The 72,089-nt window shown below is 38.0% G+C and overlaps 1 protein-coding gene across 2 annotated transcripts; it reads right to left on the bottom strand.

Annotated features, from left to right (window-relative positions):
- Nucleotides 1-33,599: 33,599 nt before the first annotated feature.
- NAF1 (nuclear assembly factor 1 ribonucleoprotein) lies at nt 33,600-53,887 on the bottom strand. 2 transcript variants are annotated; one of them, XM_030948105.1, is made up of 9 exons: nt 53,426-53,887; nt 52,875-53,374; nt 51,078-51,216; nt 49,101-49,194; nt 46,004-46,086; nt 44,924-45,084; nt 41,270-41,321; nt 36,813-36,918; nt 33,600-34,306 (listed from the first exon to the last, which is right to left on the bottom strand). In XM_030948105.1, exons 1-9 carry the CDS (start codon nt 53,843-53,845, stop codon nt 33,882-33,884), a joined length of 1,980 nt encoding a protein of 659 aa, XP_030803965.1. In that variant the 5' UTR covers nt 53,846-53,887; the 3' UTR covers nt 33,600-33,881. The 2 variants fall into 2 exon arrangements, with proteins under 2 accessions (XP_030803965.1, XP_030803964.1); XM_030948104.1 differs by having other exon boundaries at nt 52,875-53,887.
- Nucleotides 53,888-72,089: the final 18,202 nt, after the last annotated feature.

The following is a 72,089-nucleotide window of genomic DNA, read 5'->3' as shown; positions in this document are numbered from 1 at the left end:
ATTCTGGTAAGGCTGCAGGATAAGACATCCAAGATTTACAAAGGTTTTTATCAATATAAAATTAACATATGTCTATTGCATTACTAATAAAAAATATAATTACAGTTTTTCAATTTTGCCCAAGTAATAGAAATCCATTTAGGAGTGCTGATTTTTATACTGACATCACCTATAGTGACTAAATTCAGAATAATTGGATAGAGCACATTTTCGGTCCTCCGAGAAAGCATTAATAATTTTCTTCTATTAACAAATCATCATTTAATTAAGCACTAATAAAGATAACAGCATACATTTTCATGAAGAATTTCTAGTCATAGAATTCTTCAAGGGTTATCTAAACCTTACAAGTATTGAATCCAATAGCTTGAGAAGTGGGGTAAATAACTCCAGGATTTAAAATGAACAAGTTATAATGTCATTTAAATATTTGTCACTGGGAAAGTTTTCCTGAACAGCCCTGCTAGATGGTAAATTAAGATTATTTTACACCAAGAAAATAAGGCATAACTGACAATATTGTACAGACATCATATAGATGGTGACCTGGGAATATTTTCTGACAAAAATACAAAAACAATATCCATATGATACTTTATATGATCACACTTTGCTATTTCATCTGAGTGAGTATTGAGGTACTTGTCCATACTTCCATGGATCCACATATCTGTGTTTAGAGTTCCATTATTAGCTTATAAAAACTGCAACTTCAAAGTAATTTTTTTAAACATCATATTTAATATTAACTCCTTCTGGATACAGACTGCAATAGTAAAAAAATCAAAACAGTGGGCAGAAAAACAAAATTAAAAAAAAATATATAAACTTTCCTATCAATTCCTTAAAATTCCCTTCTCTGTACAGAATTCCATTGTGTCATGCCACCTGGAAGATAACATCTCATTTAGAAACATCCCAACCTTCTTCTGAAATAGTCCATATTTTCTGAAATGTCTGAAAATAATTCAGAAGAATTCAAAATAGTTGTGGTATATACATTGCAAAACTATTTCTTGCCTCAGTTACAAAACAAGCAGTGGCACATATTTTTTTTAGTTAGAGGGTTCCTCTACCTGTCATAAAATAAATTTACATTTATTAGTTCCAGTAGTAAATAAACTGGCGACTGCTGTGCGTTGCCAAAACAAATTCCTCCACATCTCTGTCAGCAGTCATTTTTAAATCCAGGAAAACATGTTTTTAAGCTCGGAAATACATGACACCTGAGTACATGAGGGGTTTTGCAGTCCCTTGGCTCTTCAGGAAGCAATCTGTCAGTGTAAATATTATCACAAAATTTCCTCAACAAATTGCTTTGGCATCCAAAAAGATCCAATCTCTTATCACTTCTTTGGGTAAGGGAGGTCTCTAAGTTTGTCACAATGCAAATAAGTACTTTTGTTTTGCCTCTGTTACTTGGATTTGTGCAAGTTTTTTAGGCCAACAAAAGTAAATTACTTCAACTAAAATTAAGAGAAGAAAAAAAGTACAAAACCCCCCAGTGAACTATGCTATTTCCTAAGCTGTGGTGCTCAGTACTAAATGTCACTTTTTTAGAGGTGACAGCACAGAAAAAGGAAAAGAAACACTATGCTGTGACACATGAAAGGTGCTATTCCAATTTTTATAACATCATATCAAACCTCAAACTTCCATCCTTCAGCTTCCTTGCTTTAGTTCTATGCTATGACACCATTTTTACAACTGTTGCTGAAATTAGAACCTAGGCTTCAACAGATTCTCCCATCAACAGAAATTACTGCTTGGGAATTAAAGGAGACCAACACTAATTGTCAAAAAATTCTGACTAAAAGCAATAAAGTAATACCAAGCCTACTAAAACTATGTATTTCCCAGCAAAAATACTAGATACTAATGGACAAAAAAAAAATTCAATAACACATGAAAATATAAGTCACTCTGAAGTATTTCTTCATGCATATATAATATACTACCTCTTCCAGAAACAACAAAATGTGAGAATGTACAGGAAGCAGAATGCCAAGATCAAATCCTAAGTCTTTACTTTTTTTTTAATCTTCAGGATGAAGGAGAGATTTGACAAGATAAGGCAAGCAAATTCTTGATTTCTATTTTTTTGTTGCAGCCCATTTTGCTGTGATGTCTGAATTATATATTCATTATAATATTCAGAAAAGTGTTAGCAAAATAAATAGATCAAATCAATTCATCTTCATTTTTATTATCTAAGATGGAATGCTATATTTGAAGAAACACCACCTGTTAATGAGGGCTGTGTACAAGAAAGCACCCTCAGAAGTTTAGCCTTTTTTTTCTGCTATTTTCCACATCACACCTGCACACACACCACCTGCATTCCTCTTTGATTTTAAGATTCAGCAGAGGGGCAACCTGAGTGGTTTCTGCAGCTTTAAACAAAATCATGACTCCCTGCTGAGAAGGAGCATGACACAACAGTCTTGTATCAACTATGACCCATGCTGCAGACACTTTGGCAAATCTGTGGCAGAAACATGGGTGCAAATGGCAGAGTAATTGAAAGGTTTGCTGGTTCACTTGCTTTTGCTTGAGGGCAGGGTATATTCAACTGAAAAAGGAATTGATAACATGCACTTGAAAAGTACAGTGAGGGGACCAGATTTTAAGAAGCATGGTGCTAAAAACATGCGTTTCTTTCATGATCTTACTTGCAAATTAACAGTCTGAAAATTTAACGTGCCCATTTCTTCATGCCACATAGTAGTCATTCCACTCAGATATTAGAGGCCTTGAGAAATTTACTCTGTGGAACAGAACATAAAATCTGGATGTAATTAAATCAATTAAGAACAAAAACAAAACAGATCTGTAAAAACATACTCTTTCCATTAAAAAATAATCTCCTGAGGAGCATCAGCATTTCATTCCAAAACCACTTTCTTACTGAAATTTAAAAATACTCTATGAAATTCCTTCTTGCAGAGTAAGATTTTCTCCCCAGTTTCACACTTCATAAATAATGCAAGAAAATATCTTCTCCTTAATCCTTCAGACTCTCAAGAAGTTACCAAACCATCCCTGATTTACTTCTAACATTTACTTGATGAGAATTATAGGCATATGAAATGCATTTGCACCCCATTTAATGCCTCCAGTGATTCAAGAGGTAATTTTAAATACCAAGCCACAACTATATTAGACAATTTTAGATAATTCAGAGCCCTCTTTTGTGTTATTTCAAACCATTTCATCACTCATTGCAAAGCATTAGAAGAAATAATAACAAATGACAAAGACTGTGCCTGAGGGATTTTATGTGGGCTTGATGACTTCATTGACATTAGTTTCTGTTAGAGAATAAACACAGCACAACAAACTGATGCCTCTTTAAGAATTATAACTACCATAACTGTTTTGTTGTGGTGAATAAAATGGACCCAACATTTATTTTTTCATTAAATATATACCATAACTCAACTTTACATAGAAATGTATTCATAGAATTTAGGGCCAGACATTCATTTCTCCTGCATAAACAGAATCAAGTTAAATTAACCAATATATGTGATAAGTGCTTTTGTTTTGTCTCTATTGCTTGGACATGTGCGTGTCTGGTCTTCTATCCTGACCAGAAGAAGCTTCAAGAAGTCTTCCCTGAAGACAGACAGCAATGGGAAAAGGGCAAAAGGTTAATTAAAAATTCAGTCATATCAGACAGTGAATTCTGGGTATGAATAGGGAATATGAATGTCTGTAAGAAAGGGAGAGAGAGGAATTAACAGATTCAGGACATTGCTGAGAATTCAAAAGAGCTTTCTCAGTGCCCTTCTCAGTACCCTGTAATCAGCTTGAAGTTTGTTTCACAAATATTCCCCTCCCTGCTCTTCCACTGAGAAAAAGCAGTGGAAGATTTTGTGTGTGCAGAGAAAATATCCATTTGTACTGAATATAGGAGAGACTTTTTGACACCTTCAAATCTTTATCTTGTTAATTTATCATCATGTGTGATTAAACATTACATGTATCAATGTCATTTATTTGCATGGATGGAAACTCAGTGGTCCCATAATTTCAGTTTCATTTGTACTGAGACCTCTTACATTCATTGCCCATTCTGCCACAAACTGACTGGTTCATCCAAATACAGATTATGTTTTAGGAAGCAAATAAACAAAAGCCACCCCATAGATACTTTTATTTCCCTTGTTCAACTCCAGCAAGTTGCTATTGGAAGGTGATAATCCAGAGCAACTTTTAATGATTCATAATCTGAGCCTTTGCTCCAATCAAGTGTGAAATATATAGGAACAGAAGAATACAGTGAAAAAAATCAAGAAAAGCACTGTCAACAATTAGCCAAGTGTGTTAACTTTTGCTATTAAAATGAATAGTGAAATTTGCTAAGGGTAATTTGGTTATTATAGGCAGTCCAAGTACAACAAAAATTATCTGCCATTTCTTTCAGCTTTTAAAATTGTAAAAACTCTTTCTATGGGTTAATGAAAGATCAGTAATAATAAAAAATATCAAGCTGGATTCTTCTCTCAGAAAGTTCTCTTTACTTGACAAAATAATGTTTATGTCAACTCTAAACCCTGTTATTACAGGTGGCTTTCTGACCTGTTGATTACAGGCTCTCAGTATCTGTCACATTATTATTTTTCTGATTCCAGAATACCCCACAAAGAGTGGAGGTTCAAGACAAAAATCAAACCTTAAATCTGCTGTGAAAGGGTTTCAGCATCACTTATTTCCAGAAGAAAAATGTGAATGTATTTTCATGGTGCTTTTCAAAATGCATTAGCAGAATTCTTTTTTTGCCTCTCTCAAAAAACCAAATTTTTTTAAATAAGTCACATTATGAAGGAAGTAGAAACACAGATAAAACAAAATCATTTAGAGGTATTCACTATACTAGTTGCCATAACCTTCCTATAAAAGGGTTGAATTTGTGTGGATATTGTTCCATAGTTGAAAATTAATCTGCAACATGCTACAGTTTTCTAGCTGAAAAAAGTTTGGGCATAATTTTGAGGTGGTTGTTTGCTTGTCCAGAAGCATATAAAAGCATGAGAAAATATTAGTCTTCTGGGTGCTATAGACTGAGGATAAAAGTTAAAAAGAAATTAAATTCTACAGAAAGTCTCAGGAAGAAGGAACATAAAAAATCTAATTTGAAAAATATTGTCCATAATCTCTTTGGTATTTTGTATTGGTGCATAATGCTCACAGAATGCTAGTGAGAACTAGATATTTAAATACCCCTGAGAAATGGCCTTAAGTGCCTTCTTCCCTTTCTATTTCTATTAATAACTTTTTTTTAGCCAGCAATATTTTCCTACTGTTCTTAGAATAGGAACAGTAGAGACCTGACCTCCTCCTTTTATTGTTTTAAGATCTAATTTCAATGATGTTTCATTCAGATCTGTAGAGACCTGACCTCCTTATCCTACCCTTTTTTTTAGAGCAGGATTTCCAACAATTTTTAGTCCTGCATTACATAAAGCACCAAGTCCTATTTCCATACATATTATTAATGAAGCTAGAATGGTGGATGAATGGATTCCTCCCACTGTTAATTACTTGGCGCATGTCTCTAAAGAGGTGATCTAGCTGCTTACTGGCCTCAGGATCTACATGTTAGACCTTGCACATTGCTTGGTATTGAGTGCCATGACTCCTTGTTAATAATTCCAGCTCGTGAAACAACATGGGACCCCCTGAGAACACTTTTTGGCCTACCTTTAGGCAACTACTCCTCCTTCTCCCAGGACAGCCCGGCTGTTTGTGTCTTCCCATCATCCCAGCCACCTCCAGGACTTTGAGTCAGCCACCATATTCCTGTTTGTTTAATTTGCACATGACTGGAGCAAGCTGGCAGAACTTAGAAGATCACAATGTTGAGAAGAGAGAGATAGTATTGGAGAATGGCAGGAAAATTATTCTTTCTGACCTGTCTTATTCTAAAGCAGAAGGTTGGCACCTGCCTTAAGGTAATATAAAGATCTTTATTTAAGTTGAACACAAAGACTATATCCACAGAGTCTGATAATTTCTGAAGTTTGTTATACTTTCAAAGTCCAACACAATTGGAATTTAGGTCAAGCCTTAATTAAACAGGATTATCTTTCACATCCTTGAGACACACAGAGTAAAGCTTCATAAATGTCTTAAAGTTTTCTTAATAACAAAGAAATACCTTTCTTCACCACGTTGTAAAACATGGGCAGTTATTTGGGATATCATTCTTGTAATAAAATTGCTTACACTGATCATAATTTAAATTATCCTTTTAGGTTGCAGTCAAGTAAACACATACTGCTGCACCACATTCCAGTTTTGCACCACACCATCAATAAACAACTTATGGAATATATTCTTTAAACCGAGTCTCTAAAAAGGAGGGGCAACTGGAAAAAAAGTCATCAACAATAGAAGGAGTCAACTAAGACAGCACTGCTAGACCATGTGACAGTTTCTGGGTTCAGGTTTGTTCTGTGATGCCCACAGCACACCACTAAAGACTTGGTGAGTCTAAACCAGAACTTATTTATGAGTTCATGTCATTCAGAAAAGAACCAAGGTATACGTGCTGGCCATGCTATACAGACATTTCTGACAGTTCAGACTTCCTTTCGAAACATCAAAGGAACATTACCTGTTAAACATTAATATACCTGAAAATTTAGAAAAATCAATACACCTACAGCAAGAAATATCCTCCTGTGCACCAGAAATTGGAACTTACTGTTGGAAATATTCAAGATAATTGCATTGCTATATAAGCATATCTTCTAATTGGAGCTTAATTTTGCAGTCTGGGAGCTCTGACAGAAAATCTGCCTTCTAGGGTCAAAGCAAAGTGATATTGAGCAGATCTGAGTATTTTACAGCTCTGTAAGCATACCCATTTTCTAAATTTCTTGAAGTGGAAAAGGATACTGGTGGTAGTGTTAGATTTGCCCCCTGGTGCTGCAGATAGTTAGCATCAAAATTTTAAGACTTTGCTGATAGCAGGATTGAAAAAAAGGGTAATTCAGTGAAGTATAAAGCTAATTGCTCTAAAAATATCTTAGGATGTATCAATAAGTCATCTACAGATGTGTAATGGATATCCTACATAGATGCAATGAATTGTATTCTGCAAATGAGGAAAACAACAATAAAGATTTCAGAGAATCATAAAGTATCCTGAGGTGGCAGGGACCCACAGGGATCATCAAGTCCAGCTCCTGATCCTACAAAGGATACTCCAAGAAGTCACACCGTGTGCCTGAGAGCATTGTCCAAATACTTCTTGAACTTAGGCAGTCTTGGCCCTGTGACCACTTCCCTGGGGAGCCTGTTCCAGCACAAAATTCTATTTGCAAAGAAATACTGAAAAGTAAGAATATACAAAAGTTTTGACTTGTGTTTTGTGACAAAAACTATGCCAGTAAAAGAAGAAAGCCATTATTTCACCCCCTCAATAAGGTGGCTTAAAGATTTTTAAAGATATGGGTATCTAATCCATAGGAAAACATAACAAAAACAATTACTTGGAAAGCATATCTGAAACTGACTTTGCTAGACTTAAACCAAAACATAATCAATTTTAAGGATTTTTTTTCCAAAAAGAAGGTACAGCCCTAATCTCAAGTAGCGATCAAAGCTACAGAGCAAAAATCTCACAGGAATAGATTATGTTGGAAGACGAATACATCAAATTCAGTGAAACTAAGTGGTTTTGCTACTCTTTCAATATACCAGCACTACAATAGACAAAAAACCTCAATAAAATAACCACTTCTCACCCACTGAAAAATATGCATTTGATTTTGCCACTACAGATTTCTTAATTTTGCAATGAATCCATGGAGTATCCATAACTTTAATTTTTTGGAAGGTTGTGTGTCTTGGAAGATTTTTAACATCCATCTGAAGTTTAGAAGTGACCATTGTTTTGTAAGAGCCTGGCCTTAAAGAAAGGAAAGCTATACCATTATTCCCTCAAGGCTTTGGAGAAGTTTGTTTCTCAGCATCTTGTAATAAGCAGTAATGAGCTCCAACCCGACTCCAAATGTCTTTCCTCACTGCTTTCAGTTCATAGGGTGGCAACCAAAACCAAGTGTGAGTTTACAGGTTATTATTCAAAGGTACCAGGAGATTCATTGCTGATCCATAAACACGAAGGGCATGAGGCCAGTGAGTAGACCCTTGACATAATAGTTAAGCCCTCTTCAAAAACACACTGGAAAATGAGTTGAAATAGCTGATTAACAAGGATAAAACCCAAAAAATCAACCAGTAGCAAGAGAAGTAATTTAGCACTAAACTGAAGAAAAACAAAAAGACCCTATAGCAATAATCTGACAAACTTGCAAAACAAATTGAAAATCTTTTATGCAACCATAAAAAGTCCACCAAAGCAAAGACTTTTGAATTTGTAAAAAATTTAAATGAGTCTCTAGTAAACATCTCACAGAGCAATATTCATAACTTTAAAATTAATCTAAAGAGACAGTAAAAAAAGATAATTTGGTTACAGACTGCCATCTGAACAGACCTGTGTACAAGAGCTGAAATTAGAAAGTTCATTGCTACGGATGATGTGTGAATCATGTCCATGTTGTATATATCAAACATTAGGAAAAGCATGGTATAGCATGCATTTTTCTGATTAGGAATATAGGAAACAAGCTAAGCAGATAGCCAGCAGCATCTAGAGTAAGTAAGTTTACTAGGAAAGAGGCCATCAAAAAAACCCTTATAATTCTCTTGAATTATTGACAGGAATGCCTCTAAAATACATTGCTGCTACTCTCTAATAGATTCAGTTCTGATGTTCTTGAATTCAATATTATGCCTTAACTTTTAAGGGGTACTGTAAAGGTCTAACACTGTTTTTAATTACTTAAGACTCTAGAGCTTACAAAAATTTAGTTTTCTACATTTCTCAACATATCATGAGGACAAAAGTTAATTAGCTGACTACATTTTCTGATTATCATGAAAAAGCATATGCTCCAGTCCCCAAACAGTTTCTTCTTCGTGCATAAAGTTTAAATTTAAATTACTTTAATTTATATTGGGTATTTACTATCTCTCTTTCCTCCTAACCACACAGGACTCTCATTTGCTGTATTAGTACCAGTTATGCAATTTTAAGATCTTTTTTTTCTTAAACTAAGAATTTATCAACTTGGACTATTTGCACCTCTTTCACTGGATTTTTTTTACTGCAGCATTTACATGCCATCTCTGCCATCATAATTTTATATTATATACAGAAATATAACACAGCATGCATAAATTTTTACCTGCTGACGGGAATTCTTTGTTTGAATGCTGCAGATGAGTTGGGACTTAATGGATAACTGTTCAGATGCATCATTGTTTGTTAATATAACTAAATCATATCATTACTATATTATAATGACATTTTATATGATTTTATATAATTTCTTATATAATAAATATATAATCATTATTAATAAAATTATTACTAATATTATTTAGTTGTTTCTTTCCTCCTGCAGGTGGCACTGATAGTACTTGGTCCAAGAATGAAGAGTCCAAATACATTTTATGTATCATGAGGCAGAACACATTTTTCTGTAAGAGCCACCATCATTATCCCACTCAAAAAAACTGTGCTCATATGGGGCATGATTCTACCCTGCATCTCTGCACTCTCATGAGACAAAATTAGTACTTTAAATAGAAGAAAAGAAAATCAGTTGTGAAATAGGGCAAGAAACAATTACTAACACTTATTATTAGTCTTGAAAGGATCCCTCAGAAATCATAGGAAGAGGGAGGGAGTTTCTTCAGTGCTGCATCCTGCTCAGGCTTCAAGAGACCGCACGAGTTAGTGGAAGGGTCCATGGTGATTCACAGAAAAACAGAAGTTTGTCAACTTTTAGCTAAATCAAAGTGTTTGTATAGTAGACTCTCGTTAAGGGTAATTTTACTACTGCATTCACTTCTCTCAGCCTAGGTATTTAGGGGTTTTCCTCTTTTATAATCAGGATTTGAATCCTGGCTCAAACTTTACTACTTCTGGAAGTACATGGGTTTTACACATAGCTGTTCTTCCTCTGATAATGAGTTTTCTATGTTTAATCATCTACGATACACAAGAATTTATGCATGGAAATTGACTATTGACATCTGGACCATTTGCCCAAATCCTCCTTCAGCTCTTGCCATGCTAGTACACAATATTTTTCTATATAAATTGAAATATGGTAGATATTACAACAAAATTACTCAGTGATCATATGAATATTGTTTGTGAAAATGTAACATTTTAGGGATGTACTGATGATAATTCTGTCCTTACCTAAACCTGTCATGGAAGATCTTTTCTTAAACTCTTTATCAGCACTGAGAAGCAGAATCATTTCTCCAGCTTCAAGTTATTTGGGTCCAGATTTTATTTTGTAGTATATCCAACAATAACAAGTTTTTCATACTGACTCTGGTAAGTGAACCTAAGCCAAGACAACCCCCAGGATACTGAAGTGGCTCACCAGCAGTCATTTATTCAGCCTTAAGTCCTGCTTTGTCCCAGCACTTTCTGATATGATAAGTCATCATCAATATCACTCACTTAATGAAATTCAGCAGCTCATTTTCACTTCCTGGATTTTCTTTTTCTCAAAGGTATCTGAAATAATATCCAGACAGCCCTGCATTTGCTATCACAGTTTGCAGGTTTGTTTGTTTGTTTTTGTTTTAATAGATATTATTAAAATGTTAATGCATTATTTATCCTTATTGTCAAGCTTATTAATAAGATTATGCTACAGCTATAGAATTGAAAAAGAGACATTAAGAAAAACTCTGCAAGGAAATAAAAAGCACATTATCTCTGAAAAAGTATAGTCCATGAAGTAATTTGACTGTGATATTTTTCTCTTTGGACCTCAATTATACCTACAGTCACCATCACTAAAATAAGAAACTCCTTGAACATTAATGCTGATAAACCTAGCCAGTATCAACTCTCCAACTGGAAAACTTACCATAAGAAGACAAGAAAAAAATACTCTGCACATACACTGTGAGGGTGGTGAGGCACTGGAACAGCTGTCCCAGAGAAGTTATGGATGCCCCAATCCCTGGAAGTGTTTTAGGCCAGGTTGGATGAGGCTCTGAGCAGCCTGGTCTAGTGGAAGGTGTCCTTGCCCATGGCAGGGGGGTTGGAACAAGACAATCTTTAAGTCCCTTCCAATCCAGGCCATTCTATCATTCTATGATTTACCAGTATTCAGACAAACAGAACAGAGAGTTATTATTAAGAAAAAGTGAAAGCCTTGCAAGTTTCCTAAAAGATGGCTGAATTTGTAAGACCCTTTCACTTATAATGGAATTTATTATTTGGGGGTATGGGGTGTTTTTTTGGGTTTGTTGGATTTTTTTATGTTGGATTTTTTAATATTCTTCTCTGTAACCCAAGTGTTATTTAAAAATGAGCAAAATAACAATCTATCCCTTTCATTTAAACCCTTCAGGTTAAAACGGTCTTACTGTGATCATAAAACTTTGCTATATTTCTTAATCTCTGTTGCAGAGCAGAAAATCTGCATGCTTATAAAAGTTTTGCTTAATTTACTACTCCAAGAAATACAGTAGGAAAAATATTTAGTATGCATGATGTACTTTAGATTCTTAGAGATACTGAACTCTCTGAAGTACCTGATTTATTCTCAAGGTTCTTGAAACACAGATTATCTACACAATAACACAATTACTTCAAGGACTAAAATGCAATGCATGCCACACCCTTGTGACAGAGCACTGGACCTGAATACTTGCCTCCTCTATTAAGTACATCCTCCAAAATGGAAATGCAGATCCACAGTTGACTGAAATGTTAAACACTCATTTCAGTCTTCATCCAAGACTTAAATAACAGACATTTATGGTACTAGAAATGTATGGTATACACAGTCTCCCAAGGCTTTCTATGAGGAAAATTCTAATAAAATAACTCATAGAAAAGTTTAAAAGTAGAAGTATAGAGGCTTAAACCGACTCTAACTACCAGAGCTATCAGATGTTGCCATTCTACATTATAACAAAGTTCCCATCCTGATATTTTAACAGTAGCTTGAAAGGAAAAAAACAAATCTAAGATGACAGATCAATTGTACAGCAAAAGTAAGTCATATTATATAAAGACATCCAATCTCTTTTTATCACTGAGGTTTTTCTTTGTGATCTTAACATACGGCTTTCCTTGGTGCCAAGAAACAGACAATAAAAAGAAGCCTTTGTTCTTGAGTAGCACCTTTGTTCTTTCCAAGCCTTAGCAGCTGTTCACGGTTGCAGTAAGGGCAGAATAAGAGGAAGGATTTAGTATGGATGAACTCTCTATTTCTTACCTGATTCCAGCTTTAGTCTCTTTTCTGACAGTAATTCATAGTGCTAGAACTGTTAAATACTACCCCTAGTGACAAAACATCTAATAGGAAAAGGCACCTTCCCTTTTTGTTCTTTATTTCAGACCACATCCCTTGACCTGAGCACTGCCTGATGTGGTCAGAAAATGGTCATGTTTTCTGCAAGAAGGAAAGATGTGAATTTTTAAATTAATTTTTTGTGGCGAGCAAGCCCTGTTAAACAGCTAGATTAAATATAGAATATGAAACTTCCTTGACAGGTTTTACTGAGCAAGGAAAGAGTATTGTTCCACTCAGGAAAAGCAGAATGAGACCAGAACATTGTGCTATAGCAGCCACAGCTGAGGAGGGCACCTGATGACATTTCTCACTTCTCAGGTTTGGGTGTTATTGTTGCCATGTCCAAACAGTGTGTGAGGACAACATACGGAATAACAAATTCTCCCACTCACAATAGATTTCTCATGTGCAAATCCTGAATCAGAAGTCATGGGATACTTCAGCAGGTCCTCAGGGCAGGGCAATCCAAAGAGGATGGAGAAAGTGGAGGTTTCAGCCAAGGGGAAGATCTGCCCCAGAGCTAGTCTTTGTGCATCAGAGCATTTTATATTTTCCTCACCATATTTTGGCATGAAAGCTTGGGTTCGTGTCTCACAAAAACCTATACTATTATTTTTACATCAGATTTTTTTTTACACAAACCTACTTTTGACAAAATGTGCTAACCAAAATATCCCACCAAAATGTACTTGAATTGCAAGGACAAAACACATGTTAAAATTAAGGTAATTTTACACAGAAGCAAGTGTTGGGGTAGCTAATTCTTCATTACTTGAGATTTTCACATCAAAACTAGATATTATGACTGGGTCAAATTTTATAGGCATTGTAAGTGCTATGGAATTTTTTTGAAAAATTGTTCTACTCTGTGTGATGCTATAAATCACAGCAGGATCTAAGAACAGGCATTTCATGCTTCAGAGCACCTTGATTTAATTGTGCAACATAAATTCTTAACTAGCTCTTTTTTAGGAAGGTTACTCAATGATTTATATTTCTCACACAAAGAATATGACTTCATCATTCTAAATATCTTTGTTGGTTTTAAGTGACAAAAATCCAAATTAACTGTCCTGTAGTCCAAGAAATTGCTTTATAGATAAATTATTTCCATCTGTCTCTCTCACATTTCATGAGAGTATTGTGATTTTCTTCTATTGATACAATTCAAGCAATAATAAACTTATTTTACATAGGATGAAAAACAATATTAAATTCAAGTTTATCAACAGCACACTTAGCTTGCTATAATAAACCCTTTGATTACTAGAAATACTAAGGGTGTCTGTTACATTTTCAGTTCATTTACACCAGCTAGCTTAGGATCTCAGATGTCACGTTGAAGAGATACTAATGCTCTTCTACACATAACAATAAGAATTGGTATTTAAATCAGTCTTTCTTCACTTTATGGATTTTTGTATGACCCCAGCTATAGGATGGTCACTGCCTGAAAGCTTCAGACTCAGTTTTGATATTTCCAATAGAAAGAGTTTTTTCAGATTACACCAAGGAGATTAAGAAGACATTTCATAGCCTTCAAAGAGAGAAAGGCTACTTACATTAATCGTATATAGCTTTAGATCAGACTCATAATTTAGGTATGTGCTGAGGCTCTAAAGAGTGTGACATTTTTAAGAAGCTTCTCATTTTAGTTCCATGAGAACCACAGGAGTATAACATATACAACATTTTGAATCAATTCAGCTTCAGGTAATCTTTTTATAGAGCTATGTTTTTGCTCTCATGCAGATATAGTTTAAAGATATGGTCATGTCTACTGATGCCAACTGCAAGTAGCAAACAAGTGTTACAATAGAATCCTCAGCTGCTGAATTTATTTCATTATGATTTTAACTTTAGCAAATAATTTAATTGTTTTAATGTGAAGTTATGCTTCTTCGTGAAAGCAGCCTATATCTGTAAAAGACAGATTCTGTTCAGACTCTGGTTCCAAAAAGGCTTGTGAAGAACAAGGTGGTATCAGCTGAGCACCATGCAAAGTCTTAAAAGGAACAACAGGAAAGATAGCTTAGGATGGACCTGCTCTCAGCAACCCTTTATTTTACTACTAAAACATTTTTCAAGCACAGAAGCACATGATAATTCAGCGCTGCTCCTGGTTACACTGACAGTGTAGGTGCTGATATACACTGCAGTGGAGTTTGAAAACATGGATCATGACAGAAGATACTGTCCTCCTATGGCAAGCACCTGGTGTGTCTGCAATCCTATCTCTCCTGTTTCAAAGCTCTGAACTACAAAAGGAAATAATTTGCTTGGGCTGTGCTTCATAACACCATCAGCATGCATGTTAGCATCACACCATCAGTAACTGCAAAGGCTATTCAGCCAAACTTCCACCCAGCACACAGTGCCATTCCCACACTTCCCCTGCCCAGCCTGCAGCCCTCCATCCCAGCACTCCATCCTGGGATACATTCCACCAAGTCTCATCAGTGCCGATAATGCCATAGTTCTGGGAACTGACCAAACCTTCCAGTTCATCCTGTGTCTCATGCTGCATGTGTTGGGGTATAAGCATTTCAGACGTGCTCCTGAACAATTTGAAAGCATTCAGGCCTGGTCCCAAAAAAAACCCAAAAAAGACAAAATTAGTTTTGGTAGCATTTTGGCATTTAAATCTATCTCACAGTGATCTTCAATCTTGCTGCTTGCTTGTAGCCACCTCAAAACACAAAATGGATCCTTAGGAAACATTATGGAATCACCTACGAAAACAAAGCTTCTCACATCTTTCCTTATGAAAAGCATTTTGTTTTCAATATTATTTCTCTTTGCTCCTTAATTATAAATGGCTTAACTGCTAACTATTTTTAATAGTGTTGAACTGCCCCCTGCAGCTGAATCAGAGGTAAAACGTGCACAAACAATTTTGTATCATGATTCATGGCCTATGTCTATGGGTTCATGAAATCAGGCTCACTCTTCTAGATCTCAAACTATCTGAAATAAGCTGATGGGAGCTTTAAGAACAAAAGATTTAGAATACTGAAGTGATGTTTATTGAAAGACTGAAGTTTTTGAAAAATTGTGAGTACTTGTCTTCTCCTTTTCAGGAATAAAAGGTAAACTTTTTGCTAGGAGATCAGAAAAAGTTTGGGTTTCACTATTTACTTTTTAATCCTGTGAGATCACAGGGTTAAGAAAACATTCAGAACAACCTATACAAACATGTTCACCTGCAAAAATAAGAACAGTCAAGCTGGCACCTTCCTGAAGCAAATTCTTGTCCAAGAATTGAGTGACTGAACCTATTGGGGTGTGACTTATGCTATAGATAAAAGATCAAGTATCTCTAACTGAAGCAGTTGCTTTTTCTTCTGGCTCAACATGGATAGTATATTAGAAGTATTGTTCCTACTTACTTGGATTTAGTGCCATTCACAATATTATATGAATTGTGATTCACTATTCTCCATTCTGAATAAATACCAAATAAATGCCAGTGTCTGTGAAAAAGATGATAAAGTTTACCAGACAAGCAGTAAAAGTTGTCACAGGATTGATTAGAGTGGGGGCACAATGGTTAAACTGTTCTCAGACACTTGATCAGTACTAATGTCTAGTTAAGAAATCACACACATGCCTTCATGAAAAAAGGACAAGGTTAAATAATGTACATTTCAAACTAAACACTGCCTTATTTGCCAGAGATAACAAGGGGTAATGAATGATGCATCCACAAAGATGGAAAATTCCATTTTCTGCCCCTGCAAAAGTGCCTTGTAAAATCATAAGTAAAGTTCAAAAAAATAATTCCAATCATACCTTGACTGTAACATATTGGGCTATATCTTTCAAACAATAATGTCTAACTATGCTGAATCAACACCTGCACAGCAACAGCAAGAGAGGAAATACTGGCACTTACAGTTCCAGTCAGCCAGTGTAAAGGAGTCAGGTACCTTGGTAACAGTGGTGAAAGTAATCTTTAAAATTTCATCCATTTAATTCCTCAGGGAGAGAACTCTCAGTGAGCTAAGGTTGCTGATAAAAATGATAGCACAGCACTTACAGTCCCAGTTCAATATAAAAATGTAATAAAAAATTTCAGAACTATTAAAATCTATCGAGAACTTCTGAAAAAACATTGCTTTTCAGTTGTTGTTGTGATGATTAATTAGATTTGAACGTGAGCACCGAATACTTGTTACTTGGAAGACTCTGGAAGAGATTATTCCTACAGTACTGTACTGCTGAATTCTAGCCTTAGTTCAGGATGGGTTTCAATTCTTATTTAATTTCCTTGAAACACTGGCATTTCAGTAGAATTATAAAAATAAAAACCCAAAACAAACAAAAATCACAGTTTGAGAAAACAGCTTTGTTTTGATTTATAAAGTTAATTTCCAAGTCAAATAACTTACACACTTAAAAATTTGATAAAATCTAGGAATAGGATGATTTATAACGTACTAGATATAGTGCATCAATATTTATAAACACAGTCAGCTGCTCTTGCCAGGTCTCATTGGACACCAGTGACAAGTGGTGTCCCTCAGGGGTCCAAACTGGGACCAGCGGCATTTAGCATCTTCATTCCTGACATAGATGACAGGATCAAATGCACTGTCAGAAAATCTGCCGATGACACTGAGCTCTGAGGGGTGCAGTTGACACTCCTGAAGGATGGGACACCACCCACAAAGACCTGGACAAGCTCAAGAATTGGGCCCATGGCAATCTCATGAGGTTTAGCAGTACGAAGTGTAAGGCACTGCACCTGGGTCAGGGCAGGCCCTGATATCAATGCAGGCTTTGGGGTGAACAGATTGAGAGCAGCCTTGCTGAGAAACACTTGGGTAGTGTGGCTGGAGCACTTGCCATTGAAGACTGAGGCACAGAGTCATTAAGGACCTCAGCCTTCTCTTTGTCCAGGTCTCCCATTTCCTTCTGGAGAGGAAGGAAATTATCCTTAGGACATTATCCCTAGACTTTCTTTTACTTGCAAACATATCAATAAAAGCCCTTCCAGTTACCATTACATCCCTGGCCAGACTCAATTCTAACTGAGCCTTAGCTTCCCTAACCTTGTCCCCAGCTTCCCATATTATTTCACTGTATTCCTCCTGGGACACCTGTCTTTGTTTCCACTTCCAGAAAGCTTCCTGAAAGAACATCAACCAGCAATGTGCACTTGCAGCTCAGAAGGCCAGTCAGGTCCTGGGCTGCATCCAGAGCAGTGTGGCCAGCCAGGCAAGGAAGGGGATTCTCCCCTCTGGCCCAGTCTGATGAGCCCACATCTGGAGTGCCGCATCCAGCCCTGGGATCCCCAGCACAGGAAGGACACTGACCTGTTGGAGCAAGTCCAGAGGAAGGCCCGAAGTTGACTTAAAGGATGGAGCTTGTCTCCTCTGAGGAAAGGCTGAGAGAATTTGGTTTGTTCAGCTTGGAGAAAAAGGCTTAAAGGTGACCTAATTGCAGCCTTCCAGTATCTGAAGAGTGCCTGCAAGAAAGAGGAAGAGAGACTATTTACAAGGGCATGTAGTGACAGGACAAGAGGGAAGGGCTTCAAACTGAAAGAGAGTGGGTTTAGATTAGATATTGGGAAGAAGTTCTTTAGGTGGTGAGGCACTGGAACAGGTGGCCCAAGAGAAGTTATAGATGTCCCAATCCCTGGAAGTGTTGGCCAGGTTGGCTAGAGCTCTGAGCAACCTGGAATAGCGGAAGAACTCCCTACCCATGGCAGGGGATTGAAATCCTTAAGTATTCTTAATCCTTAAGGTCCCTTCCAACCAAGGAATTCTATGATTTTATGATTTATGTATTCTAGGAAGTGGTTCAGGAAGTGCAAATACTCTAGAGACATCACATATTGGAAAAATGTTAAAAATAATACTGTGCAATGAATTTTACTGCTGAATTTTGAATGACATTAATACCACATTGCAACATGCAATTACACTTACATGTGCAGAGGTGGTACATTCAAATGTCTATAAATTTAACTTTAACCTTATTACTACCATTTGCACTTGCTTTCATGACATCTTTTAATAACATTTCATTTTAATAACAATACTTTTTAAGTCCACAGATTCCTAACAGTACAACCTTGGACATTTTTGCTGAGATATGAGTAAAAGTTGTTTGAAGGAACTTTTTTCTGTCCATCTGCTTAAAAGACAGCCCTTTCAAGACCTGGTATCCATGAGAAAGAATGGGAAAAAAGAAAAGCTGGACCCTGAGGGGTAGTGGAGATAAAGGTCAGAATGGTTTCTTTCTCTGCACTCTTCCCCAAATTGCTTAAAACCTCCTCCAGTTCGTGAGCAGAAACCTCTAGTTTTTCCCAATGATTGCCCTCTCAATGATAAAGGTGATGAAATGAAGACCTCTTTCTTGAAAAGGAGCTGCTATGGCTGACAGAGCTAGAGATTCTGGTGTCGTGAGAAAGCTGCCAGCTCAAGCTGAAAGAATTCAACTCACAAATACTTTGAAAGTCATAACTGCAGCTTGCTGGTATCACTTAAAGAAAGAATCCTTTGGGAATTCAGCGCTTACGAACAAGCAGAGTATGAATAATGTCATTGCCACTTGTAACAGAGAGCAGATCCCAGTGAATCAGCTATGTGGGAACCAAAATATCACAGTGACAGGCACTTCAGAACTACATCATAATGCCTCTTTTGTAAATATGATGGGTTATATCTTAGCCCTATTGAAATGAAAGCTCACCAAAAATCAAAGAACAGAGTAGTGTAGCTTCTAACGGAAGTAAATTTTTCAAAGGCTCATCTTCCCAGCAGTGTCAGGATTCTTCTCATACCCTCTGACCTGCTGAGCAATCCTGAATAATTCAGTCACCTCTCAGCCCCCTGCTATGAACCCTCTCTCGGACTGAAGCTGCGCTCTAACAAGAGAGAATAGGTTGCTTCTTGCAACATAATGAAAGTCAGCAGCTGCTATGGACCCAAATGCTGCTGCTATATTACATCTAACTGCAACAGCAAGTGTATCAAGTGTATTACTGTATTCTGTCTTCTGAGAGATGGGACTTTCATTGCTGTTGTAGTCCTTTAAACACCATCTTCATTCCATTTGGGATTCCAAGGGCTATAAACAAGAAATTGCCTAAAAAAAATAGAAGCCATGAAAGGACTAACAAATCTAACCACCTGGACGGCAGCATGTTGCAAAATGATGCAAAGCATTCTGAATTATAGAAGAAAAGCTGGAAATTAAAGAAAAAAATTCACTAAAGCTTGCAAATAAAAGCTATTTGGAGTCATCTCAGCTTCCAAACGAGCAATAAGCTAATTGATATAAAAACCAGGTAAAGGTAATCAAAAATTCACAGTTTTACCTTCCAGCACTGAACACACAGTCTAGGTGCTCTTGAAACAATGCCGAATTCATATAAGCAGGCAAGCAATAGCATATTACCAAATACACAGGCTACTGACCAAGCACAGTAGACTCAGAAGGGAGGATGGAAGCAGGCTCTTCTCAGAGCTGCCGAGCTAGAGGACTAGAAAAGCAGGCAGGAACTGATGCACAGGAAGTTCCAGCTGAACATGAGGAGGAACTTCATGACTATGCAAGTGACCACATACTGGAACAGGATTGTCTAGAGAGGCTGTGGACTCTCCCTCACTGGAGATATTCCAGAACCATAGGGATGCAATACTTTGCCACACACTCTGAGATGACCCTGCTTGAGCACTGTAGTCCCTTCCAACCCTATCCATTCTGTGAAGACAATTTCAGGAATCCATAAGTCACGGCAAAAACATCCTACGGAAAACACAAAACACATTTAAAAAGCAAACCGACCCTCGGACACTACATCTACATCTTGAGGCCATGCAAGGCTGTGGAAGAATTCAGCTCAAACATCTACAGGAGAGTGACACTCCTGCATTTATCATACTCATGAAGCCACAGTGAGCTCCTGAACAGAAATGACACACTATTATTTCATGCATTTTTTTTTCCACAGTCATCTGTGAGAAATTAATCTTGTAGAGGATCCTTCTTTTGCCAGATCTTCTTCATGATCTACACAGCAGTCACTATGGAATATTTCTCATGCCTAAATCTGATGTCTTCTATATCATAAACTCACTCAGTAAGGAAAAGTGGGCTACATATTTTGGAAAACAAGCACAACATATTACATGGTAGTTACAGTCCAAAGAAGCAGAAAAGCAGAAGTAAATATGGCCTACCCTAGGTGAATAGCGATTCTCTTGGCATTAATTATAAAGAGAGAGATTATTTTCAGCAACAGAGAATCGGTCTAATAACTGCTGATTTTTTTTTACAGGAGTCTGCCCAAACACAAAGCAATGACCATCTACTGAGGCTCTTAGAGGTAGCACAATAAAACACATATACAACACAAAGTTTCATTTCATAAACTTATAGATAAACTTGCATAGCAGGGTGTTATTTGCAAGGCGAGCATGATTAAAACAAAGAAGAAATGAATCACAGATTAAGAAGTTCAGAGAAGAAAAACTCATAACACCTTGGAAAGTGTGGGGCAGGAGTTACCTCAGTACAAATAAAAATTCATCCAGAAAAATATATCCATATTATTAACTTTTTTCAAGTCCATTATGGCTCAAACTTCAAATTAACATAAATTTATTTTTTAAAACATCTCATCAGAAAGCCACTTTGTTCTGGCAAAGTCCCAAGACTAGATCACTGTAATTAAAGCCATTTTACAGGTACAATACTTATGGTTAGTCCTTAAAATTATTTCTTTAATAACTTTTTAAGGTGTCATTGTCTTCTGAAATGTAGCTGAGATTATAATGCTCAAGATTATATTCAATTATTCTATGCACAGCTTCATCAAATATGTAAATGGTCCACAGCTCCTCTTCTGCAAATGCCCAGGAGCATCTTAATGTCAGACAGCTTCTCTTTATATTTTTAAAATTATTCTAACATCTCTGTGCACCTGTCCAATCTACAAAATTTTCTTACCTTTTCATTTTTCTGTATTTAACTAAAGCACATTACAATGACTCTCTGCATTTCAAATCCCTGTCTTCTCAGGTAAGGATTCTATTTTTTTCCCTTTCAGAGCACTTTCTTCAGCCTTCTGCTCTGCTTCATCCTTTTGATCTTTTGTTTGTTTCAGATCTACAGGTGCCTTTCAAGGGCAGGAGGATTTTTTTTGTGTGTGTGAAGGATTTTTCCTCAACTCTGGTTTACCTGACAAAGGTCTTACCTGAGATTACCAATCCATGCATCTCACTGCAGTAAATGACACCAATTCCAAACTGAATAAGCAAAAATATTATTCCTTTACTTTCATTTTGTTTACAAAGGTGAGTTAACCTAAAATACGCTTATTCTTCAAACAGATTTTACTTTGACTGAAAAACTTCTCAAAACCATCAGAACACTGACCATTCTCAACAAAACCTAAACTGATGTCTCTTGCATCATGCAGTTTTGACTGCATTCAGAGGTAATGACCATGTGACTTCACCAAAGAGTAGCAACAGTAGAGAAAATAAAAATGCGTATTTTGAATATATGGTTCTGGCTTAGAACACATATTGCAACTACTTAGATCATTATGATAAGATAATAAGGTAACAAGGCTTGAATATTGAATGAAAACTCAAAAGGTATTTAAGCAAACTGAAAATAGTTTATTTTCTTTGTTTTCCTCATTATACCAGTATTTACCTCCCAGTCTGGTGATTTGGTTCTGCCTCATAGATATTTCCTTTTGGATATAATTATTGAATACAAAAGACACAATAAATTTCAATATATATTTTGGAAAACTTTTCTTCAATTCCATTTTTCTTCTCTTACTAACACTTGAACTTGAAGCTATGTTGCTCCCAGTCTTTTCTGTATGAAGCAGTAGAGTTAATACTTTTCCTACTACACCTAGTAGATTTTCATCTATATTACTCCCTATAGTTCAAACACAGAGCTAATATGCAAACCCAGTTCCTTTTCAGAAGAGGAAAATTACATGTTGAGTCAGGCGTATTGCCCAGGATGATTTTATTTCTAAATAAGATAATGATAAAAATAAGACCATAATACTTCTTCTTCCATGAGGAATAATAACAATAATAACAATGCATTCAATCTTATTTCCCAGAAGACTATATCTATAATCAAAGATGCAGTTCTGTGTATAGAAATCCCCAAAGCTGCCACTCCAGAGAGCCATATGTCAAGACAAAAAATCTGGTCTGTTTTCATTACTTGTTACAACCTCTCCTGGTCCTCTGTGGTTTCTCTAGCTCTAACCCTACATGCATTAATGCTTTCCTGATTTACTCCTTGCTCTATGCTAGGCCAGCACAAGCATTGATACACTTGTGCATGAGTTAGACTGGGGCACTAAGGAAGCCAAAAAACATGTCTAGCAGCACAAAATGGCATGCAGTTCTAGATTGGAATTGCTCCTAAAAAGCCATAGGCCAAATTTCATCATAGAAGAATGCCTGAAGGGTTTCTTTTTGAGGTTTCTTTGGTAGTTTCTGGTTGGTTGGTTTGGTTTTTTGGTAGGTTGTTTTATTTATTTTGTTTTTATGGTTTTCTCTGTTGCTTTGAGGGCTTTTTAATTTTTTTTTTAACTGAGTCTTGCTTTCGTTTAGACCAAAATCTTGCCTATGGCATTTTCAAGCTTACCTATACTTACACCATCTTCTTTTTTCAGTTGTTAGCACTTTAACCCTCCTTCTCTAGGTCACTTCGTTTAGCAACTTCTACCAAGTGCCAAGAGACTCCACAAACCAGGATATACAAAGTTCAGAAGAACACAGCAATTATTTACTTACCAATATACACAAGAGATGCCAAGGTGTAACAAGCAGTATCCAGAAGTTAATTTGCTCTCCATTCTCGTGGCAGTCATCACTCAGTAGAAAACAACTGATATCTTCAGAATGGCCAAGTCATCAAGTTCTAATTCCCTGCTTTTTCTCCTAGTATTTAACAACTTTTCTTATCAGTGTTCTTCCTCTTTCATTCTTTCAGGATTAAAATAATTCACATGTTATTAATTTTCAGAACAGAGCTAAGACAATATCACATTGCTCTGCAGCACCAAACAATTTCAACCAAACCTATCAGGCTCCAGATTCAGGCGCCTCAAGGCCTTGCTTCTTCTTCCTAGGATGAAATGGGGATTTTTTATAAGGTTCATACAAAAAACTAAAAAAACTCATGAACATCCAGCTGAACTTAATCACAGCACAAGCAGACAGTGCAGACCATTTCCAAATTAGTCTGGCCTTGATGCTGGTGCTGCCTTTTGCAGTGTGGAAGAGCTCTTCCTTCCACGTAAATGAGTGCCAGCACAGGCAAGAAACAGGAGAGCAGTCACACACAGAGGGAAATCCACACAAATCCAGCACACACAAAGCCTGTCAAACTAATGGGCAGAACACTGCAGATTTTAAAAATTTTTCTCAGCCAGAATTTTCCAGCTATCAACACTGAAAATCTCTGTGTTAAGTTCCAGGAGGCCTCTGATGGAGCTGGGTAACTTTGCCTCAGAGCTGCCTCAGGGCCTGCTACTTTCTCTGCCCCGTCCTTGGCCACAAAAACTATGAGCAGTACGCATGGTTTGCACAGCTTCCAAGATCTTTCAGAATATTGTCCCAGGAATTTGTCCAAATGATAATTTTTCAATAGATGCATCCATTCTGACAGACTGGTATTTTCAGATATACCACAGCAATCTCTACTTTTAAATATGCATTTTAAATATGGGGTTTCATACATTTTTTTAGATATATACTACATAGAGATATATTATTACATATAGATATTTCTTACATATATCTCAAAAAATATATCTAAGACATATATACATGTATTTTTGGTATAGAGAAAACAAATGTTTCCTTTATTTAAAAACAAATTTTGCCATCCTTGCGAATTAAAACTATATTTATGTGCATATGCACATATGTATGTGGATATGACTAAGTGCTACCCAACATAAACCTAGTCAGAAGTCAGGCTCTTAAACATTCTTGAGGTGATCTTGCTCATCCCTCTGGTTCTGGCCTGTACTCTTGATTTCCCCTGTTCACAGAAGAACTAAGTCACAAACTGGGCTACTGAGCTTATCAATCTAAAACCAAACACCTCCCTAGTACAAATATCTGTCTGCTTACTGAAAACACACCTTGGATATTATTTCTAGTTCACAGTTTGGTCATCACAGGAAAATAGTGGTTCACACTAAGTTACTACAATATTTAAAATGGATTGCAGTATTTTTTCAGCCCCTTGCATAACTCTGGTGAGACTATGCAGGTTTTTCCCTTTTGAAAAGGTTATTTCTTCTGATTCTGAACCAAAAGGCACCTCATAGATAATTATTCAGCCCACTAAAATGCAGAGATGGGCAAAGATAAATGAAAAGGTTTACAAGCAATACAAATCCTCTAATAAATGAAAAATGGACGAGTATTTTTTTAGAATAGTAAACATGTGACCAATTTTCTATGCATCATTTTTCAGCTCAAGTGTATTCTGAAGCATTTATTCATAATGCTCATATAATGATGATGCTTCCAATTTTCACCTTTGAGAGGTGAAGGTGATCTGTAGCCATTGTGTTTAAAGGCTATGAAAGACAGTAGTCTCTCATTATGCTCTAACAAATCTCATTGCTTTCTGTTTTAGCCACATCAAAACTGCTCAGCATCAAGCCTTAAGAGCTAGATGCTTTTAGTACTTGGACAATTTGTGAGTGCAAACAGAAATTTAAAACCTCAGTGCTGGTTGATGGTTATTGTGCTTACAGCTGGCTAACAAGCTCTTTAATGCACTCCATTCAAAGTCCATTTCCACTTTCTTGTCTTCTGCACAAGACATAAGACATCTGCATACAAAACATTTATAGTGTATTCTGTAATTTGTATTTATTAGCCTACACAAATAAGAATTCAAGAGGTACTAGCAAATAAAGATTACTCACAGGTATGTATTGTCAGTTGCTTTTAATTTTATTCAAAATAATACAAGTATCTGATCTCTCAGTAATATTCAACTTCCTTAGGCCTTGTTCAGATAACCTATATAGAAAATCTGTTAATTCTTTTGGACTGGATTTAAGTAGAGATCCCTTTCTTTTGTGTTTTTACCTCATATACTACTGTTTCAGAAAATTATTTCCATACCAGGGGAGGGAGGAAGAATAAAAACACTGAAGTTGTTGAAAGAATAAAAACACTGAAGTTTGATTCTGATTCTGTTGCATACAAAGAAAATTCTAATAAACATTAAGGGATGCAAAATTTCATGCTAAGTAATGAGCAACATCAGGAATGGGTTTTTGTGGATCTTTCCTTGCTGAAAGTTTGAAGTGTTTTACTTATATGTCAAAGTATGTGTTTAACTTACTGTCTTTGGCTTCTGCATGATATTGTAAGTGAAGATAAGAAAATACTTGACAACTGGTGTTTTTAAAAATTAAGATTACTTGATCATCAAGAGATACTGTAGTTATACTTGGAAGTTATTAAATTGCTTCTTGAGTTTTAAAAAACAACTCTTTTTTAATCACAATTTTAATGGAATTTGAAATGCACTAATACATGCCAAAGGAATTGAATACAGGAAACAAGTTATGATAGAGAAATTAAACTAATCACTTTAAAGGTGCAGCATTAAAGTTAAAGCTCCAGATTATTACTTTTTAATCACTGACATTTGACAGTGGTAATAATCTGAAAAAAAAATTCTAGTACAATGAAATTGTAGTTTCATTATAAAGATGTGTGAACTTTGAAAATTTCCAAAACAATAACATCATCCACTTTCACAGAATAATAAAATGGTTTGGGTTGGAAGGGATTTTTAAAGGTCACCTAGTCCAGCTCCCCTGCCATGGGCAGGGACATCTTGACCTAGATAAGGACATCTTCAACAAGATTCTCAGAACCCTATCCAAACTCACCTTGAATGTTTCCAAGAACTGGGCTTCCCAGCTTGTCTGGGCAACCCATTTCAGTGTTTCAGCACCACCATCATCTTTACATTTAGTCTGAATCTACATTCTTTTAGTTTAAAACTCTTAGCCCTTGCCCTACTGCTACAGGCCCTACTAAACAGCCTCTGATTTTCTTTCTTTTAAGACCCCTTTAGGTGCTGAAAGGTTGCATTAAGGTCACCCTGGAACCTTGTCTTCTCCAGGCTGAACTACTCAAAGTGTCTTACCCTGTCTTCATAGGAGAGGTGCTCCAGCCCTCTAAATATCTTAGCATCTCTCCTCTGGACCCACTCACAACAGGTCCTTGCCTTGCAACACAGTATGAGAAGCTGCATTGTCATCCAGATGCCCTCAAGACCTTTTGTCTTACAAATAGGTTTGCTTTTCAGCTGGCTTCGAAAACTGATCCTACTGAAACATGACCACTTATTTTTAGAAGAAATACAGTAGCATAGTGAAGAAGTGACAACCGCCTTTTCAGTGCATTTTTACATCCACTTAACCATTCATTAAACACATCCTGAAAGCTAAAAAAGAAAAAAAAAGAAAAAATTAAAATGCAGTCAGGCAGAGCTCCTGTATGACAGTAAATCCCTTATGTGACAACATATCACACGGAGCAATGAATTACCTCAGAAAGTGACTTGACAGGAGTGTGGATCCCTCCATCCGTCATCTGCACATGGGCACAGCCATCCTAGTGTCACAGGTAAAGCAAGGAAAATAACAGATTCTCACAAAAAAATAGGTGTTTTCTCTGTCTCAAGAGATAATTTAAATTAGCATTTGACTTAACACAATGCAATGGAATAAAAGCATTAACATGCTCAATTGCTTTGATTCAGCAGCCTTCATGTAACTGCCTAGGCAGCACTAACTCAACAATTTTTTGTCTGCTGCCAAGCTAGCATGAAGCAGGTAAAATTCCAGTAGTTCTGAATAACTAACAAATACTTATACATATATACTCACATATATAATTATTAATGATAATTTAATATTTATCAAGATCATGTACTATACATTATTATATTACATATACACACACACCCCTTCTATTGATACTACAACTGTTGCCTAGAAATAAAACATTAGATGATAATTAAGACGTTACAAAAAATTCTTCCTTGATTAAAAGATATGCCTCAAAAGATTACTTAAAATTAGAATGCAAAGAAGACATATCATTTCAAAGATTTTCTATGTCTCCTTTAATATTACTTTATAAGCTAGCTCAGAGTCAGTCATGATTACTGTTTACTCTTGTCCTCTATTTTGAGACTGAAGAACAACACAACCTAACTGGATTAGCTATTGACCACTGTAAGAAGGCAGCCACTTGTGTAGGGTTTTGGCTCAAAAGAAAAAAAAATATTAAAAAAAAAAAACACAAGAAAAAAAAATCACTAAGTAAAAGCATTTTATGCTCCTTTCTATGATATTCTTGTACTGCACAGAACCATAAAGATGGGACTTTTAAAGTTTCTTAACTGGTTTAGACTCATGAGCCTGGGGCAAGAAGAATCCTACTGTCTGACCCCGAGTTCTCTCTGAAATGCAAACTGAACTCCTCTCAGGATCCAAAGTTCAATGTCTTCCAGACATCCATACTAGACAAATTGATTTTGCCTGAAATTTCCTTTTTCAAAGAAAATGCCAACCCAGTCACAGAGCAGAGGAGACACTGACTTAACTTGTACCTAACTAGAATCACCTCTTCTCTAAAACAACAATCCCTCTATGGTTTATCTACCAAAATGACTTCAAACTAAATAAAAAATACTTTGCTGAGAAATTGGTATATTTATGAATGCTATACTTTTTTACTCTATCTATAAATGCTATACCTTTTTTACCATTGCTTCTCCAGTCCAAGAAATGGCTGATTTTCTTGAGATTCATGGTGGCAATTAGATAATCTGAATGTTCTACACTGTCACATCGATACATGCCTCAATTTTGGAGGGTATGATAATCCTCTTCCTGCTAAGGTCAATAAGTCTTTCTTCTTCCACTACACTGGAACTGCAAAATGAAACAGCAAACAGGATTTTCTGCTCCCAGACAAAGGAGCATCATGACCTACATAACTTACCCAAGGCTGTATTTTTCTCTAGGGAACAGTTACTGTTTCTGTCTCAAACTCTGATATCATCGCTTCATCCTCTTATGCTGGAAGGATGGAAATTGTTAATGTCCAAGTAATTTCAGGGTCAGAATGGTACTGAGAGCAAAAATGAGGTACACCATAAAGAGAGTATAATGTGTATATATGGGATACATTGCAAGGAGAACACCAAACATGCACTAACCAAAAACAGAGTTATCAATGCACATGGTACTGTACTTCTTTTGGATATAATAGTGACAGAGAGGAGTGTTGCAGAGTGTCAAAAAGTAGGAAAAAATACATCCCTCTGTTCTCATCACTGCAGAAAGCATTTACCAAGACCAAAGATCAAGTGCATCACTATGTGGCGTGGCAAAGCAAAGCTGTGGAGACTGCAGGGTATCATAAATAAATGTAAAACTATGAATTAAACACATCACAGTGAAAAGTATAACCAAGAAGCTAAACACAGAAAAGTGCTCACAAAAATGTCATTTAATAAAGATTTTCTTCTATATAAAGGGGCATATTGTTACCCAGGACAGCCCAGGAAAGGTGCAATTGAGAGTGTGAAGATCCGGTAGACAGGTTTAACAACTCTTTACAGTCTAGGTATAATTTTCAATTGCAAATTGAAAGCCTCCCTGAGGTTAAACATTTACATAAAGGAGTCAATTGGAATGTCACAGAACATACTCTTTTCCTGGGTCTACATTGAAGAAAATACTTTTGGTTTTTTGCAGGTTTCACATGCAATTCTCACAAAACAGATTTGAGACCACCTAATGTACATACTAAAAACTGAGTAAAGAGTATTAAACAGATATAGGTAGCATATTTCTTCTCTTTAAAAAAAAATTAGCTGTACCACTTCTTCCAAAAGACAGACCTTCATAACTAGTTCCGGTATCAGGCAGCAGCTTCATTCTGGCGATTAAGAAGTTTCTAGGTTTTTGTTTCCTACTTCCCACAGCGGGAAACTCAGAGTGAAATCTTCCTGCTTAGAATGCAAACTATAGTCTTTGAGACTCAATATAAGCAAACTTAAAACACTTCATAACTATAATTTATCCCACAGTATTTTCAGCCTTTTGCAGAGCAAGTTATTTTCCGCCCATGTACTTGCAACTACTCAGGTGGGCACAGAAGAGCCAGAGAGAAGATTCCGTGTCCAAGTTCAAAGCTGGAGTGTGGGACAGCTGCTCACTCCTGTCCCTCTGTGTAACTGGCTGGCTTTCTGCTAATAAATAGCAAGCACTGTGCACTAAGCAAAGCCAGACTGGACAGGGCTGTCATCTATTGGAAGGTGTCCCTGCCCACTGCAGAAGAGCTGGACCCAGATGGTCTTCAGTAACCCCTTCCAATCCAAACCATTCTGTGATTCGTAATTTCCATCCATTTCAAACCTCAGCAGCCAAACAGCAAATCCTAATAAAGCATTTTCACAAAACATTGCCTAAAAAATGCAGAGCATCAGATTCACAGGAAAATCAACAATATTATTCTTCCATAGCTCCAACAGATTTCATTTATGGCAAGTGAAGGCTATCCCACATTCAATAACTGAATAAGCCATATAGTGATTGAGATAAAGAAAGATCATTATTGATGCTTTCCAGATTATGTATTTGCCTTGACAGGTAAACTGTTCTGTAAAAGCCTTGTCATTATTGACAGTGTTTTCTATTTTTTCACCTGTCATCATAACAAATTTATTACCAACTGTTTTGTGCAGATTCATCAATCCTCTAAATCAGATTACATGCATCACTAAATTCACTAGGCAAGAATAACTGAGTATACCTTTGAGTTCAAAAGAAATAGAAAATGGAACCTGGAAACATCTAAACATAACCTACAAAAAAACCTGCTTATTTCTTATTTTCATCTGCATGTTATTAATATGTATCCTGGCATGAGTGCTTTGCATTATAAAAAAGGTCTTACCCAAGGCAAAAATCCCGACTTTAGAGAACATTTGTTAAAAATAATTCTCAGGGTTTTTTTTGTTGTTGCATTTAAAAATATATATAATTTGGTATATTTTTTTATCAAGGTATTCCTTGATAAAATTCTCAAAACAACTTGTACAATACAAAATGCTTTACTTTACTCCCTAAGGGAAAATGACAGCAACTAAGACTCTCATTAGCATTAGTTTCCAAACAACTAATAAAGGAACAATTCTTCAATTCATCTTACATCCAGTGAAATGGAAGCACTCATTATTTTCTGCAGCAAGTCCAACTTTTAGAACAGCATGATGATTTTGTTTATAAAAATCTGAGGTACAATGAAAGAATACAAGAGCATAAATGAAAAGCTAGGCTTCCCAAAAACCAGTAATTCAGGCTCTGCTATTCATGTCTCTTAGCATCTAGAGACAAAAAAATCTCTGGTGAGAAAACAGAACTCCAGAACAATGATAGTAATGAAAAGATTAGTTTGGGCTGGGATGGATTTCACAGACCACCTGGTCCACCTCTCCACTTTGGACATTACATCCCACAGGCCACTGTCCAAAGTCAAATTCTAAATACCTCAAAGACTGGAGAGTCCACCAACTCTCCAAGTAATCTATGGCAGCATGGGCTTTGCTGCTTCCCACACCACTTGTCAGAGTTTTTCTCTAAGAAATCTGTTTGTCCTTTTGCTGTTCACCTCCAAGATAAGCCCATCCCCTTCCTGCTGCTGACTCTTGTCTAAATTAAAAGACCAGCAAAAGTACCATTTTGTTTATAAAGAGAAATGCTGTCAAATGTGCAATTACATTCCCCACTTCCCATGTTATAAGTCACAGTAATTTATACAGTCCAATAGTTTACTGCATCCATACTCCTATTTGTAAAACTCAACCCTTTGAAAAATCATGGCTAATCTTCCCCTAAGCCTCTCCTTTTCCTTGAGTCTCTCCCCTCCATCCCATGCCTTAAGCTTTCTCTGGAAAGCAGTCCATGAAGAAATTCCCGTAAAAAGGGGAATAACTAAAAATATTACAGAAGCGACAGAGTTCTATTTTAGCTTTCCAGGGCCAATGTGAAGACAACAGGAATCAGAAATAGAGAGATTTTCAACTACTAGAAAATATTATTTCCTCTACTTTCTCTACTAGAAAATACTTACATTTGACCAATCACAGCCCAAAGCCTAGCAATCAGGCAAGTGCACACAAAAACAGCATTGGAGTTAACAACCAAGAATTAGTAAAATGCAGCATATTTGTCAAACTACATTCTATAACCCAGCTTCATACTGGGCTTTGCCACGTGCAAAAATATTGTTATGGGGAAGGAGAATGCATCTTCATTTAAGAGAAATCTTAGCAGCCTAATCAAAGAATTATTAGTACAGATCTAATTATTGCAGGAAAAGGTGAACACTGCTATACATAAAAATCCACCAGTTGCACTAGTAGTAGTAGTTAAGACTGTTGTACCTGCACTTCCTAGTACCTCACTCCTGTTCGTGGTGTTAACTCTTCAACTGCCCCTTTGGATCTTGAGGCTGATGATGTCTATGTCAGGGACATACAGCAAGCCATTGGCATCCCAAGTCCAAGTGTGATGTTGACAGTTTCTTTCTCTTTACTACATAATTGACTTGAAAATGCTTTTTTGTTTAATATTTCACTTGTAACATCTCTATCATTGTACCATCCCTTATCAGTGAGAATGGTTATATCCAGGTTAGTGATGAAATAGCCAGAAATGCAGCCCCTTCTCCTTTCCCCTGAAACATTTACAATGAACTAGAACTGGGCATTCTTTTTACTACAAAAAATTATCTGCAAGAGCCAAGTTAAACACGAATGTCTGGAATGCTGCTCTTCTGAAACTATTTGTTGCCACCATAGACTACCTTAACCTTAGCTTGCCATAAACTGACACCTATATAACCTTCTCAGCTGCACACCCATGAAACTGTAGTTCTAGATATATCAAAGAATATTGTTACTTAAAGATATTATAGCAAACTTTCAAGTCTGAAATTAAATTCTAGTTCTGAGTTGCACCATCTTGGACAAGGTGGTCCCTTCCACTCTGCATTAAAATTTTGCTTCATTCTTAAAGCTATTAGGAATTAAAGTCTAAACAACACCTGCACAGCTTACTCAGACTTTACATATTTAAAGCAATCAGGTCAAAACAAATCTGAGAATAGAAATACATACTGCAGACTTTTATCAGTTCAAGGTGACTGTACTGGTAAACATTCAAAAATCATCACAACTAGCAATGACTTCAGTTGAAAACTAATCCTTAAGATGACTGTTCCACAAGTACTTTTTCCTCCTGTTTAAAAAGTATTGATGCCTTGTAAGGTCATCCCTCCTAGTCGGGCAGAGTCACTTCCATAGAAACTAGGGAACTGCAATTGGGAGACCAGCTCTTTGGACAGGTGGAGGACAAGTGATCCTTGGTTGGTAACTTCACCTCCCTCCCAGAAACAAGATGGGAAAATTGATGAACCTCATAATTTCAGAAGAGACAGCTAAGACTGTAATCAAACAGCAATCTAGTGCCATCTGCACTTACAAATTTAAACAAGAGAGTTCTGAAATGGCTTTCTCTCCAACAGACCTGATGACTTCTTCCTAGAAAGGCTGACTGCACACTCTAGTAGGTATTTACGAGCATCTCTGCATTAGGAGCTAGAGAAGCTAGAGCCAAGCTAGAGAAATCATGCTGATTTTATATTCTAAACGAAATCCAAAGCATCCCATGAATAGGCTGATCTTCCACAACCACTGGAGAACACTGAATGCAACACAGCAATTCAGCCACTGGTCCAAAGTCAGATCTAGGTACTCTAGACATTTTTTAAAAAGAACCATCCAGACACAGTCTTTTAGTTAATATGAAATCAGTAAAGTTTTGAAAGCTGGGTAGTGGTTTATGCCTTATATATAGGAAAAAACCTACCTCAAAATTTAGATGTCAGATTTTCAGTTCCCATGTAGGTTTCAAATTTGCAGAAATTGAGAAAAAAGTTTTAGCACAGCAATACACCATCATTCTAAAAATATAATAGTGTCTATGTGAGATACCCTCATCACTACTTAACAGTAGTTATATAAACTCTTACACTTATTACAAAAGAGATTTCCATCACTACATACCAATCTCCAAAAGGCTTTTATTTATCATCTTAAAGTAGCAGATATAAAAATAAACTATTATTCAATATTCAGTTACTTATATCATATAAATTTCTTTTTGGATACAGAAAACATACATAGAAAAAAATAATTTCCTACAGATGCCCCACAGAGCACAGAACTGTGCATTTGTTCTACCGCTGCGGTAGAAAAAGCATCTCCAGAATAAGGGAATGCAGTCCTGCAGGCTGTTCTTTCTCCCTATAAACTGCAATGTTCTACATGGACCCATATGGAACCTCAGGAAGGCCTGAACTGAGGAGGATGGCTGTCTGGAGGAGGAGGTGGCGGTGGTGGTGGCGGCGGTGGTGGCAGAAATGAGTAGGATGAATTGTACATGTTTGGGCCTGTCCACATCATATTCATATTTGAAGGCGGAGGGGGGAATTGATGCCAATCACTGGCGTAACCAAAATCTGGAGGAGGAAAGCCATACTGTTGCATCACTGGATTTTCTCTTCTGTGAGGTTGTGGGAACACTGGTGGTTCCTGGTGCATCCTCCAGTCTGAAAAGTACAGCGGTGGTGGTCTTACTTGCGGTCTGAAAAACCCTCGAGGGCCTGACGGAGGAGAAAACAGATCCCTGGAGAACCCTCTGCCACGGTATCCCCTTGAGTAACTTGAAGAAGGCTGTTGCACTGAGTGATGAAGTTCTCTATTCTCACCTAAAGAAGAAACAAATATAAGAACCCTCACACACACAGCTGTAACATTTTTGGAAAGATCAGGTTTAGTTTTCACAAATCTTTCAAGCAAAGTCAATGAAATTTGTAAAGTAATTTTATCAACAAGTAATACTGGCAACTAATACATGAAGAATAAAATAACACAGCAAATCTACTTTTTAGTAACTAATCTTGATTGATAGAAGTAATATCAAAAGGATGATCCTGAGAGTTGCAAACTCAGTCTTTAAAAAAGAAATTTCATCTTTCCCTCCAGACTTTCCATTTGTATAAATGGATCTCAGGAACACACAAATTTTGAGTATTTTGGAAGCTTTTAAAACAGTATTTTACAACAACACATTTTAAAACTAAAGATAAATCAACACTGCATTACACTGAAGGGGTATCCAGCTTTCAGTCCCAATTTGGTATTTCAGCATAGACACAAGACACAAGAAATTATTCAAGCTCACATTATGAAAATTAACTCACTCTATCAGAAAAACCACAATCTCTACCTCTAGCCAATTAGCTTTCAGCATTCATCTCTCTAAGACAAATTATTTCTTGTACAACTCACTCTAAGCATACATTTAATGTTCATAACAAATATACTGCCCCTTTATATAAATATCAGAGAAATTTTAATGGGATCAGGACTATAAAATGAAAAGCACTGAAATACTAAAACTGCTCCAAAGAGCTGTTGAGGTATTTAAAAAGCTGCAGAACTTAAGCCCTCAAAAGGATTCTATGGCTGGGAGCAATAAGGAATATAACACTACATAAAATCACTGAAATTTAAAAACCTGTGTGAACCTCACCCTTGGCACTAGACTACATAGCTTTTCCAAGGTGAAAATGTTTTTAAGTCCAGAAAGGTAGTTGGATACCAGAACTTCTACTCATTTTCATGGGGGATTAGGAGCTAAGATTCCTTTTGTACAAGCAGGCCTCTTGGAAGCAGTGAAGTAAAGTACTTGAATAAGTATTTTTGTTCTTTCATCAAATACTCTAACAAGAGACAATTTCAATACACTCATGTAAGTCTTCATCTGAGACCAACTTTGTGCCTCAATTTGTGACATATCTTTGCTGTTGAATTCTATAGCCAAAACAAGTTGCACGCAACTTCAATCTGTGCCATATCATCTACAAAAAACCCACAGCAAATCAAAACCTGTCTTCCTTTACAGAGTGCAGCAGTTCCTCCTGCTATGTCCTCAGTTATGGAACAGCCATAGGAACAGTAACATCCAGTAACAGCCTCAGCAAGCCCTAGGCAAAGGCAGGTCTGCAGTAAACTGGCAGACCAAGGATGTGGTGGAAAACACATATACGCTGGATTAACAGAAAAAATAACCATCAGTAATGAAGAGAAAGTGCAGCACAATTCACATCCATCTCTTAAGGAAAAAAAACCCTGTCAAAACCATAGGGCAAAAGCCAGCCCAAGAAAGATTGTGGCTTTATTTGATTGATACAAGGGAGGACTGTACTGCACAAAAAGTATTAAAGGACAGCTACTGATCTCCCAGATCAAGAGAAAAGGGTTTCAGCAGGGCACAATGCATATTAGCTTTACAAAGGAATAGCAGCAAAGTCACAGGAGTCTGTCTGAGAAATTCAATTGGGGAAGCACCATGCTGCAGATAGCTGAAGCAATCTGGTAAGCAAGCAGTAGAAGAGGGTAAGGGATGAGAGTTGTATTTAAAGGGAGAAGTATAAAAAGCATGCACCCAAAGCAGACCAGTAAAAACAGAAAAAGAGGAATGCAATATGAATTATTCAACCAAAATGGCAATCAAAAAAAAAACAAAGTTTTGTCAGGAGAGATATGAGAGATGAGAAAATTTGATTATGGTTAACAGAGCACAGCTGCAAGCATGCACCTGGAACAGATACAACAGCAGCAGGAGAAAAGAGAGTAAAGAAGGCTATTCATATAATGAAAATCTATACACAGCTTTGTTCATCTAATGACTGCATTAGGTAAACAGAAAGGTTCCCAGCAGGCTACAAAAGTAAGAGTTATTTAGAAGAGTATCTGTATGTCATGGGTGAGGAAGAGCTTCCTTTTACACAGAGGAGTAAATTCTCCATCCAAGACCTGTATCTCCTCCCTTGACTGCAAAGAAGTGGACTTCCAAAAACTGCACACGGCCTTCCTCTGTCCTCTCCCAGCACTCAAAGGCTTTAGCTGAACCCCAACCAAATGGTGGCATCTGATCAGAACCCTCACTGTGTGTCAACCAACACTGTTTTAAGAGCCCTTCACTTTCCCCTGACATTTGCTCTGCTGCTATAGCACTTCCACAGGGCTTCCATTTCAACAGAATAAAACTTAATTTTAGTTCTAAAATAATAAACATGGAATGTAGCCACAAACTCAAATGTAAGTTTAAAAAGTATAGAAACGGTTAACTGTAGAAAAACTCAATCACTAAGATAGTTATAAATGGGTACTCCAAACTTAGATTAACAGACAAAAGCATTCACTCACTTGGTGGAAGTGTTTCTGATCGGACTTTCTTCCTTCCTTGACTTTGAGGTTTCTTTTTCTTCTGTTTTGCCTCTCTTTCTTCTTCATCATCACTGAAATCCAAAACCTAGTAAAAAAACAATCAGCTAGCTTCTCAGCACAAGAAAAAAGTTAACACTCCAAAAATTAATCATAACACAATCGATGCATGACTCAGTTATCCTTTCTAATTTTCCTGAAAAGAGCAACATTCCAGGGCTGAACACAAATGTTTGACTTCCTAGATGTTAGTAAGAAAAGAAAAGGAGCTGGCTGAAAAGAAGCTGCCAGGAAAAAGCTTTCAAAGACTAACTGCAGATAAAATGAATTAAAAAATGAATTTTTAAAATAAATAAAAATTACTTTGGCAAGTAATACACAATTCAGCATTAAAACTACCTTAAAAAATCTCTACTCTAAAACTGTCACTACACTGGAATTTTCTGCAGCATATTTAATAACATTTCCTGTTGAATTTCAAATAGCAATGCTATTCCAAAGATATTTTCAGCTTTGAGGAATGTTGTCATTTACAACAGATTCAATGCCCCTGCAACGTTTTCTTCTTGTTACACAAGATTTTACTGCCTTTTGAATCCTAACTTACATGACTGAGGAAAAGTTATCAGGGACAGGGAAGAAATCTGTCAGCATGAATTAGTCCCCTGAAAAACAGCTCACTCTTACAACTTAAAAGAGGTAAGATTTGTTCCTAACCCCCCTTCCCAGTTCTGAAAGTAGGGGCTATGCTGCTTACTTCCATCTATCACATACACAGAGCACGGATCTCAAAAACACTGCACCAAAACAATGCTTAAAAAGCCTCATAAAAGTTAATTTTGAATACAATGATTTCTTCTACTATGTAACTAGATGACATATTCAAAAAAGCTGGAAGAACTACAGCAAGATGATGTATACCATGAAGTAAAATCTTTCACTAACTCCTGTTTTTTCTAAGAACTTCAGTACACCATACTCCAGTAGTGCAGAAATAATGAACAGCAATTTCAACAAATCATGCTCAAATTATTTGAGCAAATAATGAACACCTTTTACTGCTACCTAATTTCCATGTAACATGCCACAGAAATCACCCCACAGAAAAACTGTGCTTATCTGCTGCTGCTAGCCTTACAGCATACAGACCACGTTTTGTCATCCTCTGACCCCAAAGACAAATCTAGGAGATTGTATAAGTGACTCTACAAATAAACTGGGCTAGTTAAGAGCCTGCCAAAAAAGAATGTTTACCATATAACTAAAAGTAGCAAGTCAGAAAAGCCTACCATGGATTAATTTAACATTCATACAAAAATGAAGCTTCACACTATCACAAAAAGAAGTAACTCCAACAATTGCACACAGCTTACTACAGGAGCTGGCAAGAAATCAGATTGCTGGCTGCAATCTGAGGTCTGTAAAAGGGTCTGCCCCTAAGAGACAATTTCAAGCATCAATAGCATAAAATTTGATCTGTACCCTATCAGCAGCTATTACCTTCACAGAAAAAGCTACTTTCTATCAGCTAATCAACTGTCACAGCTTGGAATAGCATGGTATAAACTGTAACTGCTAGAACTAATCACAGATTATTCTAATTGAGGATTACAAGATGTTAGATGTGGGTTTTTTCCCAAACAGAGCACATAGTCAGAAGAGTGCCCACCCTTGTCATCACTGACTTTTTTCAAGCTTCCTTTGTTCCTTCCTATAGTGAGGTACAACAAGTTTAAATTAAGAAAAATCTTTAAGAAAAAAAAAAAAACTTTGGAAAAGGCAATGAATCTGTATCTGCAGATTTGACTGACTGTACTTGGCCAATAAAATTTCACTGGTTCCTACAAACTCAAATTACATATCTACAATCTTATCTCCTGAACAGCTTTTAAAACATGACTGAAAAACAGAAGAGCTCAAAATCAGCCAATAAGCCCATATGGTATCATCACCACGAGAACACTGCTGAATAAAAGCAAGTTAAGACTAACCAGAAGTCCCAAGCATAGTCTTTCAAAGTTCTACGGATAACATACCTACAGTGCAATTCTTATACAACACTTGTAATTCTCAGATTATGATTCTCTTTGAGATTATGTCTCTACAAGAAAGGAAGGCAATTTACAGTCAGGACTGACAGACAAGCATTCTTTGAGAGAAGTCAGCACTGCACAGCTCTGTTTCATTTACAGGAAACAAAAACTGTATTTCAAAATGCATCATCCTTACTCACTACTGTGGAAAAAGCAACATTCCAAGTTGACAGACTGATACATCCTTACAAAACCTATCTTTGAGCCCAGAAAAGATCATGTCGTAACATCTCTCCTTCAAGCCAGAACAACCATCCTGGGATAAGGACTGTGAATGAAAAATTTAATACTGTCCCTAGCAGCATCCTTCTGGACAAATTGTCCAGTGGTGGATGAGCAGGTTCATGGTGCAATGGGTGAATAACTGCCTGAAGGGCAGAGTTCCTCAGGGCTCAGCTCCAGGGCCAGTTCTGTTTAATGTACGTATCTATGATCTGGATACACCATTTAGAAGATGCATGAGCAAGTCTGCTGATACCAAACTGCCACCAACTCTCTTGAGGGACAGGAAGCCTTGCAGAAGGATCTAGGTGGATTGAGGCCCTGGGCAATGATTAATGGGATGAAATCTAATGAGTCCAAATACTGCACACCTAGGATGAAGTAACACCAGGCTCAAGTCTAAATTGGGAGAGGAGCGGCTGGAGAGCAGCCCTGCCAAGAGGGATCTGGGGGTGCTGGTCAGCAGCAGCTCAGTGTGGGTCAGCAAGGTGTGCCCTGGAACCCAGAGGGTAAAACCCCATCCTAGGGTGCATCAAGAACAGCAAGAGCAGACAACCAACAGAGGTGACTGTCCCACTGCATTCAGCTTTGGGGGCCTCACTCTGAGTGGCGTCTGCAGTTCTAGGCCCCACACATCAAGAATGTCAAAGTTCTTGGTTGCATCCAGAGGAAGGGAACAAAGCTGGTGACAGCACTGGAAGGCACATGCATGAAGAGCAGCTAAGAACCCCAGCCTTGCTTCATTTGGTGGTAAGGAGGCTGAGAGGCAACCTCATTGCCCTCTACAGCTTCCTGAGGAAGGGGAGAGAGAGGTGCTGATCTCTTCTACCTGGCATGCAGTAATAGGAAGGTCCAAAGCTGTACCAGGGAGGTTCAGATGGGAATTACCAAAGAAATTCTTTACTGAGAGGGTCGTCAAACACTGCAAGTCACCAAGAGACTTCTTAAAGAGGTGGCTGACACCCTGAACCTGCCAGTATTTAAGAGGCATTTGGACAATGCTTTTCACAACACACTTCAGCTTATGCTTCAGCCCTTGTCAGCCCTGACTGCTTGTAGGTTCCTTCCAACTGAAACAGTCTATTCCATTCCATCCTAAAAATCAGTTAGAACACTGGAGAAACAAAACCAAACAAACACCATTACCCCCTACCAAAAAAACCCCAAATCCCACAAAATATACCTTTCCTACCTAATTATAGAGTGAGAAGCACATATTACATAGCACAGAATTATGCTAAAAAGGCAAGCATTTGGAAGATTCAACAAGCAGACAGATATGGTAGACACAAGGTTTCTAGGAATTTCAGCTACTTTGTATATGTTTAAAGTAGAAATTGCAAGGAAAAGTGATTTAACTGTTGTGATGTAAACCAACTCAATAAAACTACTAGCCTTGTGATTCTTATTGAATTCTCAAAAAATGTATAGCTAGAGTGGAGTTAAGGACCACTGACAGAAAGTCATTACTATTTAGAGATCCTACAGCAAATGATGTCAATAGTCACAAGGAGCTCCAAATTCTGCATGACCCTGTATGACAGCCATTTTATGGAAGAAGCCCATCTTCTCTCATGGAATTTTATAACAGCAAACCGTAGGGTAAGCTTTTTAAAGAATGTAGGGTAAGCCGTTTAAAGAATGCAACAGAGATGTCAAAATAATTTTGAAGAGCAGACACCTTAAATGTCCAAGTAGTAAGTTTAGAGAGTACCAGCAAGCCTTTAAAGACGAACAATTGCTTGTGGCCAATTGAAGACAAAGCTGCAGCGAAAGAATGGCAGGGACAAAAACTCCCTAGCAGAAGCAAAATTATTAGGGAAAGTAAAAGCACTGCTACCCAAAGTTAAACAATTGGGTTGTCAAGTACGTTCTTGAAGGACTAGAGGAACTGAAGATACACATTTTTGCCAACTGCAAAAACCAAGCAGAGAGACAGGTAGTACTCTCTCCACTCACTATGAGACCTCTCCAAGGTCCATGATCCTTTCTTTCAATGAAGAGGTATATTCAAGTCTTGCCTCCATAAAATGATAACCTTACTAATTATTTGCTCTGCACAGACTATTTTCCACATATGACTTGTGTAAAAACAATAAACAAAAAAAAACCCTCTATAGTTACTTCAGGTGGTGGTTCTTGGTCATTCTTCCAAGATGCATCTGAACCTTTTTCCCTGAAAGAAAAAAAACAAACAACACAAAACACAAATTAGAAAATCCAGATAAAGGAAGGCTAGCACCTTCTATAAGGTATCAGGTCTCCCAGAACAGGAATTTCCTCTTTTCAAAGCGTTACTTAGGTTTTAATATTGTTTAAAAGCAAACAGTAACATATAGGTCAACTCAGGGCTTCAATACTCTTGAAAAATCTTCCTACTTCAAGTGATGACTGAACATTTCAGTCAAACACCCTAACACTAAAGTTTTAGTCAATAGTAGTCTCTAAACAAATCCTTTTGAACCTTCATTGCTTTAAACCTGAACTGAGGTAGTTTGCTGCAATTTTCTTATGCTAACTGTTGACTACAATCACAAGAATTCTTATTCTCCTAGTTTCAGAACATGTATCTTCAGTTAAAAAGAACCTACTCATTCAGTAGGACACATGAACTCATTCAGTGGGACACAGGCTTTCAGGATAACTACAGCAAATTCAGAACCAAAAGACCCTCAGTGCATGGCTTACAATCTTATTAAGACAGTGTTAGCCAGATAACTAGGTTTCACCTTTTATTTTTTGTAAATATAAAATTAAATTGCAAGCCAAAAGACATTTAAAGACACAAAAACTCAACTGTCTTGCCTGACAAGCACCAAAATAAATTTGGATCAGTCTAATTTATTTAACCCACTGCTAAGTCCTTCACTAAAGATCAAGTAATTTCTTTGATGAGCAAAGAATTTGTGAAACATATTTAAATTACATTGTCAGTAGTCTGTTGAAGGTTTTTTCCATGCTGCTCTCAAATTTTATGTGTTTTGGTCTGAAATATCAAGGTACAATCCTTATCTATGCAAAAAAACTGCGTAAAACAGTGCAATACTGAAAATTTTTACTTGAAAAATAGAACCACACAGCTAAAATCATCTATGTGTTCAGTGTAAAATGCCTTCAGCCATTGCTGTAATAACCAAGAGTTTTTTTATGTATTCATCAAGTCAGCAACAATCAAGTAGCAGTAACTACAAAAAACTACATAACCATCGGCATCAGCAGCCGTACTTCAGAGGCGCTTAGCCACACCCATGAGAGTACTGGCAAGTCATCTGGAGGTACCTTGTGCCTCAATCCCTAACTATAAAACTGAAGTTCAACCTCTATATGTCCTTTTGAGATTCTGAGTAAAAAGGAAGGCAAGGAAGGTATTTTAAACTTCAATTAGAAGAAGACATTACAGTGAAGAAGATAAGGACTCTGTACAAGCTATTTCTCAGCTGCAGAAAAGTTATTTTATTAGTAAGAACTGAACTGCTTCTTCCTTTCATCTTGTTATTTTTGAGCAACACCTGCCTGCCAGAAATAGCAGAGAGCTCACAGGAATTGCCAAGACCTACGGTCATTCAGCAATATGTAACATCACTGACTGCAAACTCTAAACCATTCAAGGTCAGGCAGCTTATTTCACTGTCCCAAAGCAGGCTTCCTCATTTCAGCAAACAAAAACTGCTTTTCATGCTCCAAGGTATTTAATATTTTCTGCAAAGAACAATATAGTAATTCTTTTGACTTGTGAAGTTATATACTGTAAGACCTTGAAGTCTAACAAAAGGTAATCCAGAGGAATCATGAAAATACATGAGCTGTTTTAGAACTGGGTTTCAGGCAATACAACACAAGCCTATCTTTAGCAACAAATTATTTTGCATTCAGAAAGTTTTACACTACACTTTCACTTATTTTGCTATGAAGTGTAAGGCTTATTCATAGCACTGCAACTTTGTACAATGCAAGCAGATTGCATTTCAGATTTCAGAAAAAGCTTCAAACTCAGTGTTTCTTTCAGATCTTAATCTTGATTCCTTTCCTTTTCAAAGAACCATCACAGTTTTGAAACTTTAAGCCTGTAATACAATCTGGTCTGCACACAGTCAAACTAAGAAAAGCAGAAAATAAAAATTATTGGTAATCAAACTTGCCATCTACTAAGGTGCAAAAGCCTTCTAGTGGATCACTGACCAAAGCTTGACTTTTCTACTATTAATGTCACATTCTTATAACATTGAAGTGTCTTCATACAGCACACAGCACAATTCAGAAATCAGTTTTCATTAAAAACGGATGAAGAATTTCTATTTCATGAAAAGGCAGCTTCAGTCAATAAAACCAAATGCTTCACACAAGCTTAAGTAATTGGACTGACAAAACCCAGAAATAAATTATTGTTTTAGTGTACTGCAATTTAAGTCACACTACTCATCCTAATCAAGACAAGAAATAGTGTCTGAAGCACTGTTCAGCTGTGCTGGTAAGCCATGGAAGTCTCAAGTATCTTACCCAGGTTTCAGGTTTTTACCACCTATGACAATGAAGTACTACCAAATGAAAAATGGTTTCCCAAACTATTTCCAAAGCATGAAACAAAGTAAAACACAAGTCTCCCATCTCAGATGCTGAGTACAGCACACGGTTATTGATGCAGCAAGCAGATGATTAGAGTCTGTGCACTTTACTGTGCTAAGCAACAAAGTTTAACAGCGCAAATCAAAGACAGCTGGCATCAAAATGCTGCAGAAAAACAAACAAGCATCAGAGCAAGAAAGTGATCTATTTTGGTCCTCACTGAAGGGAAGAAAATATGCTTGTTGCTTGCACAGAAATGAGGAAGTTAAAAAAAAAGACTCCTGCAGGTCTGACTAAAGAAAAGAACTATTCAGTATGAATACTGGCACAGCTGTAATGAATGCAAACAATTAACCAACTCCTAAGAACTAATCCTAATAAACAGAAACTAAGTCACTTGTATGACAAAAGATAGCTAACCTACAGTTATTTCAGATGATTGCTCATCAATAATTAGAACATTAATATCTAGCTGTCATTTATTATGTTTTATTTTTTAGTCTGTATCTTTGAGTACACGTTCCTCTAAATGGCATTAAGTCCTATTTAAACATGCTATTTTCCTCAGTCAGACTGAGATACACAAACACGGCTGAAAAGTTTCTGATCATCATACTACATTGTCAGTCAAATCCCTCCTTTCTTGCAAATTTAGAAGGTAATTTTTATCTAGAATTGTTATCCTCTAATTGTGAAATAGATTTATTGATAATTACGTTTCAATTCCAGCCTTATAATATGAAATAAAAATAGTAAATTAATAAAACTTGTTCAGAATACAAGCAAGTTTATTATCAGTTCTGAAACCATACAGGAATCTAAAGAACAACAAAATCTGGAAAGTTCATCTTGAAAAACTCTTTTATACTCATGAATATGTGTGTCAGAGGGTATGGAGAAAGTATCAATGAACTTTTCTGGTTTTGTTATTTTAGTTAACAGAAGCACAAAAAGAAAGCAAGCTTAGTATATTAAGTAGAATAAGCTAAACTTTAGTAATTACAGCACTTTAAAGGCTTGCAGTTTACAGCTACTCTTCTTTGTTCTCAAAGGCAAAATAGTACAGTCTTCTTACAACATAGTTGAGAATACCTCAAGGAAATATAAAGTGTTAAGCTTAGTAATAGAGTTTCTCACTGAAGACTCAACTTTAATCCAACACTTTTAGCTATATAAAAAAAATTATAACCACATTAGAAAATAAATCCAACTCACTGTTTTAGTTTTTCTGCAAATATATACTGGGTGAAGTCCTCTACTGATGGAGCAAAATACATGCTATCTTGCACATTAATACCTTTCTCTTTGATATGCTCAGAGCTGTTAAATCTTATCACATAAAAAGGATGTGAAACAGGACCAAATACCTCAAATATCTGAAAGAAATAAAATTAAAACGTTTAAGTAAACTACAAGTAGATTAGTAGTAGCTAATTTCATTGTAGACTGATATTTAAGAAGTCCAATATATTTTCAAAATGCAGCATCAAACAGAAGTTCCTTTCACACTTTTTTTATTACCAAATTTTGTTTGGCAGTGTATTTCCCCAACTACTGTTTTTTATGATGTGGAACAGTAAATTCTCACATCCTCAGTAATCCTTCCTTTTGTCAAATCTCTATTGTTCTGTGTCTGTTACGCTTTCAAGTCTCGTAACACTTGGAACAATCTCCTGATCATTTTTTCCTCCGAGTTCATCTTAACAAGATGCCTTTACAACAGTTACTGCATGTTCCCCAATTCCATAGAGAGCTGAGAATTCTGCCATGTTTTACAGAACATCTGCAATTCAGGCTAAGTTTGCTCTACTCACATCTAGCATTTAGAGGTATTTCAGTAGTAACCATTGTGGATGATGGCTTTCCTTCTACAGAAAACGGAAGATTCGGTACAACAACCCTCTCAGCAAACATTCTTCGCTAGCCTTAAATCAGAACAGCACAGCATAGAAGAAAACATTCCTCATTTTTCACTCCCCTATCTGGCAGTTTTCAGATGTATGATGTCTTGGAATAACAGGCTGTGTGCTCTTTTACTATCTCTTCCTCTCCACAAGCCCTCTCAAACACTGGAAACTCACCAGATACTGTAATTCTGCAAGGATGCAATTAATTCCAGGTTAGGAATTCTTGAGATTAAAAAAACAGAATATACTAAGAGTCAAAGGCACAAAGAAAAGCTATATATCAAGGAAGCATTATCTTTCATTTAGTAGACTTCAACTCTACTTTCTGGAGCACTAAAGAATACTTCCAATTTTATATTAGAATAACAAGTTTTTCTTTTACACCCACCTTTCCTACTGCTTGCCGATCTTCTTTAAAAATTATGCTTTCCTCATTTACTGGAGGTAGGCCTTTCAGTGATTCAATTATTACTAAAACAGAAATAAAAAAATAAATTAGAACTCGATGTTTCAACAGCATGTAGCTAACTGCAGTAAAACTTAACAAACCACACCACTACTCGTCTACTTCAGTTTGTAGAGCTGCAACCAAATATTCTTGCACACGTGTAAAAGTACTTAGAATCACACACCCCTTCTCCAATGCTTATATTGCTCACAGAATTATTGTTCTCTGGGGTAAAGAGAGAGAGTTCTAAGAAACACACCAGAACACAAAAGCTTTCTGGCAGTTCAGCCACAGTAGCAACTGATGGCATTTATAAATGCATACACCCAATCTGTTAGACATTCTGCAATTTAATGCCATAGAAGTCTCATACAATATTTGTGCCTAATGATGACTGAACTTCTTTACCTGCAAAACAACAGAATCCTCAGTTAAGCTTTCTCAATGACTGTCCATCAGCAAATAAAGTCACTCAAGTATATAGTGTCACTCAGACTCCAAAAAAAGCTTGAGATCATCACTGCTAAACTTACGTAAAAGAACTTTCAGCAATCAATATGTCACCAAACTAAAAGTTAGGACTGCAATCTGCAAAGAACTTAGCGTGCCAAACAAGGAAATGACAATTCCACCAGCTTAACAGTTCACTGAATTTCAAAAGAATTTGTGAAAACGATTTCTTTTGTGCCTACCTTTAAGATAAAATATACAGTGGAAGTACCCAATGTGTTGTTCAAACCTCATGAGAAATATACCTTAGCAAAAAAAATAAAAGACAAAATTCCCCAAACATCCACACAAAAAAAATCCTACACAAAATACAGAAAAACAACACACCAAAACCTCTCAGATAATGTTCTCAATTTGATTCACCACACGTAGCTCCCAGCCTGCAGTAGGCTGAGGAAAATATACTCTGAAAATGTACAGTGCACCAGTCCCATGAAACTTAGGAGAAACATTACCACCTCCAGCCTATTTGACTTACAACTTCCCCTACCCCAACCCATCCTAAATTATCAGCTTCTGCTCTTGCAGGGCCCAAAGTACAGCCCCAGGGAAAGTTTCTCATGTACACCAAAGCTGTTTACTTTCCAGGTCCCAACCCACACAGGGATTTTTTCTCTTTAAGTACCTTGAAGCAAAACACAGCGCAAGTTTTGTTAAATTCTGATACACTGAGTAGAAGTTCAGAGAAAGTACTGTCATTTTGCTTTTAGCTACTGCACAGCAAGCATGAACCTACACTGTTCTAGCCTCAAATGTACCTCACAGGATGAAACATCCACTTACAAGTATCACTCACTCACTGCACACTGATGAACTTGGAAGTTTGCTACAGAGAACAGCAGAGATTCTGAGGGACATCAAAGGGACAGAAAAAAATACTGACTGTTTTGTCAGAATAATATTGGTGGCTTCCAAATGAGAAATAACTGCTCTCAGACTAGACACAAACCTGGTACACAGAGGTATCAATTTAGTTCAAAAATCAAAAAAAAATCCCCAATTAGCTGACATCCCTAATTAAGCCACAAATCAACTGAAATTGATGCCTGTTTTCAGAAGAAATGAAAAAGAAACTAAAATGTGGGGAAAGAAAAGTCATAAAGCAAGGTAGTTAAAACAAGAAAATAATCACAGATGTCCTAGGGATTTACACCATTCATATGATTTTATTTCATTATGATTATTAGCTTGTTTTCTAATGTTCACCAACAAATCTAATTCAACACCTCATACAGGTACATTACATAAAGTAGGATGCAGCCTGAAGACTTCACCTACCAGTAAAATGGTGTTTGAAAACATTATACTCACCAGTGAGGATTAGAATTAAGGACGGTTTTCAAAACTGCAGTCTTTAAAACAATTTTGTTTATACCTTCACATTTTAAACCAAAAGTAAGAATAATAGCAAGTATGATTCAACTTGTTTTTAAAACTTGTTTTCAAACTACCATTTTAGCTGAAGGCAGCCTTCTTGAAGTCCCCATTATTATCAATAAGCAAGAAAGGGTAAAGGGGAAAAGAACCAGATTACTACCTTCCACACCCTCTTCCCAGCCTCCTGTAAATGAATGAAATTAAATCTCACTACAATAAAATAATGTAGAGGAATTGCCTGAATTACCTGGAACCTTTTAAAAGAAAAATTAGTATCAAAAGTTACATAGTTTTGTATTACATTCAGCCTAAATACTTTAACTTCAAAATTGAACTTAATTTCTAATTTTCATAAGCAAACTGCTTGGAATGCAGTTCAAGCAGAATGAACACTTGAAATAGCTTAAATACAAAATACTGTGGACGTTTTAGTAATATGAGCTTCAGCAAAACTTTCATTTCATTTATCAAATACTGAGGTCCCACACAGATCCGAAAAGATCCCTAAATCTCTATGCCTGCAGTTCAACCTACATCCATTCTGTATCTCAATCCCATTAAGCTTACCCTCCATCTATAAATCATGTTAGTCACACCATCCTCTAACTGCTGACAATAGGCAGCTTTCATTTGCTCAAGGTGCCAGAAGTGGAATGAATAACGATATAAATAAATAAACAAATGAACTTGCACTGTTGAAGAAACAAATCTTTTTCCTGTCCTCATCTATTAACAAGGAAGCACTGGGGACTGCATTGTACTGCATCTGTGCTTTAAGTTATATAGCTCCTATATATTCAGGGATTATTCAAAAATAGCACCTACGACTGGAAGATTTACTTAAAACACGTAAATACAATAACTGTGGGCAGTATCAATATAAAAACCATAATACACAGTAGAAAAAAGGGGGTTTGAATTAAGGAAATTTAACAGGGAAGTCACATAGAAACACACACGTATAAGCTAAAAAAAAGGTAATTCAACACAAACGTCATCTGTTAGTTCGAATTCCAATTCAGTAACCTGCTACCCCCAGAAATAGGACACTGCAGGGCTGACACTTTGAAGGAACAGCTAAGAACACAATTCATGCAGAGATATACAGAAATTATAATAATTAAAAACAAAGCAAACATATCTTGCCTACCTAGCTGCTCAATGACACTGGAAACTGTCCCAAAGAGCTTCAGTTCAACATTATCTGGAAGAACTATTGATAAGTCTTCAACAGGAGGTAATTTCTGTAAACATCAAGTCAATGTTTAGAATATAATATCACACAAAGGCACTTAGCACGCTGTCACTGCAGAAATTTGACAGTTTGGAAAAATCCCCTGGCATTTATAAGATTTATTTTTAAAAAATCTGGTTTGATTTGCCTCTTTCAGAATCATCTTAAATGAACTTATCTTGGGGGACTACCACTTCTGAGGCAATCTCTCCTACAGAGACACTATATATCTCCATCACAACTACAGCAGAAGCCAGTTTTATTAAAATGGAGAAAGCCAACAACTGACAGGCATTACATCCAAGCTCGATGTACAACACAATAATTAAACAATCAGAAATCAAAAAATAAGACTACTTGTAACAATATTCAATGCATGGTAGAAGAAAAACATACACAGCAAGAGGCAATATAGCATAAAATACACCAGATGTGTATCATCTGATTTAACAAAACAGAGTCTGTCCATTTATATCATGACTTGGATCATTACAGAAGATGTGAACATCACAACAACCTATACAAAGAGAACTATTTTTAGCTGAAAGTTGCATTTGGTACTAGACATCAGAGAGAACACAAAAAGCCAAACTTCAGATACAAAAATGAGTACTACACCAGATTCAAACTAGGCTTTTGCCCATATAAGGATCAAAATCTACTATCAAAGACTAATTAACACGAAGTTCATAATCTACCTCCAATTTACCCATGAACTAAGATTTCTATGTATATACTATGCTGCTATGAATTCAGCAAAGACTTAATGAAATACAAGGAAACTAGAGGTAAGCATTATTTTCAAATTCAACACCCTGATCTTAGACTGAACTGCACTTTTAAAGATCACAACTAGAAATAAAATCCCACACAAACAGAAGAATATTACCCTGGTTTATCAACACCTCACCTGATAACCTTCACTCTGAACAAAAGTGCTTGGCAAAGGCTTAGAGAGCAATGAGATCAAATAGGCCAAGACTTTCCCAAATGATGTACAATTAAATGCAAACATGAATTCAGATACAAACACCACACCCTTCTACCAGCCAGTGACTTTTCCAACATTAAATCAAGTTCACTGCTAAGATTTAACTGAGTCATTTTTGTAAGAGAATTCAAAGGCCAAAGACAAGCAGGAAGGTAAAATTCTGATCCTGTACCTCAAATCGATACCTTCTGCCACACTATATACACTATCTGCCAATCCTTGTTTCAAAGCAAGAGATTTATGAAACAGCTCCACTACCACTCCTTAATACATACACCCAAAAAACATTACTTTCTATGTTATTGACTGTGGTGGGTTTCATTGCACAAAAGTCAATTTTCTTCACAGTGGCTGTTACGGGGTTGTGTTCGTGATATGTGCTAGAAACATTGCTGACAATATAGAGGTGTTTTTATTATTGCTGAGCAGGGCTTACACAGAGCCAAGGCCTTTTCTGCCTCTCATGCCACCCCATCAGTGAGGAGGTGCAAATGGAGTTGGGAGGGGCACAGCCAGCACAGGTGACTTGCACAGACCAAAGGAACATCCCACACCATGTAACATCATGCTCAACATACACAGCTGGGTGGAAAAGGAGAACGAGGGACATTTCCAGCGATGGTGTTTGTATGCCCAAGCAACAGTCACACATGGAGCCCAGTTTTGCTGGGGATGGCAGAACACCTGCCTGTCCACGGAAAGTGGTAAATTAATTTCTGGGTTTGCTTTGCTTGTGTGGGTGGCTTTTGCTTTACCTACTAAACTGTGTCTAGCTCAGCCTTGGAGTTTCTCTTTTACTATTCTGATTCTATCCCCACCTTGACACAGGAGGACTGACTTAAAATATAAATTTTTAGTTGGGTTAGTAGGAAAGGGTTTAAAAAATACCGCACTGTACTTACATCAATAGGCAACTCATCCTTTGTCCTAAGACAGTAAGATCTGTTATCCTTCTCATTTGGATGATCATCTTCATCAGATACTGCTGAAGATGAAGATGAAGAGAAGAGTGTACTTGATGAACTATCTGAATCTGAATCACTGAATAAAAAAACAAACATGGGAGTTACAATACTGCCTTCTCACAGTCACCGCTCTTGTAAAATCCCAACATTAGCATAACACTGAGTGAAAGTTAAGAAAATATTTATTTCAAGCAATTCATCTTGCATAATGAAGGGGGGGGGGGGGAAATCGAATTTTTGTAAATAAAACGGATTAGTTTCGTAATTCACATCCTGTCCAAATCCCCCGGTAAATATTCACAGAGTAATTCAGTATTTCTCACTGTCACATGTGTAAGAGATGTTTATTGTCCTAGACTCTTAATATTTCAAGTAAAGAGTGCAGTAAGAAACCAATCCTTATTCATGCCACACATGTTCATTTTAGCAAAAGTTCAAGTTCTTCAAGGGCTGGTGGAAGAAAACAATGTGGAACAATTGAGCCTCATAACTGAAGAAACACAACGCAAACCTTACACAAAAAATACACTGAGATAAGCAAACTTTTGCAAAATAACCTTTCTTACCTGAAGAAAAAAAAACCCACTCCATTCTAGATTCCTGTAATACCAGTCTCATTCCCAAGTAAACAGACGGCTTTTTATTGGTCCTTTCTTTATTCCAACAAATGCTAATAGTAATAACAAGAAATAAGAGCACCTTTCCAAATAAACGTTTTGAAAAGGTGCAATACAGACTTCTCCTGTACAGACAGGAACAACACCAATCTAGCAGGAAGACAAAAAAAAAATCTGACTAAAAGACTGCTCAGTGGAGGGAGCTAAAGAAAAAACAAAACAAAGACTGAGATACATGCAAGACAGATAAGTTATGAAAATTTCATCTTTAGGGTTCATCAGCACAACAGATTTTGTAAGTAAAAAACACTAGACACAGGTGATGCCCCTCAAAGTCAGGAATTTCACTCTCCGTCACTTCTATGATATTCGAGGAAAACTTTGAACCAACAAAAGTACTTCTGAAGTCAAACTTGAATCAATTAATTGTTAATGAAGCCTTGTACCTTTAAGAGGAGATTCTTAGACTTCATTTCAGCCTCCTCTAGTCAAAAGAAGCACAAGGCCATCCTGCTGCACCGGCCAAGTAAGAAAACGCAAGACTTACTGCAACTACCAAAGTGTGCAGACTTCTAACACTGCAACAGAGCCCACATTTAACCAGTTACCTTCCACCAACTACACTGAACATCAAAGCACAGATGCAGTAAGTAGAAGATGGAACTACTAAAAAAGAAAAAACAAAACTTGAGATGAGCTTTTCCACTGAGATGCCAACATCAGAGGTGTGCAGACTCTCAACCTTGTAGGACTCCACATTGAGGTTTTTCACCAGTAACACCGCGGGTGTCCTGCCCCAAGACCCGCAGGTGCATTCTATGAGGACCATGCTCTCCAGGCCACAACCACCAAACTCATGCTTTCGTTAAATTCCTACACCGTTACAGCACTGTTCTGGAGACCTAATTTAAGAGACTCCTGGCAAAAATGTAACTGAAAACTACACCTTTGATGGGAAGGAGCAAGCTCCAGAGGGTGAAACACCGGGGCGGGGGGAGGCAGCGGGCAGGCACACCGGGCTCCCGGGCGCTCAGCTACAGCCATAGCGGCCCACGCCGCCGCCCGAGGCCTGGGCCAGCAAGGGGCGACCCGCGGGGAGCGCGGGGGCTGAACCCACCTGTCCGAGTCCGACGAGGGCACGGCGGCAGCGGGAGAGCGGGGCCAGGCGGGCGGCGGCAAGCGGCGCGGTCCCGCGGCTGGGGGCAGAGGGGTCTGGGCTTCCCCGCCGCCCTCCGCAGGGCTCTGCAGCATCTCCTGCTCGGCCGCCCGCTGCCCGCCCGCCTCCACGGCCGGGTTCTCCAGCTGCTCCACCACCTCTCGCTGTCCGCCAGGCCCCACGGCCGGGTTCTCCACCTGCTCCACCACTTCCCGCTGCTCGCCCGGCTCCACGGTCAGGCATTCCATCTCCTCCACCAATTCCTGCTGCCCGCCCGGCCTCAAAGCTGGGTTCTCCAGCTGCTCCACCATTTCCCTCTGCTCGCCCGGCTCCACGGCCGGGTTATCCAGCTGTTCCACCACCTCTCGCTGCCCGCCAGGCCCCACGGCCGGGTTCTCCAGATGCTCCACCACCTCCCGCTGCTCGCCCGGCCCCAAAGCCGGGTTCTCCAGATGCTCCACCACTTCCCGCTGCCCGCCAGGCCCCAAAGCCGGGTTCTCCAGATGCTCCACCACTTCCCGCTGCCCGCCAGGCCCCAGGTTCTCCCGCTGCCTGTCCGGCTCCACGGCCAGGTTCTCCAGCTGTTCCATCACCTCTCGCTGCCCTCCCGGCCCCACGACCAGGTCCTCCATCTGCTCCACCACTTCCCGCTGCCCGCCGGGCCCCAAAGACGAGTTCCCCAGCTGCCCGCCTGGTCCCACGGCCGAGTTCTCCAGCTGCTCCATCACCTCTCGCTGCCCTCCCGGCACCATGGCCAGGCTCTCCATCTGCTCCACCACCTCCCGCTGCCCGCCTGGCTCCACAGCCAGGCTTTCCAGCTGCTCCACCACTTCCCGCTGCCCTCCCGGCTCCACAGCCAGGTCCTCCAACTGCTCCACCACCTCTCGCTGCCCGCCCGGCCCCACGGCCGGGTTATCCAGCGGCCCCTCCATTCCCGCGCCACGCGGGCCGCAGCACCGCCCCCGGCGCGCGCCACTTCCGGCCGCCGGGAGCCGCCCCCGGGCGCGTGCGCCGAAGCGAGGCGGGGCGGGGAGAGGGGCGGGAGCGGTCATGGAGGATCGGGGCTCGGCCATGGAGGATCGGGGCTCGGCTGTGGGGGATCCGGGTCGGGCATCTGGGACAGCTTCGGGTGGGGTAAATCCCGGACCCGGCTTTGGTGTCTGTGGGGCCCGTTTGAAACACAAATCTAAAGCTTATGGCTGCTCTTGCTGAGGACCTGCTGCGAGGCATCAGTTTTTCCATTTTATAAATGTGCTGAGAACACACAGAATCATGTAATTAAAACTAAAAATAAGTTTAAAAAAATAAAAGCTGTGTAATATCAAATTACTGTACTAATAGTAATTTGTAGTATTCTGACGTAGTGACTGCATAATGATATTGATTGTATAATAATGCCAAGTTCTTAAAAACATGTCTGTTGTGTGTTCTCCGTTCACCATAAATACTTAGGGTTTTGGAGCTTGAGGTTTTTTGTGGTGTCTGTCTCACACAGCTCTGTGGGGATGGGGAAGGACTCTGCATCCCAGGATGTGGCACGCATGGTGTCCCTGACCCATAGGAGAGAACAGACTCGAGTCCCTCCTGACCATTCTGTGTCCTTGGTGTCACACAGATAAAGCTCTTCCTCACGAGGGTAACATAGCAGAAAAGGCACCATGTTTTCTCTTTAGCACAATTTATCTGTGGGAAATGCTAGAAGATGCTCTAAAGATACACAGCATCAGGAGGTCACTGTCAGGGTGACAAGTCCCTTTAACCCAGCCTCCAAAGCACGGTTTGACAAATGTGCTCCTGGGTCAACACTGTGTGTCCCTGACCACATCACACTGTCCCTTGGACAGGGTTCCAAAGGGCCTTCATTACCAGGCAACAGCATACAGCATAGGCCTGAGGAAGATAAGGAGATAAAAATAGATAAATACATGAAAAAGTTGCATATGATAATGCTGGAAGTGCCAGAGAGAACTGGGACTTAAATATCTGATGAGAGCAGAGAATGATGTCTTCCAGGTAATAACCTTCCCCTCCAGCTCTGAGATAACTGTATGACCCACAGCTCAAATGGCACTGAAAACATTTTATTCTTGTCTAGAATAGCAAGGCTACATTGAGCCCACTGTCACAAGAGTGCTTCACTAGCAGCCCACACAGGCTGAAAGGAGCATCTGATGGCAGAAGATTCATTCTCTGGTTCTTCCACTCTCCGTTATGACGCAGCAGATGCAACCAGCAGAATTTCATTTAGTAGGAAAGTCATCCAAATTTGTATATAATACAAATTTAATTAATCAGTACTTTCACTTGTCTATAATTACGTATAAGTCAAGCAGAACAGGTGTGTTATGGGCATTTGACAGTTTTGCACTGTCGTAAGCAGGGAGCCTGTATGGGCTGTACATGTAAAAAGCAGCAGTAAACTCTCACTGCACAATTGCCCAGAACTCCTAGGGTAGGAATCATTTCCACTTTCAGAGACAGCATTGGGATCCTGAGAAGAGTGTGCGTGGGAAGCATGTTCTGAATATGACTGACCTGTGCTGTGAGCTCTTTAACAAAAGAAATCTTTAGAAAATCATGCAATTAAATGTCAACAACAATTAGTTGTCAATTGCTTGGAGATTAAATATTGAACAATTATAAAACTGGTTTCTATTGAATCTCACTGGCAAATATATTTTAATCCCTAAGTGACAGAAATGAAATATGTATCCAATTAAACAAAGAATAGATGCAGAATCCCATTAAAATCCAATTCTGCAAAACCAGGTTTCATTTTAAAACTAAGCAAGGACAGTTTATTATTAGTCTTGGATTTTTTTTTTATTCATTTGTTTTGTCAGATGTATCTGAAATAGACTATAATATAAGATCTGTGAGTTCATGTGAAAAAGTTGATCAGTGTGACCGGAAGGGAATAATTTCCCCAAAGCAGACAAAGCCCTTGCATCAGCCACATCTTTCCCAATAAAAGGTAAAATAATTAATGTCATAATGTAGGATGGAATTAGTTGAATGAAAATTAATTTTATTTGCTAAAAGCACATAGCTTATAAGTGTAAAAAGATATTCAGGTCTCTATGTTGCATTTATGCAAGTAAATTTCTTCAACTGTCTTATGAACTATGTCTTTCCTGCTTTTTAAGGTATTTTAGTAAGTGTTTTATAGCTTTACTCTGGCATATAGATTGTGTTATGACAGTTTTCTCTGTGTTTGTGCAGAACTGGCAGCATCCTTCAAACAAAGGAAGATACTTTATTTCATCTGAATGCTGCCGCTTAGCCCTTAATATATAAAACAGCTTTGCTCTTAGAACGAGGATATTGAAAGGCTTGATGCAGAGTAAACATCATCATCCACTCAGCCAAGTCATGCAGTAAATAATCTGCAGTGTAACAGCATGAGCAAAGAAATGTTCTAGGAAAAGAAACATTTCGGAGATGAACACTTGAATCACAGTAGTTCCAACGCATGTTTTCAAGGTCTGAGCAGTGAGGAAATGTCACTGCTGGGACTGGAATCTGACATCATCTGTCAAGGCTGGGATAAAAGGTACTGCAAGCCCTGTTTTCTGCCTCCAATCTTTGATGAAGCTCTCTGGAGCTGTTGTTTCTTACATTTATTTCTTCATCCTTGCTGCTAAGACAGGTGTACATAATTGTTCCCATTGCACTTTTAAAGCTAAAGGGATGTCATTCAAATTATTATTGCAATGTTTTATTGCATTTCTTTGGATGCAATAAAGGAGTCTGTTGAAAAAAAAATATCATCATGATATCTGTTCTGGACTTGAATGTAGAAAATAGGTTGAAGATTTCAGTGTACTGTCTATTATGTCTTGAGAGGAAAAGGTATGAATAAGAAATGAAGTCATGTTTCTTTACATATTTTAAATATGAAAACAAACACTATTCACTGTGATCTTTATCATTTATATATTTTATGCTTCCATATGCTAATGACTATACACAGTGGTATCACTTCATCACTGTACTGTAGGCAGTATAAGCAGCTGGTAAGCAAATTGATATAATATTTTTTGATATCAATAAAGCTTTCAATGCTGTCTCTCATAGGATCCCTCTGGACAAGATGTCCAGCACACCCCTGGATAAACACGTCAAAGAAAGGCTGAGCAACTGGCTCGCAAGTTGGGTGCAAAGGTTCACAGAGAATGAGGTGACATCAGGCTTGGTGACCTGACACTGAAGGGGTTCTTCAGGGTTCCATTTTTAGGGTCAGTGCTCTTCAGTGTCTGCACAGACAATTGGATACAGGACTCTAAGGACTCTTAAGTTTGCCCATGATATTAAAATGGAAGAAATCACTGACTCCCTCAAAGTCAGAGAGGTCCTGCAGAGATACAGACAAATTAGAGGGCTGGGCAATCACCAACTGTATGAATTTTAAGGAACACAAGTTCTGGATTCTCCACCTGGGATAGGAAAACCCTGTATGTATGTACCAACTAGGGAACAAGAGGCTGGAGAGCAGCACCATGGCAAGGGATCTGGTGGTCTGGATCAATGGCAATTCGAACATGAGTCAGCAGTGCCCCGGCAGCCAGGGGGGCCAACTGTGTCCTGTGGGGCATCAGGCACAGCATCCCCAGCCAGGCAAGGGAGGGAATTGTCCCTCTCTGCTCACCTCGAGTGCTGGGGGCAGTTTTGGGCACTAGAATATAAGGAGGCTATAAAGCAACTGGAGAGTGAGTGTCTAAAGCAGGGCAGTGAAGATGGTGGAGAGTCTGGAGGGGAAGCTGTATGAGGAGCAACTGAGGCCACTTGGTCTGTTCAGCCTGGAGGAGACTGTTGGGAGACCTCATCATGGTCTACAGCTTCCTCACAAGCAGAAGGCAGAGGGGCGGGTACAGATCTTTGCTCTGTGGTGACCAGTGACAGGAGCCAAGGGAATGGCATGAAGCTGTGTCAGGAGAGGTTTTAGTTTGGATATTAGGAAGAGATTCCTCTCCCTGAGGGTGGTAGGGCACTGGAGCAGGCTCCCCAGGGAAGTGGTCACAGCACCAGCCTGGCAGAGTTTAAGAAGCATTTAGACAATGGTCTCCAGCACATATGTGACTCTTGGAGTGTCCTGTGCAGGGCCAGAAGTTGGATTCAATGATCCTTGTGGGTTCCTTCCAACTCAGGTTGTTTTGTGATTCTGCGAGATTCTAGAGTGGCATAGAGAAAGAAAGGGAGTTGTACCACAACAATAGGGAAACCATGAGCTTAAATTTGTAACAGCTTTGAAGCTACTTCTCTGATCCCAGAGCCTTTTTTTCACTCTTCAGCTGAACTATTAGAAGCTAAGGTATTCATGGTCAGGAACAGTGGCAGAAAAAAGAAATCAGATCAAGAGAATTTTCTGTATCTCTCTTGCTAGTCATATTTCATTCCACCCAGATGAATCAATATTGTAGCTTGCACAGCTGAGATATCTAGTACAGAAATGAGATTAAAATAGCTACAGTACAGAATGTTTTACTCATTTCAAAGCTTAAAATTATTGTACAGAGTTAAATTACACAAATTTCTTACTTTTTTCTTCATATAAAGAGTTGGAAAGTTTATAACTAGATGAAAAGAAAAAAATCTATTTCCTTTTTCTAAGATTTTTTTTTCCCAAAAAGACATTTTTAAATATGGAAAAAAATGTACAAATTTATTTACCATATTCTTATTTTAGTTTATTTTTTCAAATACAGCCAGTAATCTTTCCATGACTGAGCTGCCCACAACCAATTTCAACAGTAGCATTCCAAATCCCTTCACGGAACAATGGCCAAGTTCACCTCCAACTATTCTAAGAGTTTGTACAGCTCATTTATCAATGACATCTATTTATCATTGGAGTCTACTTCATTCTTTTTCTAGTTTATTTCACTCAATATTTTGAATTATACCAATATAACCATTTTTTGATTAGTTACAAAACCAACTGGATCCAAGCTGCATCTATAAATGTGATTTATTCTGGTATGTATAAATAACTCAGAAATTTCAACTGTCTGCATAGTCAGTGTATTTTTTGTATTTTGGAGTTTGTAGGGACTCACATTTGGAGAGAGTAACTCAAGTAAATTTGAGTGGGGCTTCCCTGTAATGACCTCTATATAAGAAATAGAAGAAGTTTTAGTGAACTGGATTTTTATCTGATTATCATGGTTCAGGTGTGTCTTCCACAACCCTGGGTGAAGTTTTTATAGCTCTCAGACAACTTTACCAACTGTCCAGAGCCAGGAAGGCCTCTCTTTCTGTCCTGATATATGCTCTCAACCAATCCATCTCATCTTGTCTGCACAGCCTAACATTCTTTCCATGCTTGCAATAATGTTTTGGGTAGACAGGCACTCATTAAAGCGTCAATACATGACAGGCATTAAGCACAAAATCAGTGAACAAATTAAAGACTCTAATTTTTAATCCACTTATGTCATAATTGTCACTTTATTCAGATGTTTTGCTGTAAATTTCTGCACACTTCGCATCTCATACTATATTTCTTATATTGTATTTGGATAACTTCAATCCAGCATAAACTGAATTGTACTGCACTGCCAGTAAAACAGGTGGTTTTACCTTTTCTCCAGTTCTCATTTTCTGAGTGTTTCATTGTGCCAGCCTTTCTATCCTTGCAGACATGAATAAAATTGAAAGTTTTACCTCCTCGTACTCATGAGGAAGAATTAGTTGGTTTGTGTTGGATTTATTTTTTCCAAAAGATAAGTGTTAACAAACAGGATATCAGAAGAAGTACAAAAAATTCTAAAAAGTCCCTTTGAAACAAAAACTGGTTTGCATGGAAAACCATAAGCAGGCACTTCTTTGGAGTTTGAAGAAAGCACTAGCATAGAGTAAGAAGAAGATAGAGGAGATCAGCAGGTGAGAAAGTTGCATATCTAGACTCATTGAATGACTTGTGGGAAATCATTATGTCCTCAAAAATTTTATGCATGCTCATTTGGCCTTCATATTTCATTTGGTACTTGGGGAGTTCCTTCCACAACATACACTGGCTTAATCTTTCCATTGCCTTCAGATTGAACCACAGAGAATCAATTAAGCTTTTGACTTAATTATAATTCTCTGTACTCTTAAAAAATCAAATAAATAAAAAAGTTTCCAACACCTGAAACTTACAAAAAATATTTCAGGAAATGCAAGCATGCCTGCCTAGCAAAAATGGCTACTGAAAGCACATTGCCTTGGTGCTCCAGTGTCGTTACTGATTCCTCACTGATAGGCAAGATGTGCATCGCACTGTCCCTTGTGACATCTGCAAGTCAGTTCCAAACCTCAAAAGTTAAACTGTGTCTGTAGAAAACAGTAATTCTGAAAACCTGTCTGATGGAATATGATCTTATTCTTGGGAGAAATTACAGTGCCCGTGAGCCAGAAGATCTTGTAGATGAAGTCTTCTCATAACATCACCAATAAGGCACAAACACAGTTGAGATCACTTACTCAGTGATTATTCTGAAAGCAGTCATCAGAAAAAGCAAGAACATTTCACATCACATACATAAGTTGTACCCAAAGTGCTGAAATGATATAAAGTGGAAAGATAAACTAAAATGAACATATATTGCACAGGGCTTTCCTAAATTCTTTGCCTCTGATTTTCCTCCTACATTCCAGTTTCCCATTCAGGGAAGTAGTGTTTTGTGCTGCCCCTCCATCTGTCCCAGGGCTTCTCTTATGCCATGTTTCCTTTCCTTTTTCCTTCTCTTTCCTTTCACTTAATCCTTCTCTTTTGTAGTAATTTGTTGTTGTTGATAGGCTCTTTGAGAATCAAGGAACAAAACTGTGGAAGGGATGTGGCTCATTATGTTCAGGCTCCTGCAATCTCAGACAATCATGTGAATCATGGTTGGTCCAGAAGGACTAGAAAAAGTCCACTCTCCACATTGCAAAATGGAAAAATATTTCTTTTTGTTTGATGAACTGTACAATAAGATGAAAAGCAATGCTACTACAGTGCCTCAGAAAGAAAGTAAAACAGACCTTATGAAATGATCAAAACCTTTCTCCCTGTCCACTGAGTGGCCATTTGTTACAGAAATTACCTCAGTTTTGGCCAGGCCACAGGAGAGGTACTGTGCAAATGGAATCAGCAGTGCCAGTATTCAGTCCCCACTTATTTATCTGGTGAAAAGTAATCCATATTGTTATTGTTATTATTATTTTCATCCTGAACCATGAGTCCATAAACTGTATGGGAGCTTCTAAATTCAGATCTCTGGTCTATTGGCAGATTTTTTTTTTATGAATTTTGAATATGTAGAAGAGTTGGCATACTTAATCTGCCTGTAATACTTCTTGGCTCAAATAAGGATGGACATGGACAAAATTTATATGAAAACTTTGTTTTATCTATTGTCACAAGAGATCTGGAAAGCATTGAGGTGGCAAAATGTGCTAACCTTTACACAAATAACAGTAGGAAACATAAGGGTGACTGAATAATTGTAGATGAACACTGAAAGATTGAGTGCTTGGGTGATAGAAGGCAGGAAACTGTCAGAAACAAAATTTATAAAATCAAACATATGAGACAAAACAGTTCTAGCGTCACAGATACTAAAATAAGATCCTTAGGTGTTTACTACAAATCTTGAAAAACACCTTACGATTATAATAGGTTTATGAAACCGGTAGCTGAACGCTCTGTACTAATCCAAAAAAAAAAAAAGACAAAGACAGAAGGAGAAAAAAAATAAATAGAGAACATAAAAAATATTGTGCTGCAGAATAAATTAACTATGCTTCTGTATCTTGAATACCATATGCAATCCCTTATGTGTGAACGGATGCAGCAGAACCAGAAGAAATGTAGAGAAGATTCTGTACTAAACAGACAGCCTTCTTCAGTCTGCAAAAAGACAATCCAGATGTACTGTCACAGAGATTTAGGAGGAATATGAATAAGAACAACACTTGGCAATGACAATAGGCTTAAAACATTAAAACACTAAAACCTGCAAGTGGCAGGTCAAAATGGAAAAAAGAGAAAGATGGTCCTTCACACAACATAGAAGAGTGAGCTATGGAACTTCTCCCCGCAGAATGTTTTGGATGCCCAAAGTTTTTAATAATTATAAAGATAACATGGCTGCCTGCAGAAAATTCCTGGCCCACAGATTGCTGCAGACTAGGAGCACCTACGCTAGCTTTGTTAATTACACTTTTCTTTCAGATCAGCATTATTATCTTTTGCTGCAGACAGGATATTCACCTAAATGCATCTTTTGTCTAAACAGAGATGGTTTTGTGTTCTCTCAGAGCAGTAGTTCCTGATTCTCCTGAGACATTCTAACATACAGGACTCACGAAGCATTGGCTAGTGCACAGGAACTCTCTTAGTGAATTGCCTGGGTTCATTAAGTGACATACAGAAGGGATGCTCTGAGGTGTTGTACACACTTAGAGACTTCTCAATTAGCTTGTTAATATGTGCACAATTGTCTTGACATTGCCCAAGAGACAGATATAATACATGTGGCTGCATGCTGTATTTACCCCTTTTTATGTGCAGAATTTTCCTGAGAGACCTACAGGAATCTTATCCAACAATAAAAAAAAACTAATCCTTTTAAGAAATGGTTTACTTTTTCTAGTCAAAAGGCTAATTTCAATGACAGTATGGCACTTAAAACACTAAACATTTTTATTGAGAAAAGGAATATAGCATTTGCATTCCCTGTTGCATTTTTTATGATGGTAATTAGTGGATGATTCTCACCAAAAAAAAAGTGTGCTACAGGATCATTCTGTACATTCAGATTGAATTTATTTCATGAATTATTGTATGTCCTTTAATAATAGTTTTTTATTATTGCTTAGATTAAATTATCTCAAAGTTCCACTTGTCAGTTGGTATCTGAGGTAAGCTTTCTGAATTTTGGAGATATGCCATAGAAAATTTGATTTTCCTTTTAAAAAATGAATTCAGAGGAAAACTAGAGTATTGGTTGCTTTATTGATTAAGCTAAGAAAAAAGGTCATATGCTGCAAAAGTTGCAACTGAACAGATTTATCCTCATTCACTATGCAATGAGTCTACAGCTGGAAGGTTAGGGCATCAATTTTTATTTCATATTCTGTTTTCTATCAAGCCGCTGTTGAGAATGTAGAGGTTTTAAGACTTTGTCTTCCATATGGATGTCAGTACTATCATTATGCTATTAATAAGAGTTGAATTGCATCAGGGAGAAAGACTTTCTTCAGACTGTGGCCAGAAAGTGATGCTCTAGAACTTTCAACAATCATGGCCATTTCTGGTAGAAGAGAAGACTGGATTTGCCTACTGGATAGCTCAATTGATATTAATATCACTTACATATCATATGTATAGATTAAAAATATACCTATTATATGCATGACATATAGTCATAAATATAATATCAATAAAGAAAATACATTCTACAGGTGCTCAGTTGTTTTCCAGTCATCTGGGTCTGCCTCTTTATTGTGAGTGATTTAGCTTCTTATTCCCACAAAGCTGAATACACCAAATATATGGACATACACAAAGGAAAGGCAGCTGTGTGCCCCTGCTCTTTAGCCTTCTTAGGTAACCATCCTCTTTGCTCAGTGTCAGAGTAGAGGAAGGAAATTCAGTTGCATTTGAAAAGGAAGAGAAAATTCAGAATGTGAAGTTTATAAATTAAGCCATTTCCTCACTTGCTTCCTTGTATCTTCTACCTAAAATGACTGAGATAAAAGAAAGGATGGAAGGGCAATTACTTCCATAGAGAAAACCATTGGACTTGGGATGCTAGAACATCAAACAGCAGAACAAGACAGTGCCCATGGTAACAAGGGGAAAATCTTGCTACTGGCAAAGGCAGAAAGAGAAGCAGTAATTGTGAAAGAGAAGGTAATTTAGACTATGACATTATGATGTATGTCACAATGATACATGAAACCACAGTTTGTGGACAAACTAAGCTACCTAAAAAATTATTTGGGAAAAAATAATATACAACAGCAGAACGGAGAAATATTAGCGTATTTAGGGAGGTAATGATCCAGTAGTAGAATATTTGTTAGTGGTCCACATAGCCATAGTAGTGACAATTTTTAAAAATCAAAGCTACTCACAAGACTGAGTAAATTTGAACTGAGAAGAAAAAGCAGACATTTTGCAACTAGACTATTTGAGTGCTTCTCTCTTTTTTTAATCTAAATAAAATCTATTTCTAGATGTCATGTATATTTTTATTTTACTCCTAGCAGCTTATACATAAACAAGAAAATCAAACACAAAGGTGCTTGGAAGGACAATTTCTAAACCAAAATCATGCCTTTTCTTTGCTTTACTACTTCATTTTTACATTCATGTAATCTTAACTCAATTCCTTCTTTGTCATCTGTTGTTACACAGCATAGTAAAATTACTCTGTGATTTGTCTTTGTATATTTGAATTACGTATTTAGTAAACCATATTTCTCAGAGCTGGTATCCTTTGTGATGCTGGCCAGGATCATTAACAATATTAACAAAATACCATGTGTTGCAAAAGAGTTTGTTTAGATAATGCAGTGACTTCTCTGCTTGATATTCCTAGATGCTTCATAATTATAAGATAGGAATACCAAAAATAGAAATAGCTAGGTGGTTTTGTTAGACAATTTTTTTTCTGCAAAAAGCACAATGCGATGTTAGTCATGAATCCAAAATAAAGAATATATCAAATAGATTACAGTAGTATCAGCGAATTCAAAACTAGAAATCTGGCATTTCATCAAACTGCTGGTAACTCCAGATGGCACAGTCCTATCGGAAGCATGTTCAGAAGACAAGTCCACCAATTACAGTTATTTGTTCTCATTAAAATATTTTCACAGATAAAGTGCTTAATTTTGTGATCTCCATTTAGTTTAAATGCATCCTAGATAAAAAAATCTTCAAATTTTTACCAGCTATTCACCTTTTATCTATTAATACACTTTTCAGATTTTTCTAATACTTTGCTTCCTGCTTGAGAGATACAAAAGACTTGCTGAGAAATCTTCTCAGTGTCTATCAAATCAAAAGATATACTTCAGTCACATATTCACTGGCATTCAGCTGAAAATAAAAGGCCAAATAATAAGGAATTAGCAAGTAATAAGGAAGTTAGCAAGCAATTCTTAGTCTGCTCACAGCCCAGCATGGAGTTTTCAATCAGTGGTAGACTGGAGATTCAGTTGTCTCCTGACCACTTATATGAACAGGAGGTCCAAATCCTACTAAATGTTCCACACTGGAATGGGGGGATTCATTGTTCCTAATGGTTGATTTGGTTTTCAACAGAAAACTCATAAATACTAGGAATTTCCACAGAAAGAGATCAGTAAAATGTTATATTCACTGACATCTGTACCAGTTTTTTCTATGTGTTACAGTAAGAAAACTCAACTTTTTTCTATCTGTGTAAGTTCAACATTCCTCAATGCCATGTCACAGAAAATGGGTTAGACCAAGAACATTAATATCTGCTTCTAATATTTTACATTCTGAATCCTCAAAGAATGCAATCAGCTTCCTGACCTCCATAAATAAGATTTTTGATCTATTTGCCATCAGAAGTGTTGATTTGATCAGAGGCACTTGCTTAACCCCATATCTCTCTTATCTTTCAGGAGTGTGAAAGACTGAAATGGTTAATGGCTCAAACACTGTTAAAATCACAGAAGGGCTTTGGCCACTGCAGGAAACAGTGCAAAGAAAGAACTACTCTTCTGTGACCACCAAAGCCACCTCCCTCCCCTAGAATATGCTTCCTGATACCAGAACTTGAGATAAGATATTGTCCAATTATCTCACGTCTAAGCAGGAGTAAATAAAGCCGGAGGAGAAGAGTGTAACCATAAGGAAAGCCAAACCTTGCAGCTGTGCTGAAAATCACCTCTGGCTGAGTCCAGCTAGGGCTGGCCATAGCCCAGAGACTCACATTTGCTGTGGCTAGGTTTGCATGCTCTTCTCCCCAAAAGAGGAGGAGAGGTTTTGGGTGTGTGGTGGTGAAACCTCTGGTCTGCATAAGACAGAGGGGGTGAACACCCATCACTGGAGGCTACAGGCCAGAAAAGGAGCAGACCCTGGGGAGAATCCTCCCTTACACAACAAACTCAGCTGGCTAAGCTGTAAAACTCCCCTGCCTCTGGAGGGTAACATCTACAGAGGACAGTCACATAAGAGACAGATTTTGTGTCTTACAAAGGTTCATAAACTATCAGACATCCCCCAAGTTCCCCTCAGGGTCACAAACTGTCAAACACGTTTGTCATCTTACTGCAAAGCTCCCATACCTTCTCAGTGATTTCTCATGTGCAGCTCCTCACAGCACTGACTCCTTCTTCACAGCACAGCCAACAAACTCCAACTCTCCTCACCCAGCTAACCTGCTCTTTTGTAGCACTTGTCTCATTATTGGACACAGCTGTGGCCTGTTAAGGGCAGAGCTGTTCCTAATCTTTGGTGATTGGTACAGCTGCAACTCCTCAGGTGTGAGATTGGCTTCTGCACTATTCTCTTACATTCTATCCCTCCACACACCCCCAGGTTCCCTTCAGACTCATTTCTGAAGCCTTCCAGAAGGGGACTGCACATGATCCCCAAGTGTTGCAACAGATCCAGAGTCTGCTGCAAAAGACAGTGTAAAATTCCCTCCGCAGGGTTCCCACATATGCTTGAGCCTATATTAATCCATTGAGCTCTATGGTTTGTTTGAGGGACACCCCACCCCACCAAGAGTACCAGAAGAAGAGGACATCACTGGATCCACAGGGATGATGACTCTCTCACTCTCTTTATCTCCACCTCTCTCTTTTTTCTATTTCTTTCTATGTCTCTACCTCACGTTTACTGTTGACTTAGGAATAGAGTAATTTGCACCTTAATTCTAGCGAAGCCATTTCTCTAACAATCATAATAATCAAATCATAACAAGCAGTTTGCTATTTCATAATAGAAGATGGGGGTTTTGTTCTGGGTTTTTGCAAATCTACAGGCCTATTTTCCTGCAGAGTGATTTATGGATAAAGTTTCTTCAGTGGAACATTTTCCTCTGGCACTTCTCAGAATTTGTTCTCCACAGGTAATTGACTTCAGGTTAGCCATGACCCCTCAGTGGGTGGGCTGGCAATTTGGAACAACCATCCTGAGGCTTTTTTACAGAGGATGCAGACAAGCTTTAGAGTTAATCTTACAGGCCACTGTAGACTCTTGGCTGTATTTTATACAGATGCTCCAACATGCCTCTGAGGTGTACAACAGGGCAGGGTGTGTGGAGGTACCTTGACAGGCATTCATTTTGCAGTGCTACAGGCAGAATTGCTTAATATTCTAGCATTCAAAATTTGGTAAGTCCACAAGACCCTTTTGTGTGAGTTTTCCAAGGGGGACAAAGGAGGTATTTGGGTAAAATGTACTGGATTGTAGGACAAAATGCTGAGTCACCCCAGAGGCAGAGAGTGCTCGGATACCTTGGGAGCGCTGAGATTCTTCAGGTAGGTGGGACGGGCTGCACTGTCTCTGGGGAGAGTGAGGACTGTTCTATATGGGAAACACTGAGGCCCTTAAGAGGCCCTGGGAGAGAGGTGTGAGACTCCAGCGAATAATTTAGGTGGGAAAGCAAGCAGTGAGGATGGAGGCTTTGAGAGGTTTGTCACAAGTTTCCTGCAGAAGGTGCGGTGCATGGATGGGACATGACACAACCCAGCACAAAACGAGCTGGGTGGTGGAGATTTTTGGGATGAAACACTGAGGTACATCAAGGTAACAGACCATTTTTTAGGAGAAAAACAGGTATCTCAGAGGGAACACTGGAGGTTCTTGAGGGTAGAGGACACCCGGATATTTTAAGAGGACACGGGTAGGAAATGCTGAGATACCTCAAGAAGATAGTGAATTTAGGAGTGTGCTAAGCATCCACAAATACCTGAAGAAACAGTGTAGGATTTGGTTAGAAGTGATAATATGACTCAGAAAGAAGAATAGTTTTGGTTAGTAAAACAGGAGTTAATTCATGGGAGAGGTTATGAAGTCTCAGATTGGATGCATCAAAGTTCCTCTGAGGGACAACAGAATGTTCTATTTGGAAATGCTGAGGTATCCCAGATATGAACTTTTGAAGATTTCAGAAGCAAAAAGAGGTTTACCCTCATATGGGCATTTCAGTTAGGTGGGTACAAGTACTTTAGAAGTAGTAAAGTGGGGTTTAGCTGGAAAATGACAGGATTGCTAAACAGCAGTAGATTTGAAGAGGGGAAGACTAGGGGAAACTAGCTTTGACTTTGTGGAAAAGCATTGAACTACCTGAGATTACATATACAGTAGCACTCAGCAAGAAAGAAATCTGATTTGGGAACCAGTAAAGTAACTCTAAAAAAAAAAACAAAGGAAAAAAAAAAGTAGGCTAACACCTGAGATGCAGCTGAGCTCCCCAAATGGCTACTGTGGCGGCCAAGGAAAGTGAGAATTTACTGGGAAATTGTAAGTGTTCTGGAAAAAAAAACCTGAAAGGGCCTTCAAAAGACTCATTTCATCCTCAGGGGTTCTGTGGGGAAAGCAGATTGACTCACTACAAGAGGACCAGAGAAAGGTACAAGTGAGAATGAGTTAGAGATTAGGTGGGAAAAGCTGAGATAAGAATGAGCTAGAGAGTGGAGTGAGTCTTTCCATACAATAGTAAGTGAGGAAACAATCTTGTGCAACAATATCCTGAAGTAGAAACAAAAATTTACTATTTTAGCAGGAAATACTTGAAAACCCTCTTTGCTTTAGGAATTATTTTTGCCCTACATGAAAAGCCATACAAGTCAATGGAGAGTCATGAATGCAGGTTTGGAGCAGGTTATAAAAAGAAAATTCAGTGACAGTCACACAGTCCTTGGTACATGGATTTTTACATTTTTAAACAATTTTTTTAAACAGAAAACGTTGTTGGAATAAGACATATAGTGTATATGATAACTAAATAATCTATATCTTAATGGAACCATGAAAAAAAAAAAACCAACTTACAGTCCTTGACTGGGGAAAATAATTACATGGTAAAACACCCTGAGAGCAAAGTTCTGCACAGAGGTGCCTGTCCCTGTTTACAGGGCTTCCCCTTTCATGCCCTAAAACCTATGTCTAGAGCCTCAGCCAAGTTACAAGACTGCTAACCTGTGCTGTATCTCTTGCCCCAGCAGCAAGAGCCACTGCCAAGGAAGGAAGTACAGGAAGCAAGGGAGGGAAGGCACAGGCTGTGGAGAAGCAAAAAGAAGAAAGAATGACTGGGAAGACTGTGGGAAGAGAGTGAGGGAAGAAGGGTAGATAAGAAAAAGTGGGGAAGGGCAAAAGAAGAGAGGTGCTCTGGACATAGGGTTCAATCCCATATAAGCATCCCCATGGAGGGGCCTGTTGGTCCTCTTTTTTGCTCAGACGTGGGGGATCTCCCTGTAAACAAGGTGAGGTTGGAGGTTTGGGGGCCATTTGCCACGTTGCTCCTTTGGCAATGTGGGGAGAGTGATGACTCTGTAAGGAGGGTCACAGTCCCTCTCCTGTCACTTGCAGGGGAATCTGAGCTCACCCCAAGCCCTTGTTCCTGTAGAGGAGGGCACTGTTCACCTGTCAGCTTTGTACCAGCTGGTCCCATACCCAGTATAATAGGCCCATAATCAGGACTTACCCCAGCAGCGGCCTCTTGAGACAATATGTTGAGAACTCTGGCCTCCATCAGCCTGTCTGGGAGGCCTGGACCGATGTCTCTGGCTGCCCAGGTTGGTCTCTCTCTTCTGGAATTCCCTTTCTTGTTTGCACTTATGAGTGCAGTCTGCCTGTGGTGTGCCTGTGGTTTTTTTGTTTGATTTTTTTTTTAATAAAATCACTGCAGTATAGATTAATTTGGCTTCCCAGGCCTGGAATACAAACCTCATGCATGTCTGCAGGTCAAGCTTGCCTTCTGTCCAGCGTCAAGAAGCATTCGGACTTCTTCCTGCTCACTTGGTAGGAAGGCTGCTAGTGCCAGCCTGGCTGTCTGTCCTTGTCAGGGTCCATTCAGCATGACAGAAATTGAAACTGAAATTCCTTGTTCATATTGTCTCATTCTTTCAATATTGGAAGTTCAAAGAACCAATAGATAGTTCCCATTCAATACATGTACCAGAGATTGCCATTAATGTTAAATACAGGAAAATGGCCTTGTGCCTACCTTTTTCCAAGAAGAACATTCATTTCTCAGCAAATGGCAAAGCAATTTGCAACTCTCCTTTAACTCACACCATCAAAACTGCACTTCACATTTGCATTTAATTTGTCCCCACTATTATCTTTTTTCGATTGCTCTAGGTTTTAGGTTTCTTTGTCTTCTCAGGATTCTCTTGGAAGTCACCAGTTAGTAGTTTGTTTCGAGCACAAGTTTGATTTTTTTTTTCAGGAATTTTCTGTCAGGGGAGCTTTTTTCTGTAAGAGTGGTGGTCTTTATGAGATTTTTTAATAGCTCATCTTTCAGTTGCAGTATGGAAAGCCTATAGTGTGAATGGGTAAAAATCATACAGTTTTGTAGAGGACACTTAAGAGCAGCAACAGGGGCAAAGCTGAGATGTATGGTGCAACCTGACTGATATTGAAATGTAATAGGGATGAATTTTGAAAGTTGCTGAGACAGTTAACATCTTATTGGCAATTTAAGCCCTTTTTCCTCTGCCTAGGTTGTGGGGGGGTGGCGCTGAGAAGGGCCAAATGTAACTGAAGGTACTACAGTGGACCTAAGCAAGGTCAGTTTCCATGAATTCATAAAGGTACAGCAATTGTAGAAAAACCCAGCTGTGAGCTGTAACTTCTGTTTAAAAAATGCAAATTTTCCCTTGACTAGAGCTCACTGGAATAAACATGCTACTTGTTTATTTCTCAAACTGTCAAAAGGTTTAATTTCACTAGAAGGTACTGTGAAATAGCAAATAAAATTATTTCAGTTTTGTTATGTTATTTGAAACTAATCCAAATTCAGAGAGATTCTTTTTTTTGAGTTTTGCAGGTGTGTTGCATTTTCTCTTGTATAACTACAGTGGAAATGGGATAAATACCACATTTCCATGACCTGAGAAAACATTATTGTGATCCCTTAAGTCCTAACTTACTTTATGTAATAGAGGCTTTAAATTCAGAAAGTTTCTTTCGTGACTTTGGACAAACTCTTATTGTAGATGCTTGTCCCCTAAGGTTTCCATTTTGCACTGGTTTAGCTGTGCATTTGCAAAGAGAGATGTATACAATGGCCTAAAGCAATATGGAAATGGGAAGGTTAGAGATATTTAAGAAAGATTGACTATGAACTATAGACTATAGACTTTTGACTATGAAAAGGGAGTAATATCTTGGTTCCTATAATACTCATCAACCGAAACTTAGAATTCAGTCTTGTATGTCAGCTTGCATTCAAGAAGTTAAGCCTCATCAGTTATGTGTTTTCACATCCTAGTTTTCCATTAGTGCAAGAAAAAGTAGGGTCCTGTGAATTCTGAGCTAATTCTGAGCTAATCATCCATTGCTGTTGGTACAATTTTGACACATCCCCTATCCTTCCTCTCACTCCTGGAAAGAACATAACCTGATGGTTTCTGTGCAGTTGCCACCACACATGCCTGAGCCTTGCCCTTTGCCTCTCATTGTGAAATTTCATGCACTGAAGGCTATAAACAGACCTTGCTGATGGAGCTGTGTCCTGAGAGAATCACGTTGTTCCAAGATGAAAAATGTTTTGATAACACATTTAACACTGCACAGTGCACAGACAGTTTGTAGTCATTTACTCATGGTCAAGTCAGAGATAAGACATGAATGACATTTTAGATACCAGAGAAATTATTCCTGAGTAGAATGACTCGTGGAAAGCCCTTGAGAAAAGGACTGATCTTTGGCCTTATGAAAGAGAATATTGGTTTCCTAATGAAACAAATGAGTAAATAAAGCCTTGAAAACATAAATATATGTGTTATTCTAAGAATTGATGACACTGATATTTCATGTCAGCAGAAGACACTGGACATAACAAATTGCTAAATTACACATAGATATGGAGTCATGCTTCAAACACTTAGGTGAAGCCTGAAATTTATGGGAAGTATTATATTCAATAATATGATATTATATAGACCGATTGTAGTATCAGTTTGTGATATAGCACACAGTATCATATTATAACC

Source organism: Camarhynchus parvulus, chromosome 4 (genome assembly GCF_901933205.1).
Source record: "Camarhynchus parvulus chromosome 4, STF_HiC, whole genome shotgun sequence".
Lineage (NCBI taxonomy): Eukaryota > Metazoa > Chordata > Aves > Passeriformes > Thraupidae > Camarhynchus > Camarhynchus parvulus.
This window is presented reverse-complemented; position numbering and strand designations above follow the sequence as displayed.

Coding starts and splice junctions, on each gene's coding strand:
- NAF1 (XM_030948104.1), bottom strand. CDS start 53,845: ATGGAGGGGCCGCTGGATAACCCGGCCGTGGGGCCGGGCGGGCAGCGA. Junction 46,087..49,100: donor CAGTGTCATTGAGCAGCTAG/GTAGGCAAGATA, acceptor TTTCTGTTTTAG/TAATAATTGAATCACTGAAA. Junction 45,085..46,003: donor ATCGGCAAGCAGTAGGAAAG/GTGGGTGTAAAA, acceptor TATTTCTTTCAG/ATATTTGAGGTATTTGGTCC.